General features: G+C 44.8%; 2 protein-coding genes, 2 non-coding genes and 1 pseudogene across 5 annotated transcripts; 4 read left to right on the top strand and 1 right to left on the bottom strand.

Annotated features, from left to right (window-relative positions):
• Positions 1-8,915: 8,915 nt before the first annotated feature.
• On the top strand, positions 8,916-32,568 carry KHDC4 (KH domain containing 4, pre-mRNA splicing factor). Of its 2 annotated transcripts, none has more exons than XR_002731947.1 (14): positions 8,916-9,032; positions 9,520-9,736; positions 13,986-14,114; positions 14,447-14,526; positions 16,925-16,977; positions 17,239-17,402; positions 18,241-18,452; positions 20,683-20,743; positions 22,825-22,882; positions 23,115-23,368; positions 27,522-27,695; positions 28,463-28,547; positions 29,213-29,304; positions 31,279-32,568. XR_002731947.1 is itself a non-coding variant. In XM_023213998.1 (14 exons), the coding sequence occupies exons 1-14, from the start codon at positions 8,995-8,997 to the stop codon at positions 31,476-31,478; spliced, it is 1,845 nt and encodes a 614-aa protein (XP_023069766.1). In that variant the 5' UTR covers positions 8,916-8,994; the 3' UTR covers positions 31,479-32,568. The 2 variants fall into 2 exon arrangements, 1 of the variants encoding a protein (XP_023069766.1); XM_023213998.1 differs by having other exon boundaries at positions 28,435-28,547.
• Positions 17,996-18,124, top strand: LOC111544043. The gene has a single exon (XR_002732024.1).
• On the top strand, positions 24,691-24,828 carry LOC111544041. The gene has a single exon (XR_002732022.1). It is a non-coding gene; the product is annotated as a small nucleolar RNA SNORA42/SNORA80 family (small nucleolar RNA).
• Positions 32,569-34,189: 1,621 nt separating the features above from the next.
• On the top strand, positions 34,190-47,330 carry RIT1 (Ras like without CAAX 1). Its single transcript, XM_023213997.1, has 6 exons — positions 34,190-34,345; positions 34,799-34,947; positions 35,097-35,153; positions 40,297-40,370; positions 40,599-40,790; positions 44,529-47,330. The coding sequence occupies exons 2-6, from the start codon at positions 34,842-34,844 to the stop codon at positions 44,757-44,759; spliced, it is 660 nt and encodes a 219-aa protein (XP_023069765.1). The 5' UTR covers positions 34,190-34,345; positions 34,799-34,841; the 3' UTR covers positions 44,760-47,330.
• Positions 47,331-50,127: 2,797 nt separating this feature from the next.
• On the bottom strand, positions 50,128-50,232 carry LOC111544022 (annotated as a pseudogene).
• Between the last annotated feature and the right edge of the window lie 5,578 nt (positions 50,233-55,810).

The following is a 55,810-nucleotide window of genomic DNA, read 5'->3' as shown; positions in this document are numbered from 1 at the left end:
GATCTCTGCCTGGCTTCAAAGCGTCCTTTGGAACCAGCAGAGACAGAGTGGAGGCTCATGGAGCCAAAGTGGAGTGCACCATCTTGCCTCGGTTCATCCAAACAAGAGTGATTTGCCCAAGACCACCAGGGAGGTGACAAAAGTCTCTTGACTCCTAGAATAGGAGGACGTGGATGGAGGGACAGTAACAACACCTTTCGAGATGATTCTTCACTCACAGCTGCTGAGAGATGAGGAGGAACTAGATTCAGCAAAAATGCTTGTGCTGTCCCCCACCTTCATATTACCCTGTAGAGCCAGACTTTGCCAGTGCCATTTTCTTGTCTGTTTGTTTTTACTAACTCATAGGCAGTGCGCTCAGTCAGCCACCAGTGCCATCTTCCATCTCAGAGTCCAGGGACGGGTAGTGGTACATTATGGTGTCTGCCTTCCATAAAAAGGACCTCTAGGGGCCAAACCATCCCCTCAGTCACCTGAATAGCCACACCTCCCTCAGCGGGCATCTCTCTCCAGGCCCACATCCCTGTCCCTGCCCTTCACAGCCCAGGCTAGGGCGTCTCCGAAAAGGAATTGGAGAGGTGGCAGAAGGGACTGAGTTATTACTCTACAGAGCACAGAGAGGAGGGAGCTTTGCATTTACATTTGTATTAGAGGGGACAGAAACTAAACCCTTGGGGGCACTACAAATGGTGAGAATAGGAAACCTACCTCTAATCCAAATCCCTAAACTCACATCAACTCAAGCAGCCATCATCTCCGCCTGACTTTGCTTTTTTTTTTTTTGAGACGGAGTCTCGCTCAGTTGCCCGGGCTGGAGCGCAGTGGCCGGATCTCAGCTCACTGCAAGCTCCGCCTCCCGGGTTTACGCCATTCTCCTGCCTCAGCCTCCCGAGTAGCTGGGACTACAGGCGCCCGCCACCTCGCCCGGCTAGTTTTTTTTGTATTTTTTTAGTAGAGACGGGGTTTCACCGTGTTAGCCAGGATAGTCTCGATCTCCTGACCTCGTGATCCGCCCGTCTCGGCCTCCCAAAGTGCTGGGATTACAGGCTTGAGCCACCGCGCCCGGCCGCAGCCACCATCTCTACTCTGTCATACGTCTGCCAAGGTTCACTGGGGGAAAATCTCCAGTATTGGTAAGGGGTATGGGCAGCTCCAATGCTCAGGGGCAGGTTCTAAATCAGTCTCTCGGCCAGGCGCGGTGGCTCAGGGCTGCAATCCCAGCACTCTGGGAGGCTGAGGCGGGCAGATCACGAGGTCAGGAGATTGAGACCATCCTGGCTAACATAGTGAAACTCCATCTCTACTAAAAAGACAAAAAATTAGCCGGGCATGGTGGTGGGTGCCTGTAGTCCCAGCTACTAGGGAGTCTGAGGCAGGAGAATGGCATGAACCCGGGAGGCGGAGCTTGCATAGAGCCGAGATCACATCACTGGACTCCAGCCTGGGCAACAGAGCAAGACTCTGTCTCAAAAAAAAAATTTTTTTTTTCTTTTTTTCTTTTTTGGTTGAGAAGGGGTCTCACTCTGTTACCCAGGCTGGTGTGCAGTGGCACAATCTCAGCTCAGTGCCTCGACCTCCCCAAGCTCAGGTGATCCTCCTACCTCAGCCACAGGAATGTGCTACCACACAGGCTAATTTTTGTATTTTTAGTAGAGACAGGGTGTCCCCATGTTGCCCAGGATTGTCTTGAACTCCTGGGCTCAAGCAATCCTCTCACCTCAGCCTCCCAAAGTGCTGGGATTACAGCCATGAGCCACCATGCCCAGCATCAAAAATACTCTTGAAATATCAATTGATCTGTAGATTCAACACAGTTTTTTTTTTTTTTTTTTTTTTTTGAGACAGAGTTTCACTCTTGTCACCCAGGCTGGAGTGCAGTGGGGTGATCTTGGCTCACTGCAACCTCCGCCTCACGGGTTCAAGCGATTCTCCTGCCTCAAGCCTCCCGTGTAGCTGGGATTACAGGCACCTGCCACAATACCCGGCTAATTTTTGTATTTTTTAGTGGAGACAGGGTTTCACCATGTTGGCCAGGCTGGTCTTGAACTCCTGACCTCTGCCTTGGCCTCACAAAGTGCTGGGATTACAGACGTAAGCCACGGTGCCCAACCTCAACACAGTTCTAATCAAAATTCTAGCAGGCTTTTAAAAGCATGTATAGGCCGGGCGCAGTGGCTCAAGCCTGTAATCCCAGCACTGTGGGAGGCCGAGGCAGGTGGATCATGAGGTCAGGAGATCGAGACCATCCTGGCTAACACGGTGAAACCCCGTCTCTACTAAAAAATACAAAAAACTAGCCGGGCGTGGTGGGGGATGCCTGTAGTCCCAGCTGAACCCAGGAGGCGGAGCTTGCAGTGAGCCGAGATCACACCACTGCACTCCAGCCTGGGCGACAGAGCGAGACTCCGCCTCAAAAAAAAAAAAAAAAAAAGCATGTATAAAATTGACAAACTGATTCTAAAATCCATGTGAAAATACAAATACCTGGCCGAGCGCGGTGGCTCACGCCTGTAATCCCAGCACTTTGGGAGACTGACGTAAGTGGATCACCTGAGGTCAGCAGTTCAAGGCCAGCCTGACCAATGTGGAGAAAACCCTGTCTCTACTAAAAATACAAAAAAATACAAAATTAACTAGGCATGGTAGCGCATGCCTGTAATCCCAGCTACTCAGGAGGCTGAGGCAGGAGAATCACTTGAACCTGGGAGGCGGAGGTTGCAGTGAATTGAGATCTCACTATTGCACTCCAGCCTGGGCAAGAAGAGCAAAACTCCATCTCAAAAAAAAAAAAAAAAAAAAGCAAATATCCAATTTTGTAAAATAGTAAAATCAATTTTTTGTTTTGTTTTGAGAGAAGGTCTCTGTGCTCTGTTGCCCAGGTTGGAGTGCAGTGGTGCAATCCAGGCTCACTGCAGCCTCTGCCTCCTGGGCTCAAACTATACTCTTACCTCAGCCTCTGGAATAGCTGGGACTACAGGTGTGCACCACTACAGTGGGCTAATTTTTTTTTTTTTTGAGACCGAGTCTCGCTGTCGCCCGGGCTGGAGTGCAGTGGCCGGATCTCAGCTCACTGCAAGCTCCACCTCCCGGGTTCACGCCATTCTCCTGCCTCAGCCTCCCGAGTAGCTGGGACTACAGGTGCCAGCCACCTCGCCCGGCTAGCTTTTTGTATTTTTTAGTAGAGACGGGGTTTCACCGTGTTAGCCAAGATGGTCTCGAACTCCTGACCTCGTGATCCGCCTGTCTCGGCCTCCCAAAGTGCTGGGATTACAGGCTTGAGCCACCGCGCCCGGCCTAATTTTTGTTTTAAGTTTTTGTAGAGACAGGATCTTGTTATGTTGCCCAGATTGTCTCGAACTCCTAGGCTCAAGCAACTCCCACTCTGGCTTCCCAAAGTGCTGGAACTGTAGGTGTGTACCACCACACCTGGCTATGTGCATAGGATTACTGTAATTAAAAACAGTGTATGCTGGCTGGGCACGGTGGCTCGCGTCTGTAATTCCAGCACTTTGGGAGGCCAAGGTGGGTGGATTACCTGAGGTCAGGAGTTGGAGACCAGGCTGGCCAACATGGCCAAACCCCATCTCTACTAAAAATACAAAAATTAGCTGGGCGTGGTGGCGCATGCCTGTAGTCCCAGCTACTTGGGAGGCTGAGGCAGGAGGATCTCTTGAACCTGAGAGGCAGAGGTTGTAGTGAGCCAAGATTGTGCCACTGCACTCCAGCCTGGAGACAGAGCAAGACACTGTCTAAAAAAAAAAAATCAGGCCGGGCGCGGTGGCTCACGCCTGTAATCCCAGCACTTTGGGAGGCTGAGGCGGGCGGATCACGAGGTCAGGAGATCGAGACCATCCTGGCTAACACGGTGAAACCCCGTCTCTACTAAAAATACAAAAAAAACTAGCCGGGCGTGGTGGCGGGCGCCTGTAGTCCCATCTACTTGGGAGGCTGAGGCAGGAGAATGGTATGAACCCAAGAGGCGGAGCTTGCAGTGAGCTGAGATGGTGCCACTGTACTCCAGCCTGGGTGACAGAGCAAGGCTCCATTTCAAAAAAAAAAAAAAAAAAAAAAAAACAGCTGGGCGTGGTGGCTTACACCTGTAGTCCCAGCACTTTGGGAGGCTGGGGCGAATGGATTGCTTGAGCCCAGTAGTTCAAGACCAGTCTGGGCAACATGGCAAAACCCCATCTCTACAAAAGATAAAAAAATTTAGCCAGGCGTGGTGGTGCATGCCTATGGTTCCAGCTCCTTGGGAGGCTGATGTGGGAGGATCACCTGAGCCTGGGAGGTCAAAGCTGGAGTGAGCTGTGATCATGCCACTGCACTCCAGCCTGGGTGACAGAGTGAGACCCCGTCTCAAAAAAAAAAAAAAAAAAAAAACACTGGGTAACTTCATGGCAATCCAAGCACATGGCACAAAGTATAGCCAGGCCTCATAGGGGCTAGAAATGGGGCTATATACTCTCATTCTTTTTGAATAGCTGCTCCATTATTCTTTTTGATAGATTTCCCCTTGTAAGAAAGTGGAAATATATTTCTAAAATTATTTTTAGAGGTGACATCAGAATCCCTCACAGGAAATCTCCTTGTTTGGAAAAATTATTCAATAAATGCTTGAGGTAGCACCCCTAGGGGTGATGTGGTGAATACTGGAGACATTGAGAAAGCCCACCCTCCATCTTTTCTTTTTTTTCCCATCACAACTCCTACTGCTGTGGGAAAGAATATTAGGCCAAAAGAGCATGACCCAGTTTGGCATTTTCCAAGGTTGGGCTGATCTAAATGAAGTTGGGGGAGATACTCTGGAGACAGGTATGGGAATGCAGCACCACCATCTGGAGAAAAGGGGACTGAATCTTAGCTAGAAAGTGCCACTGAAACAAAGGGGGAGTAGCAAGGGGAGGAGACTGACAGATTATGGGGCCTAGCTCTATGGATTTTATGGCTCCCGAAGGTGTCACTACCTTAGAGTTGGTAGTAAATGACCTAATAATACCTAAATGACCACTAGGCAAGAATAAATGAAATTCATATGTCAATTTTTTGACCATACACCCAACAGAGAGGAAAAATGACCTCAGCCTAACCTATCTCACTTTAGAGAGACTTTTTCAATTAGCAGTAGAACAAGGTGCTATTGAATTGAGTTTAGAAAATCAGATTCGGTTGTATCAATAGAGAAATGTTTTATTATTTTATGTTTTTGTTGCTCTGTCACCCAGGCTGGAGTGCAGTGGTGTGATCATGTGTCACTGTAGCCTCAAACTTCTTGGTTCAAGTGATTTTCCCACCTCAGCCTCCTGAGTAGCTGAGACTACAGATGTGCCACCACACAGGCTAATTTTTATTTTTTGTGGAGATGGGGTCTCACTATGTTGCCCTGGCCTCAAGTGATCCACCAGCCTCAGAATCCCAAAGTGCTGGGATTATAGGCATGAGCCACCTCACTTGGCCATCAAAAGATAAATGTTATTGGTGAAATTAAGACTTTTATGAGAACTATAAGGCTGGGAGCAGGACTCACACCTGGAATCCCAACACTTTGGGAGGCTGAGGCAGGCGGATCACTAGAGGTCAGAAGTTCAAGACCACCCTGGTCAGCATGGTAAAACCCTGGGCATGGTGGCCAGCACCTGTGGTCCCAACTACTCAGGAAGGTGAGGCAGGAGAATCACTTGAACCCGAGAGGTAAAGGTTGCGGACAGCTGAGATAGCATCATTGCACTCAAGCCTGGGCAACCAGAGGGAAACTCTATCTCAAAAAAAAAAAAAAAAAAAAAAAGAATTATAAATAAATGAACTAAATATTTAACTTAAGAAAGTAAGGGGGGCCAGGAGCAGTGGCTCATTCCTATATTCCCAGCACTTTGGGAGGCTGAGGCAGGTGGATCACGAAGTCAGGAGATCAAGACCATCCTGGCTAACATGGTAAAACCCCATCTCTACTAAAAATACAAAAAATTAGCTGCTGTGGTTGTGCCTGGGAGGCTGAGGCAGGAGAATGGTGTGAACCTAGGAGGCGGAGCTTGCAGTGAGCCAAGATGGCGCCACTGCACTCCAGCCTGGACGACAGAGCAAGACTCTGTCTCAAAAAAAAAAAAAAAAAAAAAAATTAAGTGGGGAAAAACAATATAAATCTTCCCGAAAGGAAGGCCGGGCATGGTGACTCATGCCCACGCACTCAATCCCAGCACTTTGGGAGGCCAAGGCCGATGAATCATCTGAGGTCAGGAGTTCGAGACCAGCCTGGCCAACATGGTGAAACCCCGTCTCTACTAAAAATACAAATAATTAGCTGGTGTGCTGGTGTGCGCCTGTAATCCCAGCTACTCAGGAGGCTGAGGCAGGAGAATCACTTGAACCCAGGAGGCAGAGGTTGCAGTGAGACAAGATCACACCACTGCACTCCAGACTGGGCAATAAGAGCGAAAATTCATCTCAAAAAAATAAAAAAAGTTAACATGGAATTGATGAATACAACTAAAAGCTAGGTTCTTTAAAAAGGCAAAAGAAGATAAGACACTGGCAAGATTAAGGAAATTAAAAAGAAAAAATATTTTTTAAAAGTTGAAAATACCAAGGGTTGGGGATAATGTGGAGTAATAGGAACCCTGGTACATTGCTGGTGGGCATGTAAAATAGTGTAGCCAGTTGGTTTGGCAGTTCCACAAAAGTTAAACAAGATGTCCATGTGACCTAGCAATTCTGCTCCTACATACAAGCCCTAAAGAATTAAAAACAGATACTTAAATACTTGTGAATGTTCACGGCAGCACTATTTACAATAGCCAAGAGGTGGAAACAACTCAAATGTTCATCAATGGATGAATGGGTAATTGTGGTCTATACATCCAATGGAAAAGAAATTCAGTGATAAAAAAGAATGAAGTTTATTCAGTGATAAAAAAAGAATGAAGTTCTGACATATGCTACAACATGAATAAACTTTGAGTGAAAGAAGCCGATACAAAAGGTCACACATTGTATAATTCCATTTATATAAAATGTGTAGAATAGGTAGATCCAGAGAAACAGTAGATTAGTGGTAGCCCATGTCTTGTGGGGCGAGAGAAATGTGAAGTGACTGTTAACAGGTGAGGGGTTTCTTTTTGGGGTGACAAAAATAATCTGGAAAAAAAATCTGGAATTAGATAATGGTGATTGTCGCACAATCTTGTGGACACACTAAAAAACACTGAATTGTGCACTTAAATTTACTCTTTTTAAAAAGGGTAAATTTATGGTATATCTCAAATTTTTTAAAATGACAAATATAATAAACAATGTAATTTCAATCAGAATCCCAACAGCATTGTGTTTCGGGGAGAATAGGAAAAGGGGCACTTTGAGGGAGGCCGAGGTGGTAGGATCCGTTGAGCCTAGGAGTTTTGAGACCAGCCTAGGCAACATAGTAAACCCCCACCTCCGCATCCCCTGCCACCCCGGTGTCTAAACAAAAAAAAAGCCAGGTGTGGTGGCGCATGCTTGTAGTCCCAGCTACTTCAGAGGCTGAGGTGGGAGGATCTGGAAACCCGCTGAAGTTCCAAGACATCCCAAAGGTTAGAAACCTTTAGCCTCGGCCGGGTGCGATGGCTCACGCCTGTAATCCCACCACTTCAGGAGGCTGAGGTGGGTGGATCACCTGAGGTCAGCATAGGCCAAACCCCGTCTCTATTAAAAATACAAAACAAGGCCGGGCGCGGTGGCTCAAGCCTGTAATCCCAGCACTTTGGGAGGCCGAGATGGGCGGATCACGAGGTCAGGAGATCGAAACCATCCTGGCTAACACGGTGAAACCCCGTCTCTACTAAAAATACAAAAAACTAGCTGGGCGAGGTGGCGGGCGCCTGTAGTCCCAGCTACTCGGGAGGCTGAGGCAGGAGAATGGCGTGAACCCGGGAGGCGGAGCTTGCAGTGAGCTGAGATCCGGCCACTGCACTCCAGTCTGGGGGCAGAGCGAGACTCTGTCTCAAAAAAAAAAAAAGCAACAAAAAAAAAACAAACAAAAAACAAAAATTAGCTGGGCGTGGTGACGGGCGCCTGTAATCCCAGCTACTTGGGAGGCTGAGGCAGGAGAATCGCTTGAACCCGGGAGGCGGAGAGTGCAGTTAGCCGAGATCACACCATTGCACTCCAGCCTGGGTGACGGAGTGAAACTGGGTCTCAAAAAAAGAAATCTTTAGCCTACTGAATCAACTCATTCAAGGCCTTTCAACTCCTGGCCTCCCGCACTCCAGCCAGCTCAACCGTTAAGTACACAGATCCCAGAAGAGGGTGCTCCATAACCTACGCTTGATCGCTTCTCCAGCACTCTACCGGCTTTTTAGCGTCCCATTCTTAGACGCTCCAGCAAGATGAGCAGCTTATCTTCTTCAACCTTTGCTTAATATACAACTCTATCATACATATTTGCCTGCGTATCTGCCTTGCCACATTGAGAGTACCAGAACGGCAGGGCCTGCGGCTTATTCATCTTTTTATCTTTATATTCCCTGCTTGGTGCACAGAAATGGACCAAACAGAGAAATTCTTCAAATGATTTTTGCAACGAATCCTTTTCCTTTTCCTAAGTAACAGAAACGTGAAACGGGCAAAAGCCGCGGGAAGGCTGTCTGCCCAGGCAGAAACTACGACTCAACACAAACCTAGCGGAATTTGAGGAGAAACCTGTTTAATCTGACTCATGCGTATTGTCTTCTGGTCTCACAACATGCCCACGATAAAGATGGATTCAGCTAGGCCCGATTCCCCATCTATAGTAGGCATAGCAGCCATCTTTCTTAAGGGTAAGGCACAACCCGGAAGATCACACCCTACCTGTTTCAGAAACGCCAGACACCTTTAAATCATCAAGAGTCCAATCGGAATCGACATTTTCACCGGAACCGCTCGGCCTCACGACCGGAAAAGGCTGTGCGTAAGAGCGTTGGGGGCGGAAGTGACGAGAAGGTGGTAGTCGGGTAGTTGGCGGGTGGTTGAGTAGAACCGGTCGCCATGTCCGCGGGGAGCGCGACACATCCTGGAGCTGGCGGGTACGGCTTCAGGGGCGAGGGCATCGGAGCGAGCACTGGAGCGCGGGAGAGGCGGAGGGACCCTGAGAAGCTGCGTTTAGGGTGGAGGGTCCCTTAAGTAGGAAGTAAAGGGCTGGACGTCTGGGGAGAAGGATCTTGAGCAGGCCTGGGGCCCTTAAAGGGCCGGCTGGGATCCGAGGGAGGAGGAAAACGGGGACTTTTGGAAGGGCGAGCCAAGGGGAAGGCGTAAACGAGAGCGTGCAGGATAGAGTGGAGTCTTTTGATACAGGTGACAGTAGAAACGAAAGATTTTGGGGAAGGGTGGAAAGTGGGGGTTTGTTAAATATAGCAATAATTGTTTAAGGAGAGGGGAGTTTTAGATTTAGAAGGTGATTCGGAAGTGTAAGTGGAATATAATAGAGGGAAAATGGGGTACTAAGGCGTAGTAAAGAAAGAATAACATACATGAAAGCTTTGAGGCCTAATGTTTTCCTTTTTCTACATGTAGGCGACGCAGCAAATGGGACCAACCAGCTCCAGCCCCACTTCTCTTCCTCCCGCCAGCGGCCCCAGGTGGGGAGGTCACCAGCAGTGGGGGAAGTCCTGGGGGCACCACAGCTGCTCCTTCAGGTGCCTTGGATGCTGCTGCCGCTGTGGCTGCCAAGATCAATGCCATGCTCATGGCAAAAGGGAAGCTGAAACCAACACAGAATGCTTCTGAGAAGGTATTTGAAGTCGAAGGGTCTCCACTAATTGCGAATTTTTTTTTTTTTTTTGAGGCGGAGTCTTGCTCTGTCGCCCGGACTGGAGTGCAGTGGCCGGATCTCAGCTCACTGCAAGCTCTGCCTCCCGGGTTCACGCCATTCTCCTGCCTCAGCCTCCCGAGTAGCTGGGACTACAGGCGCCCGTCACCTCGCCCAGCTAGTTTTTTTTGTATTTTTAGTAGAGACGGGGTTTCACCGTGTTAGCCAGGATGGTCTGATCTCCTGACCTCGTGATCCACCCGTCTCCGCCTCCCAAAGTGCTGGGATTACAGGCTTGAGCCACCGCGCCCGGCCGCGAATTTAATAGTTGTTTTGCCAGGTGCGGTGTCTCACGCCTATAATCCAGCACTTTGGGAGGCTGAGGCGGGTGGATCACGAGGTCAGGAGTTCGAGACCAGCCTGACCAACATGTTGAAACCCCGTCTCTACTAAATGTACATAAATTAGTCGGGTATGGTGGCGCGCGCCTGTAATCAGCTACTTAGGAGGCTGAGGCAGGAGAACTGCTTGAACCCAGCAGGCGGAGGTTGCAGTGAGCTGAGATTATGCCACTGCACTCCAGCCTGGGTGACCCAATGAGACTCCGTCTTTAAAAAAAAAAAAAGTTTGTAATTCTGTAATCACATAATAATTTGTGTTAGTAAAGGATAAAATGGATATAGTAGTTGAGAGATCATTCAGTTTTGGAATGTTCCAGAAGACATTTTGTTACAAATACATACGAGGCATTTTTGATTGGGCTGATTACATTTATGGACGAAATACCTTGTCCTTGTCCACTTAGTTCAACTTAAGTTCTATTTCCATAGTCATTTAAAGCAACATAGCATGTTTTTAATATATGTGCTTTTTCCCTGAACTCAAAGGAGAAGTTCAGGTAAATCAAGTGAGCCCCATAGTGTCATCTCTAATTAGAACCTGTAGGGTTTTATTTATTTATTTATTGACAGAGTCTCACTCTGTCTCCCAGCCTGAAGTGCAGTAGTGGGGTGATCTCGGCTCACTACAACCTCTGTCTCCTGGGTTCAAGTGATTCTGCTGCCTTAGCCTCCCAAGTAGCTGGGATTACAGGTGCATGCCACCATGCCCGGCTAATTTTTTTTTGTATTTTTAGTAGGGTTTCACTATGTTAATCAGGCTCATCTCGGCCTCCCAAAGTGCTGGGATTACATGTATGAGCCACCATGTGCAGCCTGTTGTTTGCAAAGATTGTTTTATGAGGAAAAATTAAAAGCATCTTGACAAAGATGTAATGCTCCTTGTATATTAAGATTCTTAATACTGATGTTAATCGTTTAAGCTCTTTTTTTCCCTTAAAATAATAATCTTTAGGTAGTTGACCTCAGCAGGATACATAAACACTGAATTTAGAATCATAAAACCTAAAAACCCAGAATCCACAGTTACTGGTTACATGGCTTTGGCATAACGAAACTCAGCTTTCTCGTTGGTAATATGTACCTGCATTGTGTAGTGCAGTAGTCACTAGCCTCATGTGGCAATTTAAATTAAAATTAAGGGGCTGAGTGTGGTGGCTCACACCTGTAGTCCCAGCTCCTCTGTAATTCTTCTTGGATTCTTGGAAGGCTGAGGTGGAAAGATCACCTGAGCCTAGGAGCTTGAGGCTGCATTGAGCTGTCATTTTGCCATTGCACTCCAGCCTGAGCATCAGAGTGAGACCTTGTCTAAATAATAAAAATAATTAAATACATTATCAGCCTCCATAACTGTGAGAAATAAATTCCTGTTGTTAAGGCAAAAAGCAAGGCAAAACCAAACAAAATACAATTTAAAATTTAGACCTTTAGTCACATTAGCCACATGTCAGGTGCTCAACAGACACGTGGCTAAATGGTTACCATATTGGAGTGATAGACTAGAACACCTGTCACCAAAAGTTCTCTTAGACAACATTGATAAGTACTATTAAAGGCGGTCATAAGGATTCATTGAGATGATAATGTAAATGAATACTATAGGGGGTTAAATAAAGGTAACGTGATATTGTTGAGTTTGTATTTAGTTTTGCCTCCACATTTAAAAAATGTATTTAATGCACAAAGTATACAATATCTTACCTTCTAGACATAGGTTGGGGAGATAGGCCCCTGTAGTCCCAGCTACTCAGGAGGTTAAGGCAGTGGGTGGTTCACTTGAGGCCAGAAGTTCAAGACCAACCTGGGCAACATGTTGAAACCCTGTCTCTACAGAAAAGACAAAAACAATTAGCTAGGTGTGATGCATGCCTGTGGTCCCAGGGTCTGGCTTGATTGCCCAGGCAGTGATTGTGCAGTGGCACAGTTAAGTAGTAGGTACTCCCAGGTAGTAGGACTACAGTCGCATGCCACCGTGCCCGGCTAATTTTTTTTTTATTTTTGGAAGAGATGGGTTTGCCATGTTGCCCAGACTGCTTCAACCTCCCAAAGTGCTGGCATTACAGGCATGAGCCTGTTTGGTTGGTTCGTTCATTCGTTCTTTCTTTTTGTCTTTCTGTCTGTCTTTCTGTCTTTCTGGTTTTTCGTGTGATAGAGTCTTGCTCTGTTGCCCAGGCTGGAGTTCAGTGGTGCAGTCACTGCTTACTGCTGCCTCAGCCTCTTGAGTAGCTGGGACTACAGTCTCATGCCACCATGTCCAGCTAATGTTTTGTATTTTTTGTAGAGATGTGGTTTTGCCATGTTGCCCAGGCTGGTCTGAAACTCATGGGCTCAAGTGAGCCACCCGGCCCAGCCTCTTTTTTTTGTAATTTATTTATTTATTTTTGAGACGGAGTTTCACTCTCGTTGCCCAGGCTGGAGTGCAATGGCGTGATCTCGGCTCATTGCAACCTGTGCCTCCCGGCTTCAAGCGATTCTCCTGCCTCAGCCTCCAGAGTAGCCGGGATTACAGGCACAAACCACCACACCTGGCTAATTTTGTATTTTTACTAGAGTCAGGGTTTCACCATGTTGACCAGGTTGGTCACGAACTCCTTGTAGTTTAAATTGAAAGAAACTAGATCAGGTTTTACCATCTTAATGGCTTTTCATTTTTCTTTGTTCTTCCGTAATAGAGTGAGGAATGATTAGTTAGATACAATTGAAGGGCTTTTGAGAACTTTACAAGGATGGAATTAGTTGGATTTTATGTTATGATTGTGGGAGTGGCACAAAAACAACTTCCTATTATACGCTTGAGGTATATGTGTTGTGTGCGTTGCTTCTCTACCTTCTATTATGTTTTCCTCCACGTACAGCCAATTAACTGAGCTATAGAGTATCATAACTTTGCTCTTTAATTTTCTTTATGAAGGTTGTAGCTTCTAGTCCCTAGGGCTTCTATAATTAGGTGGTCATAAAAATGCACATAGGGCTAATAAGGTCACAGAGAAATCTTGATTGTGGCCTTCAAGCAGATTGACTTTATTTAGTGAGGTTTTTGTTTGCTTGTTAATTCGTTTATGAAGAATGACCAACTGTGTTTATAGGCAGATGAAGGGAAGGGTAGGGAGGTGCGGGATTTGGGAAAGGATAGTTGTATTTTGGATGACTAAAAGGCTTTATCTAGGCTGGGCACAGTGCTCATGCCTGTAATCCCAGCACTTTGGGAGGCCAAGGTGGGCGGATCACCTGAGGTCAGGAGCTCGAGACCAGCCTGGCAAACATGGTGAAACCCCATCTCTACTGAAAATACGAAAATGAACTGGGTTTGTTGGCTCATACCTGTAATCTCAGCTACTCAGGAGGCTGAGGCAGGAGAATCATTTGAACTTGGGAGGCGGAGATTGCAGTCAGCTGGGATTGTGCCACTGCATTCCAGCCTGGGTGATAGAGTGAGACTTCATCTCAAGAAAAAATAAAAATAAAAAAATAGGCCAGGCGTGGTGGCTCATGCCTGTAATCCCAGCAGTTTGGCAGGCTAAGGCGGGTGGATCATGAGGTCAGGAGTTTGAGACCAGCCTGACCAATATGGCAAAACCCCATCTCTACTATAAGTAGAAAAATTAGCCAGGCATGGTGGGGCCCACCTGTAATCCCAGCTACTCAGGAGGCTGAGGCAGGAGAATCGCTTGAACCTGGGAGGCGGAGGTTGCAGTGAGCTGAGATCACACCACTGTACTCCATCCTGGGCGACAGAAAGAGACTCCGTCTCAAGTAAATAAATAAATAAAATAAAAAAAAGAAGACTTTATCTCACCATAAAAACTTTTTAATCTAATTTCTCTTTTTTCTAGCTTCAGGCTCCTGGCAAAGGCCTAACTAGCAATAAAAGCAAGGATGACCTGGTGGTAGCTGAAGTAGAAATTAATGATGTGCCTCTCACATATAGGAACTTGCTGACTCGAGGACAGACTCAAGATGAGGTGAGGAGGCATTGGGACTCTTTGGGGAAGGTGGTGAGTGGATTCAGATAAAGAAGACCTCTAAATAGACAGGTGTTAGATATTTATTAGTGAGTTTGGGTCATAGTCTCTGAAGTCAGAACTGGGTTTAATTTAACTTCAGAGGAGGATAATGAAATGGATATAAATGAACTTTCTGCGTTGATTTGAGTAAGAAACCATGGAATAAAAATTTCAGATATAGGAGAGAATTCATTCCTTCTTACTTGGTCGAATGAATGAATGGGAAGAAAATCTGTCTGCCATTGAAATCAACCAATTGCCACATCTTCATTGAACATTTCCTTTTTTAGATCAGCCGCCTTAGTGGGGCTGCAGTATCAACTCGAGGGAGGTTCATGACAACTGAGGAAAAAGCCAAAGCGGGACCAGGGTACGTATTCTCTTGTTTATGGAAGGGTTGGGTGTATGACTCACATTAGTCTCATGTTTTTCATCCGTAGATAATAAGTGTACACGATATTTGATTCGAGGTTTGAGGGGTATGTGTGTGCACACTGTATAGCAGAATTCTGGATATCAAACAGATACAAGATGTTGGGAGCTGCTTTTGGACTTTTATTTCACATTTAATGTTTTTATTGGAGGGAACAAATTTTGGCAAAGTGTAAAAGAAGATACTAACCGCTAACATTTAATGTATATACTTTTTTTCTTTTTTCTGTCCCATATGATCTGCAGAAATAATGTATATACTTCCTTTTTTTTTTTTTCAATTTGAAATGGAGTCTTGCTCTGTTACCCAGGCTGGATTGCAGTGGCACGATCTTGGCTCACTTCAAGCTCCGCCTTCCAAATTCACGACATTCTCCTGCCTCAGTCTCCCGAGTAGGTGGGACTACAGGCACCTGCCACCACGCCCGGCTCATTTTTTGTTATTTTTAGTAGAGATGGTGCTTCACCATGTTAACCAGGACGTTCTCAATCTCCTGACCTTGTGATCCGCCCACCTCGGCCTCCCAAAGTGCTGGGATTAGAGGCGTGAGCCACCGTGTGCGGCCATGTATATGCTTCTTAACTTTTTTTCTGTGGAAATAGTTACCCTCACAAATGGGCTCATATATATATTTTTTGTCTTTATGATGGTTATACGTTGTGATTATTCAGGTAAAGACTTAATCTGTTTCATTTCATTCCTTCCATCATTCAGTGTTTGAGTTTCTCTTCACTCTCGGTTGATAGGTACTTAGGAAATGCAACATTTTTAACATTTGCTTAAACTACACAAAATAAGTAACAAAATTTACTTCCTGCCCCAAGCCAAGAATTTATTTATTTATTTAGAGATGGAGTGTTTGCTCTTGTCACCCGGGCTGGAGTGCAGTGGCGCCATCTCGGCCCACTGCAACCTCTTTCTCCTGGGTTCAAGCAATTCTCTGGCCTCAGCCTCCCACATAACTGGGATTACAAGCGTGCGCCACCACACCCAGCTACATTTTGTATTTTTAGTAGAGATGGGGTTTCACAATATTGGCAATATTGTCTTGACTCCTGACCTTGGGTGGTCCCCCTGCCTCGGCCTCCCAAAGTGCTGGGATTACAGGTGTGAGCCACTGCACCTGGCCCCAAGAATATATTTAAACTTTCTATATGTGTTGTTTGCTGTTTTGAACTTTGTCTTTAAAAAGTTATTTTTATCTGCCACTTTTTATTAACTGTATATGGTTATTGATCACTTTATTATAATTTAAGTCATCTTAACATTTAGAATCTAAATTATCAGTTGATGTGGGCCTTAAGAGGTTTCTCTATATGCATGATCAATCTTTCCCCATTAATTTTGTGTGTGTGTGTGTGTGTGTTTTTTTTGAGACAGAGTCTGGCTCTGTTGCCCAGGCGGGAGTGCAGTGGCATGATCTTGGGTCACTGCAACCTCCATCTCCTGGGTTCAAGCGATTCTTGTGCCTCAGCCTCCTCAGTAGCTTGACTACAGGCATGCCACCATGCCCGGCTAATTTTTGTTATTTCAGTAGAGATGGGATTTTGCTTTGTTGGCCAGGCTGGTCTCAAACTCTTGGCCTCATGTGATCTGCCCACCTCAGCCTCCCAAAGTGCTGGGATTACAGGCATGAGCCACAGCACCCGGTTTGCCCCCATTGATTTGGATAGACAAGACCACATTTGTTTATAACCTATTAGACAGCCAGCAAAAAGGAATTCTGTTCTTAAATATTGGGTTATCTCCATAGACTGGAAAATCATGGTAGTGAATCCATAAGAACAGATTTGATCTGAAATCTATTGGCCAGTTGACTTTTAAGATCAAGAAGTTTATAGCCGGGCACAGTGGCTCAAGCCTGTAATGCCCGCACTTTGGGAGGCCGAGACAGGTGGATCACGAGGTCAGGAGATCGAGACCATCCTGGCTAACACGGTGTAACCCCATCTCTACTAAAAAATACAAAAAAAAAAACTAGCTGGGCGAGATGGCGGGCGCCTGTAGTCCCAGCTACTCGGGAGGCTGAGGCAGGAGAATGGCATGAACCTGGGAGGCGGAGCTTGCAGTGAGCTGAGATCCGGTCACTGCGCTCCAACCTGGGCGACAGAGCGAGACTCCGTCTCAAAAAAAAAAAAAAGATCAAGAAGTTTATTTGTTCCCCAGCTGTTAAGGCATGTTCTCAGACATTAGCTAGCAAAAACCCTTCTAATATATATAGTCCCTTTTGGTTATTTGGAAACTTGAAACAGTACAAATTAGATCTGGTGACCCATTTGACTCCTTTTTTGGTTTTCACCACATTGAGATCATCCTTTTTTGTTTCTCTTTATAGGGATCGTCCATTATATCTTCATGTTCAGGGCCAGACACGGGAATTAGTGGACAGTAAGTAATGTTTTTGGCTCGCATAGCACTTTTTGTGAAGAACAAAGTACAGGGGTCTGTATAGCAAGTTGGCAAACTGTCCCTGATGGCTGTTCTAGCCCTTGTTCATGAACTGTACACGAATTTGGGAGTTTAGAGGGGTTGACAGCCGCATACTTGGGTAATGTATAAAGCGGATTTACGTGTGAGTGATTGAACACTGGCCTGCCTGGGCACTAGTCAGTTCATTCCATTCAGTTTTACTGTTTGTGTTTTTCCAAGGAGCTGTAAACCGGATCAAAGAAATTATCACCCATGGAGTGGTAAAAGCTGCCACAGGAACAAGTCCAACTTTTAATGGTGCAACAGTAACTGTCTATCACCAGCCAGCACCCATCGCTCAGTTGTCTCCAGCTGTTAGCCAGAAGCCTCCCTTCCAGTCAGGGGTATGTTTTGGGGAGGGATCATTAATCACTTTATCATTTCTATAAAAATGATACGTGCCATCCAGGTGCAGTGGCTCATTCCTGTAATCCCAGCACTTTGGGAGGCCGAGGTGGGTGGATCATTTGAGATCAGGAATTCGAGACCAGCCTGACCAACATGGTGAAACCCCATCTCTACTAAAAATACAAACCTTACCTGGACATGGTGGCAGGCGCCTGTAACCCCAGCTACTCGGGAGGCTCAGGCAGGAGAATTGCTTGAACCTGGGAGGTGGAGGTTGCAGTGAGCTGAGACCATGCCACTGCACTCCAGCCTGGGCCACAGAGCAAGACTCCATCTCAAAAAAAAAAAAAAAAAAAGATGTGCCAAGTAATACATATAAAGAAGAAAAAAAAATTGTCAAATTCCAATCCCGAAAGTTACCTGCCATAGGTATTCTGTTAGTGTGTTATCCAGCTCTCCACAATATAATGAACACCTGAGCACATTATCTCTTCATATTGATATGTTCTAGAAAGGAGATTGATAGAGCAGAAGGTATTGTACATTTTGAAGTTAGTGGTTTTAGTTTGTATTTGTAAACTTGATGATAACTGGAGGACTAAGAAGGCTGAGTCTGATGAAGCAAGACTTTGCTGATACGTTCCTCCTAGAAAAAAGGGTTGGAGAGAGCAGCCTTCACTGAAGAGTATCACAGGGCTGACTGTACTACCCAACACTCTATCCCAGTTTTACAGGAGACTGTCTTTGCTATAATTTCTTATTGACTTATTTCAAAGATTGAGGATTTAATTATATATTCTCTGTTTAATATGAAGTATTCTTTTCTTCCTACAGATGCATTATGTTCAAGATAAATTATTTGTGGGTCTAGAACATGCTGTGCCCACTTTTAATGTCAAGGAGAAGGTGGAAGGTCCAGGCTGCTCCTATTTGCAGCACATTCAGATTGAAACAGGTGCCAAAGTCTTCCTGCGGGGCAAAGGTTCAGGCTGCATTGAGCCAGCATCTGGCCGAGAAGCTTTTGAGCCTATGTATATTTACATCAGGTATGGATGCATAGGGCAGGGGACGTGAATTCTTATCAGCTTGTTGGTACAGTCAGGGGTGATTCAGAAGGAGCAAGAGAACACCGGGTGTAATTAATAGTAACATGAGGGATTTAGGTAAATGCTAGGAGTAATTATAATTAGTTAAATAAATTGTAGAATTGGGGCATGGTGGCTCATGCCTATAATCCCAACACTTCTGGAGGCCAAGGCGTAGGACCACTTTAGCCCAGGAGTTTGAGGCCAGCCTGGGCAACATAGCGAAACCCCATCTCTACAAAAAAATTAAAGAAATTAGGCTGGGCGCGGTGGCTCACACCTGTAATCCCAGCACTTTGGGAGGCTGAGGTGGGCAGATCACGAGATCAGGAGATCGAAACCATACTGGCTAACAAGGTGAAACCCTGTCTCTACTAAAAATACAAAAAATTAGCCGGGCGTAGTGGTGGGCGCCTGTAGTCCCAGCTACTCAGGAGACTGAGGCAGGAGAATGGCGTGAACCCGGGAGATGGAGCTTGCAGTGAGCCGAGATGGTGCCACTGCACTCAAGCCTGGGCAACAGAGCGAGACTCCATCTCAAAAAAAAAAAAAAAAAGTCAGATGTGGTTGTGCACACCTATAATCCCAGCTGCTCAGGAGGCTGAGGCAGGAGGATGGCTTGAGCCCAGGAGGTTAAGGCTGCAGGTAGCTGTGTTTGCACCACTGCACTCCAGATTGGGTGACTGACTGAGACCCTGTCTTAAACCAGGTGCAGTGGCTCACACCTGTAATCCCAGCACTTTGGGAGACCAAGGCAGGTGGATCACTTGGGGTTAGGAGTTCGAGACCACCCTGGCCAACACGGTGAAACCCTGTCTCTACTAAAAGTACAAAAATTAGCCAGGTGTGGTGGCAGGCACCTGTAATCCCAGCAACTCAGGAGACTGAGGTAGGAGAATTGCTTGAACCTCAGAGGTGGAGGTTGCAGCGAGCTGAGACTGCGCCATTGCACTCCAACCTGGGCGACAGAGCAAGACTCCATCGCAAAAAAAAAAAAAGAGAGATAAATTACTGAATTAGGAGACGGAATTGTTTCTTTAGTATTCAAGTCTTTTTTTTTTTTGAGACGGAGTCTCGCTCTGTCGCCCAGGCTGGAGTGCCGTGGCCAGATCTCAGCTCACTGCAAGCTCCGCCTCCCGGGTTCACGCCATTCTCCTGCCTCAGCCTCCCGAGTAGCTGGGACTACAGGCGCCCGCCACCTCGCCCGGCTAGTTTTTTGTATTTTTTAGTAGAGACGGGGTTTCACTGTGTTAGCCAGGATGGTCTCGATCTCCTGACCTTGTGATCCACCCGTCTCGGCCTCCCAAAGTGCTGGGATTACAGGCTTGAGCCACCGCGCCTGGCCTATATTCAAGTCTTTTGGTTTTTTACAAGTCTGTACAAAAGTGAATCTTGGCCTGTAATCCCAGCACTTTCAGAGGCCTAGGCAGGCAGATCACAAGGTCAGGAGATCGAGACCATCCTGGTTAACACGGTGAAATCCTGTCTCTACTAAAAATAGAACAAAAATAATTAGCCAGGCATGGTGGTGGGCACCTGTAGTGCCAGCAACTCAGGAGGCTGAGAGGCAGGAGAATGACGTGAACCCGGGAGGCAGAGCTTGCAGCGAACCAAGATGGCGCCACTGCACTCCAGCCTGGGCGACAGAGCGAGACTCCCTCTAAGAGTAGCTGGGACTACAGGTGCCTCCCAACATGCCCGGCTAATTTTTTGTATTTTTGGTAGAGACGGGGTTTCACCGTGTTAGTTAGGGTGGTCTTGATCTCCTGACCTTGTGATCTGCCCGTCTCGGCCTCCCAAAGTATTGGGATTACAGGCATGAGCCACCACACCTGGCCAAAAAAAGTGAATCTTAAAGTGAGCTGTGATAAGCCTGAAATAATTTTCATTTAAACCTGTATCAATATTGATATATTGTATAGTAATTTTATGAACTTTAAAATATTTTTATATCAAGAAGTACCATTACTCAGAGAAAGACTAATAAAATATTTGTGGTAATGATAATAGTTATATCTTAAAAGACTTACGTTATTTTGTGTTTCTGTTTTGTGATTTTCAGAGGCCTAGATTTTGAGCTACAGTAAATGTATTAATGTAGATTTGTAAAATAGCATGAAAAAATGAAAGCAGAATTCTGCATCTTTTATTTATTTTTCTCTCCTTTGAATTCCTGGTTATTTCTTTGCAGTCACCCCAAACCAGAAGGCCTGGCTGCTGCCAAGAAGCTTTGTGAGAATCTTTTGCAAACAGTGAGTTGTATTTGTCTGATACTCATTCAGAAAAGCAGTTGCCATTTTGGAGTATGTCTTAACTGTTTCTTTCACCTGTTTAGTTTCCTAGTACTGCTATAACAAGTTACTGCAGTTGGGTGGCTTAAAATAACACCAATTTATTCTATCACAGTTCAGGAAGCAGTCTGAAATCAACGTGCTGGCAGAATTGGTTCCTTCTGGAGTCTGAGAGAGAAATCATCCCATGCCTCTCCTCTCTCCTAGCACCTGGTCATTGTGTTGGTTTGCTATTTTTTTGTGTGTTTTTTTTGTTTTTGTTTTTGTTTTTTTTTTGAGACGGACTCTCGCTCTGTCACCCAGGCTGGAGTGCAATGGCGCCATCTCGGCTCACTGCAAGCTCCGCCTCCCAGGTTCACGCCATTCTCCTGCCTCAGCCTCCCCAGTAGCTGGGACCACAGCCCCCGCCACCACAGCCGGCTAATTTTTTGTATTTTTAGTAGAGAAGGAGTTTCACCATGTTAGCCAGGATGGTCTCGATCTCCTGACCTTGTGATCCGCCCATCTCGGCCTCCCAAAGTGCTGGGATTACAGGCATGAACCACCGTGCCCGGCCCATTGTGTTGGTTTTGGCTTATATTAGCATAGCTCCAGTCTGAAGTAAGAGTAGAGCTATAATAATTTAAAACCAGTTAGACATGTTTGGGGGATGATTGCTCATTTGATTATGCATTCTCTTTTTCTGTAAACAACCAAAAGTTAAACCTTAGGACTGTCTTTATAGCACTTAAAGGAAATCAGGTTTTGGACTGAATATGTTCAACCTTGTGTTCTCTGGTACCTTATTGGGTAGCTTATGGTGTTTTTTTTTTTTTTTTTTTTTGAGACAGTCTCTGTCGCCCAGGCTGAAGTGCCGTGGCACAATCTCAGCTCACTGCAACCTCCATCTCCCAGGTTCACGTCATTCTCCTGCCTCAGCCTCCTGAGTAGCTGGGACTAGAGATGCCCATCACCATGCTTGGCTAAGTTTTTTGTATTTTTAGGAGAGACGGGGTTTCATTCTGTTAGCCAGGATGGTCTCGATCTCCTGACCTCGTGATCTGCCCGCCTCGGCCTCCCACAGTGCTGGGATTACAGGCATGAGCCACTGTGCCTGGCCTTGTTTGTTTGTTTTTTTGCTTTGTTTTTTTTTTTACTTCCTTTGTTTTTTGACATATCACCTGATTTACCAACCCTTGTACCAGATAATTTTCTTGACCATTTCCCATTTTTTTGTTGGTACTTGAAGTAATGGACTTAATAATATATAGGAAGGAAGTATGAGGAAAATACTAAACCCTTAGTAAACCATGAGTAAACCTTGAGGAAAAGTTACCCAGTAAATGTGAATGAATGAGGTCTCATCAGTTATACTAACAACTTGGAAGTTTCCTAGTTACTTAATTTCTGTGGCTTTCTAAATGATTTTGTACCCCAGAATTGAGTATACTTTAGGGGATTCAGGATTATTCATGCTCCTAATGCCCAAAATTGGCTTACTAATTTATAGATCTGCCTTATTAAAATGTTGAGGTGGGCTGGACGTGGTGGCTCATGCCTGTAAACCCAGCACTTTGGGAGGCCAAGGCGGGTGGATAATGAGGTCAGGAGTTCGAGACCAGCCTGGCCAACATAGTGAAACCCCCCCCATGTCTACTAAATATACAAAAACTAGCTGGGTGTGGTGGCACGCACCTGTAGTCCCAGCTACTTGGGAGGCTGAGGCAGGAGAATCGCTTAAACCTTGGAGGTGGAGGTTGCAGTGAGCTGAGACCATGCCATTACATTGTAGCCTGGGTGACAGATTGAGACGGTCTCAAAAAAAAAAGGTTGCAGTGATACGAGATCGCACCACTGCTCTCCAGCCTGAATGACAGAGTGAGACTATATCTCAAAAAAAAAAAAAAAAAAAAAAAGTAGGTTAAACCAGTTTAAATTTGATTGGAACATCGGTAGATATATTTTAATTGCTAATGGCTTTGGTCCTAGAATTATATAATCAGACCCTTGTAAATACACAGCTTGGGCTGTCCCATGTTAATTTGTTTCCCCCTCTCTTTCAGGTTCATGCTGAATATTCTAGATTTGTGAATCAGATTAATACTGCTGTACCTTTACCAGGTGTGTACATCTTGAAGTGTTTAAAAAATATTTTGCTAGTGATAGTTATGTGTAACTATGATACTGGAGGCTAGACTGTGCCAGGGCACTATTAATGTTCCCTTTAATTTAGGGTAATTTGGAAAGCCATTCATGCCTCAGTATTTTTCTTCCCTAGATATTAAGTTTAATATTCAGCTAAATTGTCTCATTCTGCTGCAGCTGATTAAACACTTTTTTTCTTCCCCCTCAGGCTATACACAACCCTCTGCTATAAGTAGTGTCCCTCCTCAACCACCATATTATCCATCCAATGGCTATCAGTCTGGTTACCCTGTTGTTCCCCCTCCTCAGCAGCCAGTTCAACCTCCCTACGGAGTACCAAGCATAGTGCCACCAGCTGTTTCATTAGCACCTGGAGTCTTGCCGGCATTACCTACTGGAGTTCCACCTGTGCCAACACAATACCCGATAACACAAGTGCAGCCTCCAGCTAGCACTGGACAGGTAGGATGTCAGGATATGCAACAAGATACTACTGAATTTAGGAAAAACTGGGGAAAGAGGGGAAGTAGTGGTATTCCAGAAATAAATCATGTAATGTGGAATGTTTTTTTCCTGTCTTCTGTGTTCCTACCACCAACCTACCTGAGTGTTTTGGATTAGCGTGTATATGTGTATGTCATCCTAAAGTTTATAAATTCACAGTCTTGTACACCAAATAACTGTTTAAAGTGAGGCTGGTGGGCACACTTGCTATAAAGGGTCAGGTAGCAAATATTTTAGGCTTTAAGGGCCAAACATTCTCTGTCACAACTATCACGCTTGGTAGTTGTAGTGCAGAAGCAGCCCGTGGATAATACCTCAATGAATAAGCATAGCTGTACTCCAGTAGAACTTTATTTACAAAACAGGTGACAGGCCACAATCATAGTTTGCCATACCCTTGGCCATTGTTTGCCTAACCTTGCCTTTGCAGTGTTAACAAAGTCTTCAAGGAGAATGGGGCTACCTTCACCACACCTCTCAGTGATTGGAACTGAGTTACAATTTCACATCTTAGGAAACATAATCTCAGCATTTGGGGAGGCAAAGGCAGGAGGACTGCTTTAGCTCAGGAGTTTGAGACCAGCCTAGGCAACATAGTGAGACCCTATCTCTACAAAAAAATTAACTGGACATGGTGGCACACACCTGTATTTCAGCTACTTAAGAGGCTGAGGTGGGAGGGTCCCTTGAGCCTAGGTGGTCACGGATGCAGTGAACCAAGATGGTGCCAGTGCACTCCAGCCTCAGTGACAGAGTGAGACACCGTGTCTCAAAAAAAAAAACATTATGTAAGAGATATATAAACTTTTCAAATGTAAGGATTGTAAATGCTGGTATGTTTCTTTTATAACTTAAGAAATGTATACTTTTTTCTTTTTTTTTTTTTTTTGAGATGGAGTGTCGCTCTGTCACCCAGGCTGGAGTGCAGTGGCACCTCTCGGCTCACTGCAAGCTCTGCCTCCCAGGTTCACGCCATTCTCCTGCGTCAGCCTCCCCAGTAGCTGGGACTGTAGGCGCCCACCACCACACCTGGCTAATTTTTTTGTATTTTTAGTAGAGATGGGGTTTCACTGTGTTAGCCAGGATGGTTTCGATCTCCTGACCTCATTATCCGACTGCCTTGGCCTCCCCAAGTCCTGGAATTACGGATGTGAGCCACCGCACCTGACCGCAATTTCTTAAATCGTGAAAGTAGAATTGTAGGAAAAGAGTAGATGTCTGGATGATAATCTGGATGGTTTATATACTAGTCTTAGAGGCAGGGGAGAGACTTCATGAGAGCATGGTAATGGATTTATGGTGGGTCCTTCGCTGTGGGCCTCTCATAGTGTACCCATGCCAGAGTTAAATGGCAGCCTCAAACCATTGCCCAGCCCCCTTACCTGTGGGCTGTGAGCACTGAAGGGGGTTGCACAGTGTATAACAGAAAAACTATGAACTAAATTTTATTTGTGGTCCCTGGTAAAATTTATTTATTTTATTTTTATTTATTTTTATTATTACTGTTTTTTGAGACGGAGTCTCGCTCTGTCACCCAGGCTGGAGTGCAGTGGTACCATCTCGGCTCACTGCAAGCTCCGCCTCCCAGGTTCATGCCATTTTCCTGCCTCAACCTCCCAAGTAACCGGGACTACAAGCGCCCTCCACCACGCCTGGCTGATTGTTTTGTATTTTTAGTGGAGACAGGGTTTCCCCTTGTTAGCCAGGATGGTCTCGATCTCCTGACCTCGTGATCCGCCCACCTTGGACTCCCAAAGTGCTGGGATTACAGGCGTGAGCCACCGTGCCTGGCCTTACTTACTTTATTTTGAGAAGAATCTCACTCTGACGCTAAGGCTGGAGTACAGTGGTGTGATCTTGGCTCACTGCAACCTCCGCCTCCTGGGTTCAAGTGATTATCCTGCCTCAGCCTCCCGAGTAGCTAGGATTACAGGTACATGCCACCACGCCCAGCTAATTTTTGTATTTTTAGTAGAGATGGGGTTTTGCCATTTTGGCTAGGCTGGTAATGAACTCCTGACCTCAGGTGATCCATGGCCTCGGCCTTCCAAAATGCTAGGATTACGGTGCTAGTATTACAGGCATGAGCCACCGTGCCCGGCCAAAATTATTTTAATTTTTATATTTAGACAGCTCTGTAGGTCCCCACTTTTGAGTGTCAGTCCTTTGTAATTGGGAAGCAATACAGCAGAGTGGTTAAAAGCAGGGAGTTAAGGTAGCTGTGTTGGCTCATGTACCTGTAATCCCAGCACTTTGGGAGGTCGAGGCAGGTGGATCACTTGAGGTCAGGAGTTCAAGACCAGCCTGGTCAACATGGTGAAACCCTGTCTCTACTAAAAATATAAAAATTAGTTGGGTGTGGTGGTGGGCACCTATAATCCTAGCTACTTGGGAGGCAGAGGCAGGAGAATTGCTTAAACCCAGGAGGCAGAGGTTGCAGTGAGCCGAGATCGGATCACTGCACTGCAGCCTGGGTGACAAGCAAAACTCAAAAAAAAAAGCTGTGAGTTAGAAGTAGATTGACAGGGTTCATCATGCTTTCCCATTTTTGAGCTGTGTGATTATGGGATGTAACTTGACCTGTCTAGGGTTTGGTTTTCCTTAGATGTAAAATGGGCACAGTGATAAAAATCTAAGAGGTTTGCGAGGATTAAGTAAGATGATCCAATCTGTCAATAAATGTTAGCTGTGTTATTAATACAGTCAGCCACCTTACAACGTTTTAGTCAGTGATAGACTGCATATATGATGCTTGTTCTGTAAAATTGTAGCATATTTTTACTGTACCTTTTCCACATTTACATACACAAATACTTACCATTGTGTTGCAGCATTCAGTACAGTAACATGCTATACAGGATTGTAGCCTAGAAACAGTAGGCCATATATAGCCTATGTGTGTAGTAGGCTATTTTCATCTTAAGTTTGTATAAGTACACATTTGTTCAATGACAAAATCGCTTTGCAGTGCATTTATCAAAACATTCCCACTGGCGTAGTGGCTCACACTCAGCGTAGTGGCTCACACCTGTAATCCCAGTACTTTGGGAAGCTGAGACAGGTGGATCACAAGTACAAAAAAAAATCAGTTGTGCATGGTGGCACGTGCGTGTAGTCCCTCGGCAGGCTGAGGCAAGAGAAGCGCTTGAACGTAGTAGGCAGAGGTTGTAGTGAGCCGAGATCGCACCATTGCACGCCAGCCTGGGAGACAGAGCAAGACTGAGACCCTGTCTCAAAACAAAACAAAACAAAACACGTATTACCATTGCTAAGCAACGCATGGCTGTATAGAGTTTTCTCTTCAGACCTGCCTATTCTTCTGTAATATATATCGTCTTTTGATATCCCTTATTCCTTTTTGGAACAACATCTTCAAACATTAGACTTAATCTTGACATAGTAACTTACTAATAACTAAGGGAGTGGAAGATGAACTTGCTTCTTCCACAAGCATTAGCAGCATTTATAAATTACAGAAAGCTTATTACAGAAAGCTAATCACATTGACTGTCAGTGGTTGGAGTTCTGTTTGTTAATGGTCATGTTTGCTCCTAGTAGCCCAAATGCACAACAGAGTTTTCTTAAAAGTCCAAAGCACTGGGCCGGGCACGGTGGCTCAAGCCTGTAATCCCAGCACGTGGGGAGGCTGAGGCGGGCTGATCACAAGGTCAGGAGATCGAGACCATCCTGGCAAACACGGTGAAACCCTGTCTGTACTAAAAATGCAAAAACTAGCCAGGCATGGTGGCGGGCGCCTGTAGTCCCAGCTGCTCGGGTGGCTGAGGCAGGAGAATGGCGTGAACCCGGGAGGCGAGGTTGCAGTGAGCCGAGATTGCGCCACTGCACTCCAACGGGGGCGACAGAGCCAGACTCTGTCAAAAAAAAAAAAAAAAAAGCACTGTATATAGGTTGTCAATTTCATGTTTCCCTAGGATGAAGGTGAGAAGACTAGGTGATACTGTTACCAAATTATACATGAAGGAAACTAAGGACCTGAAGATGCAAAATTCATATGATACTTATTGATCCTTAAAGTATATTGTAATCATTGTTTACTTATTCCTTGGGCATTCTCACACTTTTTTTCTTCCTTGGTTTGTTTTGGTCCCAGAGTCCGATGGGTGGTCCTTTTATTCCTGCTGCTCCTGTCAAAACTGCCTTGCCTGCTGGCCCCCAGCCCCAGCCCCAGCCCCAGCCCCCACTCCCAAGTCAGCCCCAGGCACAGAAGAGACGATTCACAGAGGAGCTGCCAGATGAACGGGAATCTGGACTGCTTGGATACCAGGTTAAATAAAATACCCTGTTTTCCTATCTTCATCTTATTCTCCTACTATATTCTCCCTTTAAAAAAGATAAATTCACGTCATTCTCCCAGCACTAGGATTTCTGCTTTCTGGAATTTATTTTGGTTAGGTTTTTTATCCTATTCAACAGACTCTTGAAAGCCTCTGAGAGTTCTTACTTTCTTATACATCTCACTCAAAGCTATTGCTCTACCAATATGTGGCTTGTATTTAAAATCTTGGCTTTCAATGGTGCTCTTTTACCCTCCACCTAAAAAAGAGAGTGATATCTCCCTCCAGTCTCCCCACCCCGCAAGACTGCTTCTGTACATGTAATTGTAAAGTTAGCCACTAAAGTTAAAAAGATTCTTAATTTGTAGTTTTGGTGCAGTTTTATCAGAAGTACCTTTCCATTTTGTCAGAATCCTTGAATCGTTCTTTAAACCAAAAATTTTTTTATGGTTTCTAGCTAGGTTTATAGAGACTAGTTGAGCTATGGGCAGTCAGTTAAAAACAGGCTATAGATAGCATAATGAATTATAACACCCCTGTCCAAGTCCTACAGAGAAAAAAAATCCCTACTTTTGACTACAGTTACACAGCAAATCCCAAAGAGCTTTGTAGTAGTTTAACTTACTACAACTTATCAGAAAGATGAGGCACTTGACAGTTACATTAAGGAGCTAAAGTCAATACAGCAGTTGTAGATTTGCTAATGCCACTGTATTTTTCTGCTCATAGCATGGACCCATTCATATGACTAATTTAGGTACAGGCTTCTCCAGTCAGAATGAGATTGAAGGTGCAGGATCGAAGCCAGCAAGTTCCTCAGGCAAAGAGAGAGAGAGGGACAGGTAAGTTGGAATAATTATGCAAATATATTCAGATGTTATTTGTTTGCACCATTAGTCAGAGTAGTGATCATTGCTATGAGCTTAAGTATTCTGAAACTGAAATGAAATCTTTGAATCAAATATGCATCTGTTTGTTGTAATTGATGCAGTGAAGGAAAAGATAATGATAGGCCTTTTACAGACTTAGAAGCAGTTATACTCGACTTTGAATAATTTATTACTTGTTCAGACATCTTTCTTGACTTCCATTGTCCGCATCTTGGCCATTTTCCTAAGGATAGACAGTCACAGAAATGTTATATAATTCAGCTATTTTTGCTACTTTAGAATTATTAGAATATCATGGATGGAAGTACAAGAATGTGGGAGTTCAGCCTGCCACACAGTGCTTGAATTTACCTTTCTTACATTAGTATATTAACCTTCATAAGAAAAAGGAGCTGATATCGTTCCATAACAGTTCATTCGATTTTCGTCATGGCAATTGCTGTGTAGATGGGCCTTATACTTTTATAAAGGGGCTGGGGGAAGGTGGAAGCAGTTGAAATTAATAGTTAAAATGAATTTGAAGGATTGTCTGCAGACTTAATTGCACTTCTAATCCACTGGATAAGTTAAGAAAAGTTAAATTGTCTGAAAGAAAGTTTCATTTTGTCTTTCAATAGGCAGTTGATGCCTCCACCAGCCTTTCCAGTGACTGGAATAAAAACAGAGTCCGATGAAAGGAATGGGTCTGGGACCTTAACAGGGAGCCATGGTGAGTGTGGTATAGCTGGGGGAACAGGGGAGTGACTAAGACTGGTCTAGAGCTATTAGTTTTCTCAGCCAGGCGCAGTGGCTCACTCCCAGCACTTTGGGAGGCCAAGATGGGTGGATCACCTAAGGTCAGGAGTTCAAGACCAGCTTGGCCAATATAGTGAAACCCCATCTCTACTAAAAATACAAAAACTAGTGGGCATGGTGGTGGGCACCTATAATCCCAGCTACTCAGGGGGTTGAGGCAGGAGAATTGCTTCAGCCTGGGAGGTGGAGGTTGCAGTGAGCCAAGATCAGACCACTGCCCTCCAGCCTGGGCAATAGAGCAAGACTCCATCTCATAAATAAATAAATACATAAATAAAGCTATTAGTTTTCTAACCTGATGTTCATTCAGGTGTTGAATCCAACCTCTGTAATCTATTAGCTGGTGAAAATACTTTTGGGCCGGGCACGGTGGCTCACGCCTGTAATCCCAGCACTTTTGGGAGGCCAAGGTGGGCGGATCACCTGAGGTCAGGAGTTTGAGACCAGCGTGGCTAACACGGTGAAACCCCATCTCTACTAAAAATAGAAAAATTAAGCTGGACATGGTAGTGCGTGCCTGTAATCCCAGCGACTTGGAAGGCTGAGGCAGGAGAATCGCTTGAACTTGAGAGGTGGAGGTTGCAGTGAGCCGAGATCACACCACTGCATTCCAGCCTGGGCAATAGAGTGAGACTCTGTCTCAAAAAAAAAAAGAAAGAGAAAGAGAAAATAGTTTTTAAAAAATTGTGTACAAATAACCTTTGATTTCCAACCAACGTATTGTTTTGAGACAGAGAAAAAATAGTTTGAAAAAATTATATACAGACAACCTTTTATTTCCAACCAATGTGTATCTAGAAAAGAGTTAGTCGGCCGGGCGCGGTGGCTCAAGCCTGTAATCCCAGCACTTTGGGAGGCCGAGACGGGCGGATCACGAGGTCAGGAGATCGAGACCATCCTGGCTAACACGGTGAAACCCCGTCTCTACTAAAAATACAAAAAACTAGCCGGGCGAGGTGGCGGGTGCCTGTAGTCCCAGCTACTCGGGAGGCTGAGGCAGGAGAATGGCGTGGACCCGGGAGGCAGAGCTTGCAGTGAGCTGAGATCTGGCCACTGCACTCCAGCCTGGGCGACAGAGCAAGACTCCGTCTCAAAAAAAAAAAAAGAGTCAACTTATTTTGTACATAGCATCAGTGAATATTAATGAGTAGTAGGTCATTTAAAAATCCTGTTGCTTGGAGAATGGCGTGAACCCGGGAGGCGGAGCTTGCAGTGAGCTGAGATTTGGCCACTGCACTCCAGCCTGGGCGACAGAGCGAGACTCCGTCTCAGAAAAAAAAAAAAAAAAAAAAATCCTGTTACCTATATTGTGTGAATACCAGGAGGTCATCTGATACGGACTTAATAAAGGTTGATTTTGCTTTGTATTGGGAGCTGAGCCACACACCTCCCCTTATAGCTCTGTTGGTCAGTAATGGTCAGTTTGTGGCTGTTAGGAAAATGTTCCTTTTTAGCATCCCAGAACTGTAAATCCTGTAGAGGTACATGGGATATTTTGTTCTTTGCTTGTACTCATAAAAATGAACAGAAGAAAAGACGTTTTTTTCTTTTCTTAACTTCTTTTCTTTTAACTCTTTAAAAGGTGAAATATCATCCCTCAAGAGACTCACTTGCTAACTTTCCTTTTTTTCTTTTTTTTTCTTTTTTTTGTGTTTCTTTTTTCTTTCTCTGTTTTCTTACATGGTTCTGGTGGATTCACATTTGCTGATGCTGGTGCTGTTTTTCGTGTGATCTTCAACGTTTTTGGGTGACCATTGACCCTGTGACCTCAAAATGGTGTCCAACTAACCACTTAAAATTAACATCTTTTTTTTTAATTAACGAATTTATGGTATTTTTTTTTTTTCCCTTGGTGGGGATGGGGTTGGGGTTGTTTTCTCTATTCTAGATTATCCAGCCAAGAAGATGAAAACTACAGAGAAGGGATTTGGCTTGGTGGCTTATGCCGCAGATTCATCTGACGAAGAGGAGGAACATGGAGGTCATAAAAATGCAAGTAATTTTCCACAGGGCTGGAGTTTGGGATACCAATATCCTTCATCACAACCACGAGCTAAACAACAGATGCCATTCTGGATGGCTCCCTAGGAAACAGTGGAACAGAGTTTTGACCCTCAGTGACTCTTCTTAGCAATAATGCATGCATTTGATTTAACAAGACTCTGGGGCCTGTGCTGGGAACCAACTTGCACTTTGCAGAAGTTTGAGATTCAGTGCCGCCCTTTCTTAAAGGGGTTCCTTAACAACAACAACAACAACAAAAATCCTTATTTCTGCAGTGGCATAGAATCTGTTAAAATTTATTTAGAATCACAAACTTATCTCAGAAGCTTTTTAACAGTTCGTGAAATGTGCTTGTCCAACAAAGCATCCTAACAGGGTCGTTCCCATACACATTTGACCTGGTCCAGCCTTTTCCAAATGAATAGACCCAATTCTGACATAAAGAAAGTTTTATTTGTATTTTACTACTGTTTGGTCAGTTTTGATACATAACTGGTTACAAACAGAGCCTTACTATTTATTAGTGGGGAAATTATTTTAAGACCGTCCTTTTCAATATTTAATTCTGACAGATCTGCATCGCTGTTTCATTTTGGATTCTTTCTGTTTTGGAAAATGCTGTCTCATTTAAAACTGTTGGATATAGCTGGATCCTGGATAGGAAAATGAAGTTATTTTTTCATTGTGTTTTTTAATTGGGGTGATCCAGAGCTGGCACCTTCAGGCACATTGGTCTCATAGCCATTACTGTTTTTATTGCCCTTCTAAGATCCTGTCTTCAGCTGGGTCAGAGAAAACTTCCTGACTAAAACTGGTCAGAACTCATCACAGAAATGAAACACAGTGGTCTGTCTCTCTCAGAACTGGTTGCAGCTAAAATAGAGAGATCTGACTGCTGGCTATAGGATTTTGGACTTAATGACTGAAATTGCAACTTGTCCTTTTTCTTGGCATTACAGGTTTTGCCAAAAGAACTTTTTTTGTATCAGATATTGATGTGTGAAAGTGAAGGAGCTAGTCTGCTGAACCAGGAATAGTTTGAGATATTGAACTGTCATTTTTGCACATTTGAATACTTTGCAGGCTGGCTTTGTATAAACTTATCCTCCGGTTTCCTATATGTTGTAAATATGTAGACCATAATTTCATTATAAATAAATGTATAAATATTCTGCTTTTGGTTTCTCTGTTTTCTTCCACAACCCATCCATACACTAAAATTCATAAACTTTTTTACTCATAGCATAATGCAACTATAACATTACCAGAAAAATACATATACAGACCCCAAGGTTTGCATATAGTTCCAAGAGTTGTGTAACTGCAAAATGTACCCTTAAAGTTCAAATGAAAATGTTAAGGATTATTATGCTGGATATTTTCCATTTTCATATTTTAGCCCTCCTTTATTTAACAGGGTATTAAAAGGACTTCATGACTGAAGCAGATTTTAAAGGAGGAAATATGTTATTCTTGGAAAGACATTTTATTTTATTTTTTTTGAGATGGAGTCTCGCTCTGTCGCCCAGGCTGACGTGCAATGGTGCAATCTTGGCTCAGTGCATCCTCCAGCTCCTGGGTCCTGGGTTTAAGTGATTCTCCAGCCTCAGCCTCCTGAGTAACTGGGATGATTACAGGCACCTACCACCATGCTCAACTAATTTTTGTATTTTTAGTAGAGACAGGGTTTCACCATTTTGGCCAGGCTGGTCTTGAACTCCTGATACTCAAGTGATCTGCCCACTTCAGCCTCCCAAAGTGCTGGGATTACAGGCGTGAGCCACCATGCCTGGCCAGAAAGACTTCTTTTTTTTGAGACGGAGTTTTACATTGTTGCCAGGCTGGAGTGCAGTGGTACCCTCTCAGGCAGCTCTGCAACCTCCACCTCCGGGATTCAAGTGATTGTTCTGCCTTAGCCTCCCGAGTAGCTGGGACTTAACAGGCACAGCCACCAAACCCAGCTAATTCTTTTGAATTTTTAGTAGAGACGGTTTTACATGTTGGCCAGGATTGTCTCGATTTCTTGACCTCATGACTTGCCCGCTTCGGCCTCCCAAAGTGCTGGGATTACAGGCGTGAGCCACCGCGCCTGGCCCAGAAAGACATTTAAAATGAACAGTGGTGGGCAGAGCTGCATCAGAACAATTTTCCAGTGTCAGTTTTTTCTAGCACCTGTGCTACCTAGAGGGGAATATGGTTATAGTGGCTTCAGTTTTGTATTTAACTCAAGGCTGCTTAACAAGCTCTCTTTCCTGCCAGAGTGTGGTACGTTTATTTAAAACAAGTTTTTGTGTGTCTTATACGTGTTTAAAAAACATACACAGAACTCTGATTAGGGAGTGTTGTGAACATCTGGTTTTTGAGAATGAATCTGGGTTTCAATAGCCAAAGTCATTGTGACCACTCCTTTAGGAAAGTCATTTTTCTGCTGTGAAGCAGTCATCCCCGGTAGCCTTTATTGAAATCCTGTGTTTTAGGAGGATTTGGGGGGTGCCCCTGTCCTCACTTCCTTTCATTGCATTGGGTCAAATTAGTTTCGGGTTTTTGTGTTTTTTTTCCCACAAGCAGCAAACAACCCTGGGTAAGTTGTTAATGTTTTTAAGTGTCCCTGCATGTCTCTTACCACGTACTCCCCTTTGTGTAACGAATTTACTTTCTACTCCTGATTAAATACCCTTGTCTGTGAGTGCATACACTCTACGTTGGGTAGGTGACCAGAGGGCTTTCAGCGGTGAGTCCCGGAACTGGGTTTAGGGACCTGGGGGGGAAGAGGGCGGGGCAGGCTGTGGGCGTCACAGAGTGGCCCCGCCCCTCCTTCCGTGACTCGGGAGCCGGTGGCGCCATCTTACCCGGCTGCGGGAGGGGTCACAGGTCAGTGACGGAGCCTCTGCGGGTGAAGGAAGACAAGTGGGTGACCCGACCGGCCGTGGTGTTCCAGTCCCCACTGACCGGTAGGAGCAGCAGGACGTCAGCTTGTGAGGAAGATGGGTGGGGAGTCTGGCGGCGGAGGAGCAGCTGGGGGCGGGGAGGGGTCTCGGAGGAGAATGGGGAGGGGGCGGAACCTCCGGGTACCGCAGGCGTGAGGGGACCCCTGCGGCCTAAGGGGTCGCATCCCTTACTTCCCGAAACTTTCTCCTTGTTCCTACTGTGCCGGGACCTAAATTTATTTGTATCTTTTAATTTTTCTCGTTGGAAAAAGTAAAACCTGTGATGTGTCTGTCATGTGACTGAACTGTCCCGGAGGGAGGGTGAAGATGTGGGGGGTTTCTTAGGGCCACCAGAAGGGGTGCAGTGGTGAGCAAGACGGACAGGCCAGAGTATGTATGGAAAGGTAAGGCACTGGCTTGAGGGCTGTCGCCGTGGTGTCTCCATCCTGGATTAAGCATTTCCTCCTCCTTTTCTAGGTGGCTTTTCCTCGGGGCAGCCCAGGAAGGCCCCAAGAGGACAATGGATTCTGGAACTCGCCCAGTTGGTAGCTGCTGTAGCAGCCCTGCTGGGCTCTCACGGGAGTACAAACTAGTGATGCTGGGTGCTGGTGGTGTAGGGAAGAGTGGTAGGTAACATTTTCCATTTGACAGAAATAATGGACGAAAAGTACTTAAGTGACCAGATGGGATACTTGCTATCTTGCAATGTTAATACTTAAAATTCTCTCTGTGGGTCACCTTTGTGAGGATTTGACTTTTATTTTTTCTTTTGAAGCCATGACCATGCAGTTCATCAGCCACCGATTCCCAGAAGATCATGATCCCACCATTGGTAAGCCAGATCATCACTTATGTTTCCAAATATACCCCATAAAAATATCTTAATGAATATCAATGGTTTCTAACTGTTTATATTTTGAGCCCCTGGAGTCTCATTCAGTTTTATTTAGAGACAAGGGTATCAGCAATTGGTAAGCAACTGAATATTTCTTTTTTTTCAGACCTTATGTCATAAGCCATCTTTAGTCTTTTGTCTCTTACTGAACATTAATGGGACTACTCTCTTGTTGTATTTTTTTATGGTTGCATACAGGCCACTTAACGAAGCCTTTTCTTGCTGTCACTTCTCTAAGGGAATGACTTGAGACTCACTCTTTAACTGTGAGTCAGCTGGTTTGAACTTCCACAAAAGGAAGCAGAAAAACAAGTAGAGCCAGGCTGCTGAACCCTTACAACCCAGACATGCCAAGCCTGGACATCTTGCACTTGGAGCTCTTCATTTACTTCCTTATACCTTGAGTTCATTACATAGTAATGTCTTCTCCTATGTCTTTTTTTTCTTTTTTCTTTTTTTTTTTGAGACAGAGTCTCGCACTTTCTCTCAGACTGGAGTGCAGTGGTGCGATCTCTGGTCACTGTAACCTCCGCCTCCTGGGTTCAAGCAATTCTCCTGCCTCAGCCTCCTGCGTAGCTGGGATTATAGGTGCCTGCTACCACACTCGGCTAATTTTTGTATTTTTAGTAGAGATGGGATTTCACTATGTTGGCCAGGCTGGTCTCAAACTCCTGACCTCTAGTAATCCACCCAGCTTGGCCTCCCAAAGTGTTGGGATTACAGGCATGAGCCACCGCGCCCAGCCCTTCAATGTCTTTTATGGTCCTTAACTCTTGTTGCAGAATGCTAGTAGAGTAAAAAAGTCATTTTGTTTGCTTTGACTTTTTTTTTAATTGCTAGTCTCTACAAAGACTAAGAATATTACTGTCATTCCTAAACCATAAGGAAGCAGGTTTGATTATAAGGGTTTATATCCTAATATGAAAGAAAAATGGATGTGGGAATGGGAGAGGACACAGGAAGTCAGCTGTGCTGCTGTTATTTTCTTTTTTTGGAGATGGTGTCTCGCCCTGTTGCCCAGGCTGGAGTGCAGTGGCACGATCTCGGCTCACTACAAGCTCCGCCTCCTGGGTTCACGTCATTCTCCTGCCTCAGCTTCCCGAGTATCTGGGACTACAGGCGCCCGCCACCACCCCTGGCTAATTTTTTTTGTATTTTCAGTAAAGATGGGGTTTCACCGTGTTAGCCAGGATGGTCTCGTTCTCCTGACCTCGTGATCCACCCGCCTTGGCCTCCCAAAGTGCTGGGATTACAGGCGTGAGCCACTGCGCCTGGCCATGTTATTTTCAGTATGTGACACTCTTTGCAATGATTCTAGTTCTCTAGGAAGGATTTCCATTGGGTCAGGATGCGCCCGGCCTTGTTATTTTCAGTATGTGACACTCTTTGCAATGATTCTAGTTCTCTAGGAAGGATTTCCATTGGGTCAGGAGAACGAGACTGCTGCTCTGTTTCCCACAAAACCAATAATGTTTTGTGGTGGCCTAGCTTTTGTATGGTTATTTCATACAGCAGATGATTCCAGGGATGGGAAAAATTGAAAAAAATCTTGACTTTTTCATGTACTATATCAAATTTAGAACATTGTTCAGAGATTCAGGCTGGATGCAGTGGCTCACTCCTATAATCCCAGCACTTTGGGAGGTTGAGGCGGGTGGATCACCTGAGGTCAGGAGTTCGAGACCAGCCTGGCCAACATGGTGAAACCCCATCTCTACTAAAAATACCAAAACTAGCCAGGCGTGGTGGTGGGTGCCTGTAATCCCAGCTACTATGGAGGCTGAGGCAGGAGAATCACTTGAACCCGGGAGGCGGAAGTTGCAGTGAGCCGAGATAGCGCCATCGCACTCCAGCCTGGGGGACAAGAGCGAGACTTTGTCTCAAAAAAAAAAAGAACATTGTTCAGAGATGGTGGGAGTACTAGGAATAAAATGAATTTAGGGCTTATGATAATTTACTTGAGAATTCCAGAAGCATCTTTTGCTTTTTTTTTTTTTTTTGACACAGAGTCTCACTCTGTCGCCCAGGCTGGAGTGCAGTAGTGTGATCTTGGCTCCCTGCAAACTCCACCTCCCGGGTTCATGCCATTCTCCTGCCTCAGCCTCCCAAGTAGCTGGAACTACAGGTGCCCACCACCACACCCAGCTAATTTTTTATAGTTTTAGTACAGATGGGATTTCACTGCGTTAGCCAGGATGATCTCGATCTCCTGACATCGTGATCTGCCCGCCTCGGCCTCCCAAAGTGCTGGGATTACAGGCGTGAGCCACCGCGCCTGGCCGCATCTTTTCTTTTTTTTAAAGTAAAACTCAAATACTCGTCTCCTGTAAGAGTTATCTGTTTTAATTTTCCCCGGTTAACTACTTACTCTCCTGGCAATATTATCTAATTCAACAGCAAATACTTACGTCTCCTTACCCTCAGAGTACAGTGGTGGTGATCAAAAAGATGAGGTTTCTGTTCTTGAGTTTATAATTTAGTGCATTTGGTTTCAAACTCTGACTGTAAACTCAGAAAAACTTTGCATTGTAACTGGTAGAGATATAAAAGCATACGAGGCTGAGCACAGAGGCTCATGCCTGTAATCCTGAACCTGTAATCCTGAGCCTGTAATCCTGTAATCGAAGCACTTTGGGAGGCCAAGGCACCTGAGGTCAGGAGTTCAAGACCAACCTGGCCAACATGGTAAAACCCCGTTTCTACTAAAAATACAAAAATTAGCTGGGCGTGTTAATGCTGCTGTAATCCCAGCTACTCAGGAAGCTGAAGTGGGAGAATTCTTTGAATCCAGGAGGCAGAGGTTGCAATGAGCCAAGATTGCACCACTGTACTCCAGCCTAAGCGACAGAGTGAGACTTTGCCTCAAAAAAAAAAGATATGAATATGTGCATATGTATATGTAAATTATATACACAAGCACATGTGTATGTGTAACTAAAATATTATGAAACTTTACCTCACTACATCTGGTGCACTCTGATATTTTCTTGAGACAAGGTCTTACTCTGTTGCCCAGGCTGGAGTGCAGTGTTGTGATCTTGGCTCACTGCAGCCTAGACCTCCTGAGTTCAAGTGATCCTCCCACCTCACCCTACCAAATACCTGGGACTACAGGCATATGCCACTACACCCAGCTAATATTTTTGGTTTTTTAGTAGAGATGAAGTCTCGCTCCATTGCCCAGGCTGGTCTCAAACTCCTGAGCTCAAGTGTTCCTCCCACCTCGATCTCCCAAAGCACTAAGATTACAGGTGTGAGAGCCACTGTACCTCACCCACTCTGATATTTTCTTTCTTTTTTTTTTTTTTGAGATGGAGAGTTTCGCTCCTGTTGCCCTGGCTGGAGTCCAGTGGCGCAAGCTTGGCTCACTGCAACCTCCGCCTCCCAGTTCAAGTGATTCTCCTGCCTTAGCCTCCCAAGTAGCTGGGATTACAGGTGCCCATGACCAAATCCAAATAATTTTTCTGTTTTTAGTAGAGATGGGGTTTCACCACATTGGCCAGGCTGGTCTTGAACTCCTGACCTCAGGTGATCCACCGGCCTCAGCCTCCCAAAGTGCTGCGATTACAGGTGTGAACGACTGCACCTGGCCTGGTATTTTCTGTTTTTATTTAGGTTTCTGCTTGTTTATTTTAATGCCGGTCCCGACCCATTAAGTAGATTTCACAACTCACTAATCCTTTTTTTTCTTTTTTTTTTTTTTTTTTGAGACGGAGTCTCGCTCTGTCGCCCGAGCTGGAGTGCAGTGGCCAGATCTCAGCTCACTGCAAGCTCCGCCTCCTGGGTTTACGCCATTCTCCTGCCTCAGCCTCCCGAGTAACTGGGACTACAGGCGCCCGCCACCTCGCCCGGCTAGTTTTTTTGTATTTTTTAGTAGAGACGGGGTTTCACTATGTTAGCCAGGATGGTCTCGATCTCCTGACCTCGTGATCCGCCCGTCTCGGCCTCCCAAAGTGCTGGGATTACAAGCTTGAGCCACCGCGCCCGGCCAACTCACTAATCCTAATGAATAATTGAGAAGCATTGATTTAATGAGCTCTTCTTGAGGACAAGTCTGAAGCAGGAATTCAAGAAAAAATGTTAAAAGGAAATACATTGAGATGTAAGCAGCAGTTGTTAAGTGAATGAAATATTGAGTGTTTTTTTCTCTTTTTAGTTCTCTATATTTTCCAAGGTTACTTTAGTAATATGCATAAAGAAATTTGCTTTCAGAAAAGAGAAATTATGGGCCGGGCGCGGTGGCTCATGCCTGTAATCCCAGCACTTTGGGAGGCCGAGGCGGGCGGATCACGAGGTCAGGAGATCAAAACCATCCTGGCTAACACGGTGAAACCCCGTCTCTACTAAAAAATACAAAAATCTAGCCGGGCGTGGTGGTGGGCGCCTGTAGTCCCAGCTACTCGGGAGGCTGAGGCAGGAGAATGCCGTGAACCCAGGAGGCGGAGCTTGCAGTGAGCTGAGATCTGGCCACTGCACTCCAGCCTGGGCGACAGAGTGAGACTCTGTCTCAAAAAAAAAAAAAAAAATTAGCCAAACATGGTGGTCACACGCCTGTAGTTCCAGCTACTTGGGAGGCCAAGGTGGGAGAATCACTGGAGCCTGAGAAGTCAAGGCTACAGTGAACTGAGATCACACAACTGCACTCCAGCCTGGGTGACAGTGAGACCCTGTCTCAAGAAAAAAAAAAAAAAAAATGAGCTCTTGCTGTGTTGCCCAGGCTGGTCTTGAACTCCTGGACTCAAGTAATACTCCTGTCTCAGCCTCCCAAGTACCTGGGATTATAGGCAGTCACCACTGTGTCCAGCTGGCCTGAGAAAGACATCTTCTCAGAATCCTTTTTTAGCTTAGAATTGTAGGCGAAATCTTCAGCTCTGAATAAACTACATCATCACCTATGTGGAAAAGAAAAAACTTCAGTTGAGACTCAGTTTATGTATCTCAGTGGATTTAGCATGCTTCCTGAGCAAATGTGGGCATTTAACGAATTTGGATGCAATGTACTACTCTGTAAGATGAGTTTTAAATAGGCATTTCTTCCTGCATTTATGACTTTATAGTACACCTTTCTTCCCTCCTGTAGAGGATGCTTATAAGATCAGGATCCGTATTGATGATGAGCCTGCCAATCTGGACATTTTGGATACAGCTGGACAGGTATTAAATCCGAGAATGTTATGAGTAAAGGTTTTTTTACTCTAGTAAAGGGGAGGGGAAGGCCTATGCAGAGAAGATCACTAGTTTATCTCTCTTAATTTTTCATGCACTCTGACTCAGGATAGCAGGTAATGGACATGCATTTTCTTTAATCTGAAAGAAATAGCTAATTGTGTGTGTAGTAGCGCTAGAATGCGTCAATACATAATGATCCTTGTTTCCCTCTAGGCAGAGTTTACAGCCATGCGGGACCAGTATATGAGGGCAGGAGAAGGATTTATCATCTGTTACTCTATCACGGATCGTCGAAGTTTCCATGAAGTTCGTGAGTTTAAACAGCTTATTTATCGAGTTCGACGTACTGATGATACACCTGTGGTTCTTGTGGGAAACAAGTCAGACCTCAAACAGCTAAGACAGGTGAGGATAAAGAAGAAAATACTGTCTGTAATCTTACACAATCAGTCATTTTTGTTTCTTGGCTTACAGATTCTTGACTTGGCTTACAGATTTTTTTGCCTTAAAATAGAAAATCAGGCTGGGTGAGGTGGCTCACGCCAGCACTTTGTGGGGCCAACGTGGGCAGATTGCTTAAGGTCAGGAGTTTGAGACCAGCCTGAGCAACATGGCGAAACCCCATCTCTACAAAAAATACTAAAAAACATAGCTGGGCTTAGTGGTGCATGCACATGTGGTCCCAGCTAGTTGGGAGGCTGAGGTGGGAGGATCCCTTGACCTGAGGTGGTGGAGGTTGCAGTGAGGTTGGGGCTACAGCTCACTGCAGCCTCTACCTTCCTGCTCAAGCGATCTTCCCAATTCAGCTTTGAGGGTAGCTGGGACCATAGGTGTGTGCCACTACTCACTGCTAATTGTTTTTACTTTTTGTGGAGACAGGCTCTCACTATGTTGCCCAGGCTGATCTTGAACACCTGGACTCAAGTGATCCTCCTGCCTTGGCCTCCCAAAGTGTTGGGATTACAAGTATGAGCCACCACACCTGGCTGGAAGTAGTTTGATAGTTGTCAAATTCATAATGTTGCCGGGCGCGGTGGCTCAAGCCTGTAATCCCAGCACTTTGAGAGGCCGAGACGGGCGGATCACGAGGTCAGGAGATCGAGACCATCCTGGCTAACACGGTGAAACCCCATCTCTACTAAAAAAATACAAAAAACTAGCCGGGCGAGGTGGCGGGCGCCTGTAGTCCCAGCTACTCCAGAGGCTGAGGCAGGAGAATGGCGTAAATCCGGGAGGCAGAGCTTGCAGTGAGCTGAGATCCGGCCACTGCACTCCAGCCTGGGTGACACAGCGAGACTCTGTCTCAAACAAACAAAACAAAACAAAACAAAAAAATTCATAATGCTTCTCTGTTAATCTCCATTGGAAAAAATTCTTAGGGATTTGTATATAACATGTTCATTGCAAGGATATATGGTAGCAGAAACAGTCTAACCATCCAAATTATGGCATATCCATAACTAGATGTATAAATTATGGGCTCCTAATAATTTTCAGTATTTTAGTATAAGCGTATATCTCTTTCCCTTCCTTTGTATTTCTTTTTCTTTTTTTTTTTGAGATGGAGTCTCACTCTGTTGACCAGGCTGGAGTGCAGTGGCGCAATCTCGGCTCACTGCAACCTCCTCCTCCTCCTCCTGGGTTCAAGCGAGTCTTCTGCCTCAGCCTCCTTAGTAGCTGGGATTACAGGTGCATGCCACCATGCCCAGCTAATTTTTGTATTTTTAAGTAGAGATGGGGTTTCACCATGTTGGTCAGGCTGGTCTCAAACTCCTGACCTCATGATCTGCCCACCTCAGTCTCCCAAAGTGTTGGGATTACAGGTGTGAGCCACTATCCCCAGCTTTCTTTTTTTTTTTTTTTTTTAATTTTTATTTTAATTTTGTTGTTTTGAAACGGAGTCTCACTCTGTTGCCCAGGCTGGAGTGCACTGGCGCAATCTAGGCTCACTGCAGCCTCTCTTGACTCCTGAGTTCAAGTGATTCTCCTGCTTCAGCCTCCTGAGTAGCTAGGATTACATGCACCCTGCCACCACATCCAGCTAATTTTTGTATTTTAGTAGAGATGGGGTTTCACCATGTTGGCCAGGCTGGTCTTGAAATCCTAACATTAGGTGATCCACCCACCTTGGCCTCCCAAAGTGCTGGGATTATAGATGTGAGCCACCGTGCCCAGTGTTTTTTTGTTTTGTTTTTTAGACAGAGTTTCACTCTTATCACCCAGGCTGAAGTGCAGTGGCATGATGTTGGCTCACTGCAACCTCTGCTTCCTGGGTTCAAGCGATTCTCCTGCCTCAGCCTCCCAAGTAGCTGGGATTGCAGGCACCTGCCACCACACCCAGCTAATTTTTCTATTTTAGTAGAGATAGGGTTTCACCATGTTGGCCAGACTGGTCTCGAACTCCTGACCTCAGGTCGTCTGCCTGCCTGCCTCAGCCTCCCAAAGTGCTGGGATTACAAGCGTGAGTGACCACACCCAACTTTTTTTTTCTTGAGACAGGGTCTTGCTCTGTCACTGAGGCTGGAGTGCAGTGGCGCAAACACAACTCACTGCAGCGTTGCCTTGACCTCCTGGGCTCAAGCAATCCTCTTACCTCAGCGTCCTGAGTAGCTGGGACCACAGGTGTATACCACCACATCCAACTAATTGTTTTTTCTTTTTTTTTTTTGAGACGGAGTCTGGTTCTGTCGCCCAGGCTGGAGTGCAGTGGCTCAATCTCGGCTCACTGTAACCTCCGCCTCCCAGGTTTAAGTGATTCTCCTGCCTCAGCCTCACAAGTAACTGGGATTACAGGTGCCCAACACCATGCCCAGCTAATTTTTTTTTTAGTGGAGACAAGGTTTTTTTGCCATGTTGACCAGGCTGGTCTCAAACCCCAGACCTCAAGTGATCCACCTGCCTCAGTCTCCCCAAGTGTTGAGATTACAGGCATGAGCCACTGCATCCAGCCCCAGCTATATTTTTAAAAATTTTGTAGAAATAGGGTCTCACCATATTGCCCAGGTTGGTCTCAAGCTCCTGGGCTCAAGCAATCCTCCCACCTCAGCCTCCCAAAGTTCTGGAATTGCAGGTGTGAGCCGCCAAGTCCAGCCTATTTATCTTTCTTAAAATAAAAAGTATGGGGAAAATTAAGATTGTGTGTTTGATATCTATAACTATTCCCTTTTCTAAAAAGTATCTTAAAAATAGACTACACTTTGGGAGGCTGAGATGGGCGGATCATGCGGTCAGGTGATCGAGACCATCCTGGCTAACACGGTGAAACCCCATCTCTACTAAAAATGCAAAAAATTAGCTGGGTGTGGTGGCGGGCGCCTGTAGTCCCAGCTACTTGGGAGGCTGAGGCAGGAGAATGGTGTAAACCTGGGAGGTGGAGCTTGCAGTGAGCTGAGATCGCACCATTGCACTCCAGCCTGGGTGACAGAGCGAGACTCCGTCTCAAAAAAAAAAAAATAGACTAGAGATCAGGTGCAGTGGCCCATGCCTGTAATCCCAGTACTTTGGGAGGCCGAGGTGGGCAGATCACTTGAGGTCAGGAGTTCGTGACCTGCCTGACCAACATGGAGAAACCTCATCTCTACTAAAAATACAAAATTAGCCAGGTGTGGTGGCGCATGCCTGTAATCTCAGCTACTTAGGAGATTCTCCTAGGCAGGAGAATTGCTTGAAGCCAGGAGGCCAAGGTTGCAGTGAGCCACAATCACGCCATTGCACTCCAATCTGGGCAACAAGAACGAAACTCCATCTCAAAAAAAAAGAGAAAAAAAAGCCAGGCGCCGTGGCTCACGCCTGTAACCCCAGCACTTTGGGAGGCTGAGGCAGGTGGATCACGAACCCGGGAGGCAGAGCTTGCAGTGAGCCGAGATTGCGCCACTGCACTCCAGCCTGAGTAAGACTCCGTCTCAAAAAAAAAAACCAAAAAAAAAAAAAAAAATAGACTAGAAATAGAATCTTATCATTTAAAGGCAGAAGAAGAAACCTTAGAAGTAATCTAGCCTCCTAAAATTGCAAAAATTAGTGCCATATGCTTGAACACCTCCAGAGTTGAGAAGCTTTCTTTGTGTTAAGGTGGTGGTGCATTCAGGTTTTTGGACAATTTAATTGTTCTTCATCATTACTTTTTCTCACATTTTGCCTTTAAAGGTCACCAAGGAAGAAGGATTGGCCTTGGCCCGAGAATTCAGCTGTCCCTTTTTTGAGACGTCTGCTGCATACCGCTACTATATTGATGATGTTTTCCATGCCCTCGTACGGGAGATACGTAGGAAAGAAAAGGAGGCAGTACTGGCCATGGAAAAAAAATCTAAGCCCAAAAACAGTGTATGGAAGAGGCTAAAATCACCATTCCGGAAGAAGAAAGATTCAGTAACTTGAAGAGAAGATGGGAAGTGTTTATCTGTGAACTGCAGTGCTGTATCAAAGCAGTCCAGTAACCTGCAGTACTGAGCATGGTGCTTGCTCTTTCTCCTAACTGATAAGAGGGACATGCCTACTAGGAGTTTTTAGTGATGTGGTATTTGAAGTATTGTCTCTTAGTTAAGTATGATTTATTAACCCAGTGGAGCACTGTCTGATTTTAAATTGTCACATTAGAATTTGATCTACCAATGTTTTGGGTTCTGTTGCGCTGATATTAATTAATGTAAATTTGTTTATACCCAGGAGAATATGTATACCATGTGTGTTTGACTAAGTTCACAAGGGAAGTTTTTGGCTCTGCACTCCACATTATCCTTCAATTTCAATTTCCTGGAACTATCCCAGAGAAAGACCTCAGTCTCTTCTATTCACACTATGCTTCCTAGAGACTGAACAAAAATCATGTAGGGAAATTGGGGCTAATGAGATCAATGCCAGATTTCAGCAGATACCTGTGGGGCTGACACCTGTTGCAGACTATGGAGTGGTGAGATTTGGGAAAGTTGGGCTATATGTTTGCAGGGACTTAAAAAGGTAGGTTCAGAACAATATTCTCAGTACAGGCTTGGCTTTTCTAAGAAGTACACATTTGGCCCACATGCACCGGGATGAGTGAGAACAGCCAGAAGCATATAAAATGTGATGAAGGTTTGTCCCGGGAACCTTATTTTATGCTTCATTTCAGGGTTTTCTTTTTTTACCTTCAAAGGTAGACATTTTGGAAATCATAACTGTATTACTAAATGTGTTTAATCAAAATTCATAGTTGGATCAGCCTTTGCCTTGTACAGGTTTATTTTTTCCCCATAGATGCACACACCGACACATTTATATTAATTGCTTCCTCCTACGTTGTGCTCTGTAAAAGAACTACAGCTGGCAAGATGTGTTTTTGGCCCTTCATCACTGATTGCATTTTCCATACAGAAGAGACATCAGGGATTTGGGTAAAATTGTGTGTGTGCCTCCTTTACGTGGACAATCACTAGACTCAGTGCTCTGAGAAAATGCTATTTCTGTTTAATAGGTCAGTCTTAAAGCTTTAAAATTCACATAGGTGGAGTTTCTCATCTGAAGATTTCCTTACAAGGACTTTACTAAGTTCACCTCAGGGTTATCTGAGCCTTGACTAAGTTTATCCTAAGGGAATACCACTTTGCTCCCTGTGCATAGTTGAGGAACTGTAGTCCGAGGAAGAAACAGTTAAATATTGGTAGTGAGTTCTCTGTTTTAAGATCAGGACTGTTTTGATATCTGACCTTGTTATATTTGGTGAGTAAATGCAAAAATGCTAAGAGTAATGCATCATATATTGAATATTAAATGTCACTGAAGCAATGTTTGTGTCTACTAGAAACAGAAGACTTGTGTAGCACCTCTTTATAAGCACACAGCTCATCTTAATATTTTCCATTTTTATTAGAGGAAGTTGGACAGTGTTGTGTTTTTCTTTATAAACTAATGATAAATATTCTAGATTTTTTAAAAAAGTAACTTTTAGCTCTGAGTAGTGGTCCCTTTTTAAACTCCTGGAAACATTTTTGTTACCAAATAAATCATGTTTTATGGTACTCAGCCATCCAAAAGTGAAAGACCTAGAATTTGATTCTGTGCAGGGCAAAAATCTCACAGGAGCTATAGCACTTTGGAAAAGCATCAAAGTAGAAAAGAAATACAGTGCAATTCTATTATGAGAATGTTTTACATTTAAACTGGTTTAGCACCTTTTAAGTTTAAAGCCCATAGCTTCTTATTACTAGTGACTTGGGGAAGGAATTATTAGCATTAAGCAATATATATATATGTATATATATGTTTTGTTTGTTTGTTTTTTCTTTTTTTTAATGAGATGAGGTTTCACTGTGTTGCCCAGGGTGATCTCGAACTCGTAGGCTCAAGCAATCCTCCCAATATGCTGGGATTACAGGCATGAGCCACCACCTGGCCCAAGCAAGAAGTTGACACTATATAATTATTTAAGGTAGTCCAGGCAGTAGAAAACATTGCCAGAAGGATAGAAAGGAATTTGGATTATATATAAGGAAAATAACAAATTGGTGTTTTTAAGACTATCACTGTCATATGTTAGATCCTTGTATTAGTCCAGCCATTAATATTAGTTCTATTTGCAGTGCTCGGTAGTTTGACAGGTATGATATGCGTAGGTCATAGCTCTATTCTTAGTGTCATAAAGTGTAGCTAATTTATAAGCTCTAAGTAATCAGCTTTATCCAATTTGAGGGCATTAAAATTACTGCCTAGAACTTTGAAAAGAGAAAAATTCAGGGATAAGTTGAAAGGCACTGGAACTGTTTCTGCCCATAGCAGACCAGTAAATTATAAGATCCAGATGTTAGTGTCTAGAATTAGCTCTTTAGAATTCAGAGGGGACATATGTTTTGACTTTGTCGTATATTAGCAAGAATTGGTCTACTGTGATGTTTGGGGAGGAGGAGGGGGAAATTTTTTTTAATGCACTTGTATGTGAAGACAGTTTGTATGATATAATACAAAACTTTTAAACAACTTGGGCTTTTCTTTGCTTAACTATCAGTGGGTAGAATTTTTGGAATCATTGCAAAAGAGTTGTTTTAAGAAAAACATAACTATGAGATGTGATATTCTGGAAAATATGAATTCAAAAAATTTGAGTGCCCACCATGAACAAAACACCCATGTCAAGTGCTAGGGAGCATGCCATGGAATCCCCGTTCATTTGAAGAGATTACCTCTTGGGAGGGGACAGGAAAAACACATATGGATAATGGCAGCACATTTGCTACCTGATCAAGGATTACTTAAAGTTGTTATAAGTAAATACACTAAATAAGAAGTGAAAGAATGATAATTTTTTACATGGTCATTTAATCTCCATTACTGTAAATGGCCACTAGTGGAGAGGGCCTAGTTTGGACGTTAAACAAATGGATTTTTTTGTTTTGAGACAGAGTCTTACTGTCACCCAGGTTGGAGTGCAGTGGTGTGATCTGGGCTCACTACAGCCCCTGCCCCCTGGGTTCAAGTTATTCTCCCACCTCAGCCTCCTGAGTAGCTGGGATTACAGGTGCACACTACCACGACCAGGTAATTTTTGTATTAGAGACAGTTTCGCCATGTTGGCCAGGCTGGTCTCGAACTCCTGACCTCTCGAACTCCTAACCTCAAGTGATCCACCCACCTTGGCATCCCAAAGTGCTGGGATTATAGGTGTGAGTCACTGCACCTGGCCCATCTTTGGTTTAAAAAAGACAGTGTCCCTCTGTCTGCTAGGCTACAGTGCAGTGGTGTGATCATGGCTCACTGTAACCTTGAACGCCTGGGTTTAAGGTGATCCTCCTGCCTAAGCCCCTTCAGTAGCTGGGACTAGGGCACATGCTACCATGCCATGCCAAATTTTTACATATTTTGTAGAGGTGGGTCTCGAACTCCTGGCCTCAAGCAATCCTCCTGCCTCAGCCTTCCAAAGTGCTGGGATTACAGGCCTGAGCCACCTCACCTGGCCCAGGAGTGGATTTTTATGTCTTCATTATTATTTAAGTTTTTTTTTTTTTTTTTTTTTTTTTAAACAGAGTCTCACTGTCCCAGGCTGGAGTGCAGGGATACCATCTCAGCTCAGTGCAGCCTGCGCCTCCTGGGTTCAAGTGATCCTTGTGCCTCAGCCTCCCAAGTAGCCGGGATTACAGGCATGCACCACCATGCCTGGCTAGTTTTTTGTATATTTAGTACAGACAGGGTTACACCATGTTGGCCGGGCTGGTATCAAACTCCTGGCCTCAAGTAATCCGCCTTCCTTGGCCTCCCAAAGTGCTGAGATTGCAGATGTGAGCCACTGCACCCTGCCTATTTAACATTTTTGAATGGTTGGTAACTGTCAGTGTCCACTAGAAACAGGCACTGGAGGAATGGCATTCCATTTTTCCTTCTCTTTTTCTTTTTTTTTTTTTTTTTTACTTAATTTAAAAAATCGTTCCCCTGGCTGGGTGTGGTGGCTCCCGCCTGTAATCCTAGCACTTTGGGAAGCCAAGGCAGGTGGATCACGAGGTCAGGAGTTCAAGACCAGCCTGGCCAAGATGGTGAAACCCCTTCTGTACTAAAAATACAAAAATGAGCCGGGCATGGTGGTGGGTGCCTGTAATCCCAGCTACTCAGGAGGCTGAGGCAGAGAATTGGAATCGCTTGAACCCAGGAGGCAGAGGTTGCGGTGAGCTGAGATTGCGCCGTTGCACTCCAGCCTGAGAGACAGAGCAAGAATCCATATCGAAGAAAAAAAAAATCATTCCCTTTGATTAAATTACTCATACTTAATGGCATTCCATTTTCTAATGTAACCTCTGTTCGAATAGGTAATGGAATTTCAGGTGAAGTATTTATAAGCCTCTTCCATGCATTAAGTACTGTTTTAAAGAGCTGTGAGGGATTCAGTGGAATATAGAATATGGGCTGGTGTGGTGGCTCAGGCCTGTAATCCTAGCACTTTGGGAGGTGGAGGCGGGTGGATTGCCTGAGCTCAGGAGTTCAAGACCAGGCTGAGAAACACGGTGAAACCCCATCTCTACTGAAATACAAAACAAAACAAAAAATTAGCTGTGCATGGTGGCCCACACCTGTAATCCCAGCTACTCGGGAGGCTGAGGCACAAAAATCACTTGAACCCAGGAGGTGGATGTTACAGTGAACCAGGATTGTGTCACTGCACTCCAGCCTGGACAATGGTAAGACTATTTAAAAAAAAAAATGTATATGTATACACACAATATATATAATTGTTACATGTATATTACATATATGTGCAAATATATATATTATCCCTACTCTGGAGCTTAGATAAAATTTGTATATATAAAACAACTAGAGATCAGTCTTAAAGTAATAAGTCATATGCTTCAAACTGGAAATGTTACAGGAATTCAAAAAGGAAGGAATTAGTAAATTTAGTAGACTCCTAATAAGTCATTGATAATGTTATGCCTTTTCCAAATTCTTATAGAAATTTGAAATCTTGCCAGGCGTGGTGGCTCACGCCTGTGATCCCATCAGTTGGGAGGCTGAGGCAGATGGATCACTTAAGGTCAGGAGTTCAAGACCAGCCTGGCCAACATGGCGAAACCCTGTCTACTAAAAATACAAAATTAGCTGGGTGTGGTGGCATGCGCCTGTAATCACAGCTACTCGGGAGGTTGAGGCAGGAGAATCACTTGAGCCCAGGAAAAGGAGGTTGCAGTGAGCCAAGATTGTGCCACTGCACTCCAGCCTGGGCGAGACTCCATCTCAAAAAAAAAAAAAAAAAAAAAGTTTCCAATCAACTTTTGTTTTTTAAGTTCAGTCTCCACAGAGACTGTCAAAAATTGCAATGCCAGGGTATTGGGAAAAGTTTTCAATTAGCACTAAGCGTGCCTCATTGGCTATGATCCTGTCACTGTGCAAAGCTGTCCAATCAACTTTTAAACATAGGCCGGACACGGTGGCTCACACCTGTAATCCCAGCACTTTGGGAGGCTGGGGCAGGCAGATCACAAGGTCAGGAGTTCAAGACCAGCCTGACTAACATGGTGAAACCCCATCTCTACTAAAAATACAAAAACAATTAGCCAGGCTTTGTGGTGGGCGCCTGTAATCCCAGCTACTAGGGAGGCTGAGGCAGGAGAATCGCTTGAACATGGGAGGTGGAGGTTGCAGTGAGCCAAGATCGTGCCACTGTACTCCAGCTTGGTCGACAAGAGCAAGACTCTGTCTCAAAAAAAAAAAAAAAACCAAAAAACCAAAAACAAAAAAACATGGCCTTGAGACAAAATTACTGAAATGTTTTAGCTTTAATAATCTTTGCTTAAAAAAAACTCATGAGCAGCTTTTGGTTCAGTGCATACATTCCACAGCACACGTGATCATATCATGAAGTCACTCAGCTTTTGAACAAAAGCTGCTGCAGTGGGGACATGTGTCATTTCCTGCCCTTCCTGGAGCTGGTTATTGCCAGAGTTTATTGCAGTTTGCTCTGAGCCAGAAGAAAAACTTTAGCTCCAAAACATCTCCCACAAAATGCTTTCCCTAGTTTACTGGCAGAGGAGTGTGCAGGTGAGGGGGCAGAGGCAGAGAAATGTATGGCTTTTATGAGGGTGGGTCCAAGTGCTCAATACACTGCAATCCAGCATAAAATCTCTGCTGCCCAGGAAGGCATACACATCAATGTAGTCAGCCAGAGAAGTAACTTGTGCAGTCCCACCCAAAACATTCTGGGCACTCTTACTTTCATGTCCTTAGACTCTTGAAGAGAAATACATGGGTGTAGTTGCAACTAACACACACCTACCACCATCACCAAAAAAGACAGAACCAAAACCAATCATTATACCAAACTTCTTTTGAAACTCCAGCTAAGTAGGAAGAAGAGACAGCCTTTTCATGTTTGCTTTAAGTCTGCTTCCCAGGCAATATTTTGTTCCCTGCCTGCTTGCCTTTATTGGGTACCTGCTGCACACCAAGCAATGCGTTGGCGTTGGGAATTCAACAGTGAATAAAGAAAAGCTCACGGTTCTTAGAGTCTCAGTTATTTTCAGTGGGCACCTCTAATTCTAACATTCATAATCTGACAGAGATTTGGATTGAATGGTGGGAGAATGAGAAAGAGTAAGGGACCCATAGCAATTTCAACTGCTTGGTAAACACTAATTAAATGTTAACTTGGAAAAAAGCCTGAGTAAGAAGCAGCTGATTTGATGTGAGTTAATGTAAATCATGAAAATGTCCAGTTTCATCTGGGTGTGGTGGCTCATGCCTGTAAACTCAGCACTTTGGAATGCTGAGGTGGGAAGGTCACTTGAAGCCGGAAGTTCAAGACTAGCATGGGCAACATAGCAAGACCCCCATCTCTACAAAAATTTAAAAACTAGCTGGGTGTGCTGGAGTGTGCCTATAGTCCCAGCTACTTGAGAGATTGAGGTGGAAGGATTGCTTGAGCCCAGAAGGTTGATGCTGCAGTGACCTATGATTGTACCGCTGCACTCCTGCCTGGGTGACAGTGTGAGACCCTGTCTCAATAGATAGATAGATGATTGATTGATTGATTGATTGACAGACAGATAGATAGATAGGCTGGGTGCAGTGGCTCACGCCTGTAATCCCAGCACTTTGGGAGGCTGAGGCAAGAGGATTGCTTGAGCACAGGAGTTCCAACAAGCCTGTCTGCACAGAAAAAATGTTTAAGTTAGCCAGGTATGGTAGCACGTGCCTGTCGTGGTGGTGCATGCCTGTGGTGCCAGCTACTCAGCTACTTGGGAGGCTGAGGTGTGAGGATTAACTGAACCCAGGAGGCTGAGGCTGTAGTGAGCCATGTCACTGCACTCTGGACTGGGCAACAGAGCAAGACACTGTCTCAACAAGTAAATAAGAAGAAAGAAAATGAGGGCCGGGCGCGGTGGCTCAAGCCTGTAATCCCAGCACTTTGGGAGGCCGAGACGGGCGGATCACAAGGTCAGGAGATCGAGACCATCCTGGCTAACACGGTGAAACCCCGTCTCTACTAAAAAAATACAAAAAACTAGCCGGGCGAGGTGGCGGGCGCCTGTAGTCCCAGCTGCTCGGGAGGCTGAGGCAGGAGAATGGCATGAACCCGGGAGGCGGAGCTTGCAGTGAGCCAGGATCCGGCCACTACACTCCAGCCTGGGTGACAGAGCAAGACTCTGTCTCAAAAAAAAAAAAAAAAAAAGAAAATGAGTTTTTCTCCTTATGGCCCTGTCAGAGCTTTTCAATTAGATTCAGATTTAATGTACTCTCTGGACCTGGTGGCTCACGCCTGTAATCCCAACACTTTGGGAGGCCGAGGCGGGCGGATCACCTAAGGTTAGGAGTTTGAGACCAGCCTGGCCAACATGGTGAAACCCCACCTCTACTAAAAATACAAAAATTAGCAGGGTGTGGTGGCGTGTGCCTGTAATCCCAGCTACTCCTGAGACAGGAAAATTGCTTAAACCTGGGAGGTGGAGGTTGCAGTGAGCTGAGATCAGGTCATTGCAATTCGGCCTGGGTGACAGAGCAGCACTCTGTCTCAAAAAAAAAAAAAAAGCACTGTTTGAGGTGAATTACCAGCTCACTAGGCTTAGACACAAGACTTGCTCATGAATTCCCATACTTTTATTCAAACTTTTCTGTTAGCGCATCTAATCCTGGGCCTGTTGAGCCTTAGGACTTCCTCTAAGACTTTGTTTCCTAAAGGCCAAGCAGAGTTTTGAGCATTTCTTTCTTTTTTTTTCGCCCAGGCTGGAGTGCAATGGGGTGATCTCGGCTCACTGCAACCTCCGCCTCCCGGGTTCAAGCGATTCTCCTGCCTCAGTCTCCCAAGTAGCCAGGATTACAGGGGTGTGCCACCATGCCCGGCTAAGTTTTGTATTGTTAGTAGAGATAGGATTTCACCATGTTGGTCAGGCTGGTCTCGAATGCCTGACCTTGTGATTCACTCGCCTCGGCCTTCCAAAGTGCTGGGATTACAGGTGTGAGCCACTGCGCCCAGCTGATGGTGGGCAACTCATTTTTGGGAGTTTGTTATAAGGAGATCACATGAAAAAGCACCTTGGAGTGAGAGGTCTATAGAAAACAAAATACAGTGGCTGGGCGCGGTGGCTCACACCTGTAATCCCAGCACTTTGGGAGGCTGAGGTGGGTGGATCACGAGATCAGGAGTTCGAGACCAGCCTGACCAACATGGTGAAACCCCGTCTCTACCAAAAATACAAAATTTGCCGGGCGTGGTGATGCATGCCTGTAATCCCTGCTACTCGGGAGGCTGAAGCAGGAGAATTGCTTAAACCTGGGAGTGAGCTGAGATCACGCCATTGCACTCCTGCCTGGGCAGCAAGAGCAAAACTCCATCTCAAAAAAAAAAAAACGACAAGGTACAGTAGCTCGCAGTTACCCACAAGGGATACATTCATAGACCCCCAGAGGATGCCTGAAATCATGGATAGTATCGAACCCTATATATACTTTTTCCTATACACATGTATCTATAATAAAGTTAAATTTATAAATTAGATTCAGTAAGAGATTATCAACAATCTAATAAAATAGAACAATTATAACAATACACTGTAATAAAAGTTATAAGACTGTGGTTTCGCTCAAAATAGGGTATTTTATTGTGTTGTACTGTGGGTAAGTGAAACTGTGGAAAGCAAAACCCGGGATTAGGATAGGGTGGACTACTGCAGTGCTCTTGGTTGGCTGCCTGCCCAGCATCTATTCCTCCTTCCAGAAAAACCGACATTTTATTCAAGAACGCACCTTTTCCCACACCCAGCTCCAGGACAGTCCTAAGTAATCTAAAGAAAATTCCATCCTCCTTGTCAATGTTTGGTTCAGAAATGACCATGTTACATTTTGGATCAGCAAAAACAGACGAGAGGATTGCTAGAGACTTTTCGGAATTTATTCTGGGAATAAGGCTCTCTTATTCTTCTGGGAGAGGTCCTGAGCCATCTCCTCTTTCTACCTGGAGGTGAATGAAGAAGCAAGAAACTTTGGGAGTGGTTCATCAGATGAAAGCCACAGGATGAAGCTGACATTGAATGTCAGGGGGCACCCACAGAAAGAATCTGAGTCCTTGACAGTATTAGTGAACTTTTGCAGAAGTCAACTTGGAAGGCTGCCCCACCTTTGGGCTTCCAGTTAGGTGAGCTAATGCATTTTCTTAATGTTTAAGCCAACTTGAATTGGGTTTCCTGTTAATTGTAGCCAAAAGTATGCTGAGTGCCAAGATAATCTTACCATCATTGTGATATGATGATGTTGTTATTTTTAAGACTGTCATCTAGAAAAAAGTAATATACAAAATTATATACATACCATGATTGCAATCGTAAGATAGTTAAAACAAATTGGAAGACGTGCCAAAATTAGCAATGCTTGCCTCTAAGTGGATTTCCCGCTATTTCTATGACTTGTACTTTATTTTACATATTTTCTACATTGATCCCGAGTGATGTATCAAGAAAAATATGCACAGGAAATAAATTCAGAAGATAAAATGGGCCCAGGCATGGTGACTCATGCCTGTAAACTTCCCAGCATTTTGGGAGGCTGAGGCAGGAGGATAGCTTGAGGCCAGGAGTTCGAGAGCACGGTCAATAGAGCAAGATGCTGTCTCTATTTATAAAAATAAGTAAATAAATATAAAAACTAAAGAGAAGACAAAGTAATTATTAAGATTTTGGAATCTTGACTTTTTTTTTCCTTTTCTCTATTTTCCAATTTTCTTTTTCTTTTTTCTTGAGACAAGGTCTTACTCTGTCACCCAGGCTGGAGTGCAGTGGCACTATGATGGCTTACAGAAGCCTTGAACTCCTGGGCTCAAGGGATGTCCCACCTCAGCCTCCCAAGTAGCCAGGACTTCGGGTACACGCCACCACGCCTAGCTAAGTTTTTTTTTTTTTTTTTTGAGACGGAGTCTCGCTCTGTGGCCTGGGCTGGAGTGCAGTGGCCGGATCTCAGCTCACTGCAAGCTCCGCCTCCCGGGTTTACGCCACTCTCCTGCCTCAGCCTCCCAAGTTTTTGACTTTTTGTGGAGACAAGGTCTTCCTATTGCCCAGGCTGGTTTTGAACTCCTGGGCTCAAGCAATCCTCCTGCCCCAGCCTCCCAAGGTGCTGGGATGACAGGTGTGAGCTACTGCGTCTGGTTCTAGTTTTCTTTTTTTTTTTTTCTTTTTCTTTTTTTTTGAGACGAGTCTCGCTCTGTCGACCAGGCTGGAGTGCAGTGGCCGGATCTCGGCTCACTACAAGCTCCGCCTCCCGAGTTTACGCCATTCTCCTGCCTCAGCCTCCCGAGTACCTGGGACTACAGGGCCGGCTACCTCGCCCGGCGAGTTTTTTTTGTATTTTTTTTAGTAGAGAGGGGTTTTCACTGGGTTAGCCAGGATCCTGACCTCGTGATCCGCCCGTCTCGGCCTCCTAAAGTGCTGGGATTACAGGCTTGAGCCACCGCTCCTGGCCATCTTTTTTTTTTTTTTTTTTTTTTTTTT

Source organism: Piliocolobus tephrosceles, chromosome 1, assembly GCF_002776525.5.
Source record: "Piliocolobus tephrosceles isolate RC106 chromosome 1, ASM277652v3, whole genome shotgun sequence".
Taxonomy (NCBI): domain Eukaryota; kingdom Metazoa; phylum Chordata; class Mammalia; order Primates; family Cercopithecidae; genus Piliocolobus; species Piliocolobus tephrosceles.
The sequence above is the reverse complement of the archived record's forward strand: the minus strand, read 5'-3'. Positions and strand labels throughout refer to the sequence as shown.

Coding starts and splice junctions, on each gene's coding strand:
- RIT1 (XM_023213997.1), top strand. CDS start 34,842: ATGGATTCTGGAACTCGCCCAGTTGGTAGCTGCTGTAGCAGCCCTGCT. Junction 34,948..35,096: donor TGGTGGTGTAGGGAAGAGTG/GTAGGTAACATT, acceptor TTTCTTTTGAAG/CCATGACCATGCAGTTCATC. Junction 35,154..40,296: donor AGATCATGATCCCACCATTG/GTAAGCCAGATC, acceptor TCCCTCCTGTAG/AGGATGCTTATAAGATCAGG.
- KHDC4 (XM_023213998.1), top strand. CDS start 8,995: ATGTCCGCGGGGAGCGCGACACATCCTGGAGCTGGCGG. Junction 16,978..17,238: donor GACACGGGAATTAGTGGACA/GTAAGTAATGTT, acceptor TGTTTTTCCAAG/GAGCTGTAAACCGGATCAAA. Junction 23,369..27,521: donor CTCCAGCTAGCACTGGACAG/GTAGGATGTCAG, acceptor TTTTGGTCCCAG/AGTCCGATGGGTGGTCCTTT.